The following is a 72,089-nucleotide window of genomic DNA, read 5'->3' as shown; positions in this document are numbered from 1 at the left end:
TCCCCTGTTGGGGGCATATATATTTATAATTGTCATGTCCGCTTGTTGGATACATCCTTTAAGAATAATATAGTGCCCTTCTGTGTCTCTAACTATAGTCTTTAGTTTAAAATCCAATCTGTCTAATATGAGAATTGTTACCCCAGTTTTCTTTTGACGTCCATTGGCGTGAAAGATAGTATTCCATCCCTTCCTTTCAGTCTGGATGTATCTTTAGGTTCAAAATGAGTCTATTGTAGTTAGCAAATGGATGGGTCATGTTTTTTATCCAATCTGCAACCTTGTGGTGTTTTATGGGAGTATTTAGGCCATTTACATTGAGACTGATTATTGAGAGATATGATTTTAATAATGCCATGTTGCCAATAAAGTCTTTGCTTCTATAGATTGTGATTTTCTGTTCTGTATCACTTTTGGGGACTTTTTACCTTTATAGAACCCTCCTTAATATCTCCTGTAGGGCTGGTTTCGTGGTTACAAATTTGGTCAATGACTGGTGAATCAGGAAGGTCTTTATTTCTCCATCAATTCTGAATGACAGCCTTGCTGGATAAAGGATCCTTGGCTGCATGTTTTTCTCTGAAAAAGCTTTAAAAATGCCCCCCCATCCCTTTTTCTCATTCCAGGTCTGTGTAGACAGGTCTGATGTAATTCTGATACCTTTGCCTTGGTACGTGAGAAATTTCTTTGCCCTGGCCGCTTTCAATACTGTATCTTTGGATCTAATATTTGCAAAATGCACTTTGATGTGATGGGGTGTAGGTTTGTCATGGTTGGGCTTGGGAGGGGTCCTCTCTGCCTCTTGGACACGAATGTTTGTTTCCCTTGTAGATTAGGGAAGTTTTCAGCTACAATTTGCTCATATATCTCTTCTAGACCTCTGTTTTTCTCCACCCTGTCAGGGATGCCAATGATTCTGACATTGAAACATTTCATTGAGTCAGTAATCTCCCGTAACCTACATTCTTTTTTTTTTTTTTAAGATTTTATTTATTTATTCAACAGAGATAGAGACAGCCAGCAAGAGAGGGAACACAAGCAGGGGGAGTGGGAGAGGAAGAAGCAGGCTCATAGCGGAGGAGCCTGATGTGGGGCTCGATCCCACAACGCTGTGATCACGCCCTGAGGTGAGGGCATACGCTTAACCGCTGTGCCACCCAGGCGCCCCCCCGTAACCTACATTCTTGAGCGGATATTTTTGAGTCCAGATTCTATTTTAGCTTTCTCTTCTACTAACCCATCCTCCAATTCGCTGATACTTTCTTCTGCCTCATTCACCCTGGCCATCAGAGCCTCTAGTTTTGACTGCATTTGGCTCATAGAATTTTTAATTTCTGCCAGATTTGGTGTCATTTCTGCCCGTAGAGATTCTATATTCTCATTAACTTTTTTGTTAATACTTTTTTCAAGTCTACACATCATCTTGACCATTGTTACTCTGAATTCCATTTCTGATAATTTGGTTATATCCAAGCAGATGCCACAGACTCATTGTCTTTTCCTTGCTGGGAGGGATTTCTCCTTCTCGTCATTCTGATGAGGAGAGGTTGCGGGGTTGTCCAGAGCCCAAATTATTGACCAGGACTCAGGCAGTGTGCACTTGTTTTATAGGGATTTTAGGGATGTGGGCTTCTTGATTTTTTAGCCTGCCTTCTGGGGAAGGGCCCTGTCGCGCCGATACTCAGGCAACCCTGTTTGGGTAGAGTCTCCCTGTCCCCTGTGAAGGGGGATGGGGATGACACACTGTGAGCAGGTATTTCCAGGCTTTTGTTCTCTGGAGGCTTTCCCTGGTGGTTTGCTGTGCCTTTTCTGAGAGTCAGAGCAGCAGTAGCCGAATCTCAGCCTCCGTCTCAGAACAGAGGGATCACAGACCATTCTCCACTGATGTTCTGGCCACTTTAACTCTGTTACTGTTGGTGCTGCTCAACCCTGCAGCATCCTGGGATGTGTGCCCCACACCCGGCATCCCAGCCCTCACTTCCAGGGCCGGCGAGTCTCTGTCCTTTGTGTTTCTAACACCGCCAGCCACCAGCTGCCAGCCTCCCCCGTGGGCTCCCGGAGCTCCCAGTTTCAGTCTGTTTCCAGGGAGCACACCGGAGCTCCGTTTCAGTCTGGTGGCACATTCCCCAGTTCACGGTCTCAGTCTGCTCTCTCACGAGTGCCGGTCCAGGAGTCCGCCCGCTCCCCCGTGCAGGTGGCTACTGCTTCCAGGCGCCCAAACCCGGTGGCTCCCTTCCCCTTCCATTTATCTTCTGATAAATGTGAGCGGTTTCATGGCTCCCCACTTCAAACCTCAATACTCAGCGCTGGAGATGTTCATTTGTAGAGATGCAGATGTATCTTCCTGCATCTCACGCTGATTCCATGGATGTTCAGGCTGGTCTGGTACCTATCCAGCTCGACTCAGGGGACCGGCTGAAAAAGGGGTCCCCTACTCCTCCGCCATCTTAACTCCACCCTCCATTCACAGCATTTTTAAGTTTGGCTTGTTTAGATCTCTTTTCTCCCCATAGAGATTCTGTATTGTTGCTAATATTTTTCTCAAGCTTAGATATTGACTTTGTAATTGCTATTCTGAAGTCTATCGCTGACATCGTGGTTATATCCATATCCATTATGTCTGTGGCAGAGGCCACAGTCTCTGATTCTTTTCTTTGTTTGGTGTTCCTCATCTTAGTTACTCTGCTGGGGTGTGGTTGAGGGAATGTACAGAGTCCAAAGTATTTACCACAACCCAAGCAAGATGCACCTGTTTTATAGAGAACCTAGGGTTGTGGGCCTCTTGTTCTTCCAGCCTGTCTTCTGTGGGAGGGGACTGCCATGCTGTTATTCAGGCAACCTTGTTTGGGGTGGGTTCAGTGAATACCCTTTTTTTTGGGAGGGGGGATTTTGTTTTCTGGCTGCTTTCCCTGACAGTTTTCCACATGTCTTCTGAGAGTTGGAGCAGAAGTGACCCTCATCCAAACCTCTCTTTCAGAACAGAGAGGTTGCAGTCTGCTCTTCACTGAGCTCTCCAGGACACAGTCTCCTTTTCTGTCCGTGCTGCTAAAAAACCACAGCCTCCCCAGTTTTGCACCCCACAGCAACACTCCCAGAGGTCGATCCCAGGGGTGGGCACATCTGCCCTTTGTGCTTCTAAAACTGGGAGCCACCGCATGCACCCACAGCTCCTGGATCCTGTCTGGGGCTGGACTAAAGTCCTTTCCCCACTGCTACCAGTCTGGGAGTCTATGCCCAGTCCTCAGCATGGGACACTTTTGTGCTCAGGTGTTATATCACCTTCCTGGCACCAGCTAATGGCATCTCCCTCTCCCTTTGTTTTTCTTCTGATATCTACCCACAGAATCATGGCTCCTCCCTTTATACCTCGAGACCACCAGAGATATTCAGTTTATAGAGATCCAGGTATATTTTCTTACATCTCAGGCTGATTTCATGGGTGTTCAGAATGGTTGGGTAGATCTCTAGCTAAATTCAGAGAACTGGTTGAAATAGGGTCCCCCTACCCCTCTGCCATCTTCGTCCTTCTCCTAATTATTTATTTTTAAATAGGCTTCACACCCAGTGAGGAGCCCAACATGGGGCTTGAACTCATGATCTTGAGATCAAGATCTGAGCTGAGATCAAGAGTCAGCATGTAACCAACTGAGCCACCCAGTTACCCTAATCATGTTGCTTTTAAAGAAAAGCAGATTTTCTTTTCCTTTCTTTTTTCTTTTCTCTTTCTTTCCCTTTTCTTTTTTCTTTTTTCTATAAATAAAATTGTCTCAGTCTTTGTTTATAAGTAAGTAACCATATTACAATTTTGAAGAAACTTTTTTTGTGGCAGATCTAGAAAATTGTGAGTTAAACTATGTGCAACATGTACTTATTGATAAGGAGAGGAAGAAATTTAACAGATAATTTTTTTCAGTATATAATGCCTTTCTTTTTTAAATTTAAACTCAATCAATATATAATGCATTATTTGTTTCAGGTGCACAGGTCTATGATTCAACAGTTTTATATAATACCCAGTGCTCATTGCAACACATATCCTCTCCAATGTCCATCACCCAGTTACCCCATCCCTCCACACCCCTCCCCTCCAGCAACGTTCAGTTTGGTTCCTATGATTAAGAGTTCTTATGGTTTGTCTCTCTAGTTTTGTCTTGTTCATTTTTTCCTCTCTTCCCCTATGATCCTCTCTTTTGTATCTTAAATTACATACATCAGTGAGATCATATGATAATTGTCTTTCTCTGATAGAGTTATTTCACTTAGCATAATACCCTCTATTTCCATCCACCTCGTTGCAAATGCAAGATTTCTTCTTTTGATGGCTGTGTAATATTCCATTGCATGTGTGTGTATACCACATCTTCTTTCTCCATTCATCTGTTGATGGACATCTAGGTTCTTTCCATAGTTTGGCTATTGTGCACATTGCTGCTATAAATATTAAAGCGCAGGTGCCCCTTTGGATCACTACTTTTGTATCTTTGGGGTAAATCCCTAGTAGTGCAATTGCTGGGTCATTGGGTAGCTCTATTTTCAACTTTTTGAGGAAACTCCATACTGTTTTCCAGAGCGGCTGCACCAGCTTGCATTCCCACCAAGAGTGTAGGAGGGTTCCCCTTTGTCCACATCCTCACCAACATCTGTTGTTTCCTGTCTTTTTAAGTTTAGCCATTCTGACTGGTGTGAGGTGGTATCTCATTGTGGTTTTGATTTGTATTTCCCTGATGACAAGTAACGTGGAGCATTTTTTCGTGCATCTGTTGGCCATTTGGACGTCTTCTGTGGAGAACTGTCTGTTCTTGTCTTCTGCACATTTCTTGATTAGATTATTTGTTCTTTGGGTATAGAGTTTGACAAGTTCTTTATAGATTTTGGGTAGTAGCTCTTTATCTGATGTGTCATTTGCAAATATCTTCTCCCATTCTGTTGGTTGTCTTTTGGTTTTGTTGACTATTTCCTTTGCTGTACAAAAGCCTTCTATCTTGATGAAGTCCCAATACTTCTTCATTTTTGCTTTTGTTTCCTTTGCCTTTGGAGACATGTCTAGCAAGCAGTTGCTGTGCCCGAGGTCATAGAGGTTACCGCCTGTGTTCTTTAGGATTTTGTCAGATTCCTTTCTCACATTTATGTCTTCTATCCATTTTGCGTCTATTTTTTTGTATGGTGTAAGGTCCAGTTTCATTCTTCTGCATTTGGCTGCCCAATTTTCTCAACACCAATTGTTGAAAAGACTATATTTTTTCCATTGGATATTCTTTCCTTCTTTGTCAAAGATTAGTTGACCATAGAGTTGAGGATCCATTTCTGGAGTCTCTATTCTGTTCCATTGATCTATGTATCTGTTTTTGTGCAAGTACCACACTGTCTTGATGATTGCAGCTTTGTAATAGAGCTTGAAGTCCGGAATTGTGATGCCACTAGCTTTGCTTTTCTTTTTCAACATTTGTCTGACTATTCGGGAACTTTTCTGGTTCCATACAAATTTTAGGATTATTTGTTCCAGTCCTATGAAGAAAAGTTGGTGGTATTTTGATAGGGATTACATTGAAAGCATAGATTGCTCTTGGTAGCATAGGCATTTTAACAATATTTGTTCTTCCTATCCATGTGCATGGAATGTTTTTACATTTCTTTGTCTTCCTAATTTCTTTCGTGAGTATTATATAGTTTTCAGAGAACAGATACTTTGCCTCTTTGGTTAGGTTTATTCCTAGGTATCTTATGGTTTTTGGTGCAGTTGTAAATGACATCGACTCCTTAATTTCTCTTTCTTCTGTCTCATTGTTAGTGTATAGAAATGCAACTGATTTCTGTGCACTGATTTTATATCCTGCACGTTGGTGAATTATTATATGAGTTCTAGCAATTTTTTTGTGGAGTCTTTTGGGTTTTCCACATACAGTATCATGTCATCTATGAAGAGTAAGAGTTTGATTTCTTCTTTCCTGATTTGGATGCCTTTTATTTCTTTTTGTTGGCTGATTGCTGCAGCTAGCTTCTAGTACTATGTTGAACAGCAGTGGTGATAGTGGATATCCCTGCCATGCTGCTGACCTTAGGGTAAAAGCTCTCAGCTCTTCCTCATTGAGAATGATATTCGCTGTGGGTTTTTAATAGATGGCTTTTATGATATTGAAGTTTGTACCCTCTATCCCTACACTGTGGAGAGTTTTAATCAAGAAAGGATAATGTATTTTGCCAAATGATTTTTCTGCATCTGTTGAGGGGATCGTATGGTTCTTGTCCTGTCTTTTATGTAGTGTATCACATTGATTGATTTGTGGATGTTGAACCACCCTTGCAGCTCAGGAATTAGTCCCACTTGGTCATGGTGAATAATCCTTTTTATGTACTGTTGGATCCTATTGGCTAGTATCTTGGTGAGAATTTTTACATCCATGTTCATTAGGGATATTGGCCTGTAATTGTCCTTTTTGGTGGGGTCTTTGTCTGGTTTTGGGATCAAGATAATGCTGGCCTCATAGAATGAGTTTGAAAGTTTTCTTTCCATTTTGATTTTTTGAAACAGCTTTAGAAGAATAGGTATTAATTCTTCTTTAAATGTTTGGTAGAATTTCCTTGGGTAGCCATCTGGCCCTGGACTCTTGTTTGTTGGGAAACTTTTGATTACTGCTTTAATTTCCTTGCTGGTTATGGTCTGTTCAGCTTTTTTATTTCTTCCTGTTTCAGTTTTGGTTGTTTATACGTTCCTAGAAATGTATCCAATTTTTCCAGATTGTCTAATTTGTTGGCATATAGTTGCTCATAATATGTTCTTATAATCTGTATTTCTTTGGTGTTCATTTCTTTAAGCTGTTCTACTCTTATTTGGGTTTCTATTTCATTGATTTCTGTTCTAATCTTTATTATTTCTCTTCTCTTCCTGGGTTTAGGTTTTATTTGCTGCTCTTTCTCCAGCTTCTTTAGGTGTAGGGCTAGGTTGCGTATTTGAGGCCTTTTTTCTTTCTTGAGAAAGGCTTGTAGTGCTTATATTTTCCTCTTAGGACCTCCTTTTCTGCATCCCAATGATTTTGAACAGTTGTGTTTTCCTTTTCATTTGTTTCCACCAGTTTTTAAAATTCTTCTTTAGTTTCCTGGTTGACCCATTCATTCTTTAGTAGGATGCTCTTTAGCCTCCATGTATTTGAGTTCTTTCCAACTTTCCTCTTGTGATTGAATTCCAGTTTCAAAGCATTTTGGTCCAAAAATATGCAGGGAGTGATTCCAATCATCTGGTACTGGTTGAGACCTGATTTGTGACCCAGGACGTGATCTATTCTGGAGAATGTTCCATGTGCACTTGAGAAGAATGTATGTTCTGTTGCTTTGGGATGGAATGTTCTGAATATATCTGTGAAGTCCTTCAGGTTCTGTGTGTCATTTAAAGCCATATTTCCTTGTTGATCTTCTGTGTAGATGCTCTGTCCATTGCAGTGAGGAGAGTGTTAAAGTCCCCTTCTATTATCTTATTATTGTTGATGTGTTTCTTTGATTTTGTTATTAATTGGCTTTTATAATTAGCTGCTCCCATGTTAGGGGATAACATAAATATTTACAACTGTTAGATCTTCTTGTTGGATAGACCCTTTAAGTATGATATAGTGTCCTTCCTCATCTCTTATTATAGTCTTTTTTAAAAATCCAATTTGTTTGGTATAAGGATTGCCACCTCAGCTTTCTTTTGATGTCCATTAGCATGGTAAATGATTTTCCATCCCCTCACTTTAAATCTAGAGGTGTCTTTGGGTCTAAAATGAGTCTCTTGCAGACAGCATATTGATGGGTCTTGTTTTTTATCCAATCTGATACCCTGTGTCTTTTGACTAGGGCATTTAGCCCATTTACATTCAGGATAACTATTGAAAGATATGAATTTAGTGCCATTGTATTGCCTGTAAAGTAACTGTTACTGTATATTGTCTCTGTTCCTTTCTGGTCAATGTTACTTTTGGACTCTTTCTTTGCTGAGAGGACCCCTTTTACTATTTCTTGTAGCGCTGGTTTGGTGATCACAAATTCTTTTAGTTCTGTTTGTCCTGGAAGCTTTTTATCACTCATTCTGTTTTGAATGGCATCCTAGCTAGATAAAGTATTCTTGGCTGCGTGTTTTCTCATTTAGCACCCTACTTTTTCTTTTCCAATATGGATTATTATTTCTTTGTATTGTCTTATTGCAATGACTAGTACCTCTAGTAAAATTCTGGGTAGAAGTAGTGAGACTAAGGTCCTTTCATTCTTGATCTTAATCAATCTTCTATTTAGACTTAGGCTATTAATAATATGCTGCTATTAATTATAGCTGTAAGGTTGCTTTGGTCTATGGCCTTTATCAGGCTGAGGAAGTTCCCTTCTATTATTAGTTTATTGCTGTTTTTATCAGGGATGGATATTAGATTTTGTCAACTGCTTTTTCTGTATCTATTGAGATGATCATACAGTTTTTCTATTTTAGCTTGTTAAAATAGTAAATTACATTAATTGATTTTTGAGTATTAAACCAAACTTGAATTCCTGGGATGAACCCCACTTGATCATTATGTATTTTTATATTCCTTTAATATACATATCCTTATACATATATTATATATCTACCTTTTATATTTGTGGGTTTGATTAAAATTTTAGCATTTAGGTTTTTGAATTCTTGTGTCTATGGTAATGAAAAATATTGATGTGTATTTTTCTTTTCTTGTAATGTCTTTGGTTTTGATATCAGTGTAATGCTTGCCTCATAAAATAAGTTCAATTGAATTTTCTTCTCTTCATTTTTTTGATAGAGTTTGTTTATAATTCATATTTCTTCCTTAAGTGTTTGAAAGAATTCACCAGTGAAGACTGGAGTTTCTTTTTATGAGATGATCTTAAACTACAAATTCACTTTTCAAAATGAATATAGAGCTATTCATATTATCTGTTGCTTCTTGAGCGAGTCTTAATATTTGTTGCCTTTTAAGGAATTTCTCTTTTTTTGCTAAAATTACTGAAGTATTGTCCATAGTATTCTTCTTTTCACCCTTTTAAATATCTTTAGAAACTATAGTAATGCCAACTTTTTTATTATTGATATTGGTAATTTGTGTTATTTCTTTTTGTTTTCCTAATCAGCGTGGCTAAAAGCTTATCAAGTTTATTATTGTTTCTCTGATATCTGGCTTTTAGTTTCATTGATTTCTCTATTATTTTTCTGACCTACATAATATTAATGAATTATTATATAATTTTTTTTAGTTATCCCATTCCTATATCCTGGAACATCTGTACTTTTATCCAATTATCTTTTGAAGAAATATAGGTCTTTTCATTTTTACTATTAAATTTTTTTATTTGTAATGTAGTATTTTAAGCATATGAAAGACTATATGTAACTTGTAGGTTAAGAAGTAAAATAAAATAAACACCTATGAAGTTGGTGGATTACTTCTATACCTGTCAGATCTCATTAATTCTGATTTTCTCCCACTTTATCTCTTACAGAGTAACTTCTATTAAAGTTGTAGAAGGGAGCACTTGGGTAGCACAGTTGGTTGAGCATCTGATTCTTGGTTTCAGCTCAGGTCCTGATCTCAGGGTCATGAGATCATGCCCTGTGGCGGGCTTCATTCAAATGTGGATTCTGCTTGAAATTCTCTCTCCCTCTTCCTCTGCCCTTCCCACTCGTGCGTGTGTGCTCTCCCTCTCTCTCTCAGATGAATAAATAAATCTTAAAAAAGAGTTGTAGAGGACTTTGGTTGTGTTTTTCTATGTACTAATTGTACCTAAGAAAAATTGTTCTCAGTTAATATTAAGTCAGGTTTGCCTAACATTCACTGAATGCTTTCTGCAATTCTTATCAATGTCCTAAGAAGCAGGTGTTACCATCATCTCTTCTATGGTTGAAATTTGCTTTAAGCCATATTCAACAGAAAACCCACCTCTAGCTTAAGCACACATGGGTTTATTTTTATCTCTCAATAAGAAAGTTTGCAGTTAATATTATAAGACTAGAATGGCAGAAAATAATGTCACACATGACCTGCTGTCTTACATTAGACTCCCCAGATGTAGACCTTGAGTTAAGGATTCATGAGCATGTGATTTACCAAGAAATTATTCCTAGGAAAGACTGCTAAGGGAGTTGGGCAGAGCAGGGATGGTAGCTTCAGCATGAAGCTGTGGGAGAATTTTTTAGTCAAATTTAAGGCAGAATTGTTTGACCCAAGACAAAGACTTCCAAAAGCCCTGTGAGGTTGATGGAGGAATGCAAACTCACAGAAACTTTCATCTCTCTGTGCAAGATGACAAAGCAACATCAGTACTGTAAAGCCAATCTTGCAAGAAGAGCTGCATGTGCTGGATATTGAAAGTGCATAGAAGGTGGTGATGGTGGTGGTGGTGGTGGTGGTTATATAGGTGTACATACAGAAATGTAATAAAATAATAAGTATAAAGGAATCCAAGGGGCTTTGGGCAGAACATCAGTATTGCTCACCCTACCAGGGTTCTCCGTCTTTCCTTTCTACCATTTTTAATGTATTGGCCTTTCTCCACATGCTCATTGCCTCATGGTAAGAAGTTGGCTGTTCTACATTCAGCCTTGTATCTATGTCTAGGTAAGAGGAAGGGGGAGAGAAAGACTGAAAAAGGGCATTTTAATTGAATATGTCCCCTTTAGAAAAGCTTTTCTCAACCCTTTATCTTGCCTTATTTTATTGTTCAGGACCATGTCAAATGGTTACCATATCTACTGCATGGGATTCTGGGAAAGCATACATTTTGAGTTGGGAATATGCTGTCCAGTACAAAATGAGGTTCTATTTGTAAGAAAGTAGGGATAGTGGTGATGGATATAAGGTAAACAACTACAATATTTGATACCTCCTCATTTTACAGAAGATAGATTGAGAGAGGCCACGTAATTTGCTGAAGTTACACAGCCTGTAATCAGTAAACCAAACTTATGTTCTTTTTTAAAAAATATTTTTATTTGTTTGTTTGTTTGTTTGTGTATGTGTATATGTATGTATGTGTATATGTATGTATGTATATAATCTCTATACCCAGCATGGGGCTCAAATTCAGGATCCTGAGATCAAGAGTTACAGGCTCTTCCAACCAAGCCAGCCAGGTACCCAAAACCTGTGTGTTGTTGTTGTTGTTTTGTTTTGTTTTTTTGTTTTTTTGTGTGGCAAACTGCATATAGTTTTTGTCATCTTGCCATTTTTTATTTTAAGGCATACCCTATGAAGACATCATAGTAACATATATACATTCTTTATTTTTTTAAGGCCTTTTCATTCTTTTCCTGAAGTTCTTTTTTTCTTCTTTCTTTATTTGCTTCTTTGTTTCTTTCTTCTCTCTCTCTCTTTTTAGAGAGATAGAGTATGCATGCAAGTGGGGAAGGGAGAGAGCAGAAGGAGAGGAAGAGAGAGAATCTCAACATGGGGCTCAATCTCTTAACCCTGAGATCATGACCTGAGCTGAAATCAAGAGTCAGATGCCTAACTGACTGAGCCACCCAGGTGCCTCATTCCTCATTCTTCATACAGTTGTATAATGCTCCATGTTGATAGTCCCTGGATTTTCCAACCCTATTATTAGTTCTTTCAATAGTTTTCTGTTGAAATACATCTTTTCATGCATTTAAAAATGTGGCTTTATTTTTTAAATTTTTTATTTTTATTTTTAAGTTTTTATTTTAATTACCTGGTGCTCATCATGGCAAATGCACTACTTACTCCCTGTCTCCTATTTCACCCATCCCCCCACCCACCTCCTTTTTGGTAACCATCAGTTTGCTCTCCATAGTTAAGAGTCTGTTTCTTGGTTTGTGTCTTCCTCCCCCCCTTTGCTCATTTGTTTTGTTTCTTAAATTCCACATATGAGTGAAAACTTATGGTATTTGTCTTCCTCTGACTGACATATTTCACTTAGCATTGTACTCTCTAACTCCATCCATGTTGTTGCAAATGGCATGATTTTATTCTTTTTTGTGGCTGAATAATATCCCAGTGTGTGTGTGCGCGCATGTCTGTGTGTGTGTGTGTGTGTGTGTATCACATCCTCTTTATCAATTGATGGACACTTGGGCTGCTTCCATATCTTGGCTATTTTAAATAATGCTGTTATAAATATATGTATGTATCCCTTTGAATTAATGTTTTTATATTCTTTGGGTAAATACCCAGTACTGTGATTGCTGGTTTGTAGGGTAGTTCTGTTTTTAACTTTTTGAGGAACCTCCACACTGTTTTCCAGAGTGGCTGCACCAGTTTGCATCCCCACCAACAGTGCAAGTGGGTTCCCCGTTCTCCACATCCTTGGCAACATCTGTTGTTTCTTGTGTTGCTGATTTTAGCTATTTTGACAGGTGTAAAGTGTCTCATTGTAGTTTTGATTTATATTTCCCTGGTGGTAAGTGATCATAAACATCTTTTCACGTGTCTGTTAGGCATCTGGATGTCTTCTTTGGAGAAATGTTTGTTCATGTCTTCTGCTCATTTTTTTATTGGATTATTTGATTTTTGGGTATTGAGTTTGAAAAGTTCTTTATATATTTTGGATACAAACCCTTTATCGGACATGTCATTTGCAAATATCTTTTCCCATTCCGTGGGTTGCCCTTTAGTTTTGTTGATTGTTTCCTTTGCTGTGTAGAATCTCTTTATTTTAATGTAGTCCCTATAATTTATTTTTATTTTTGTTTCCCTTGCCTCAGGAGACATATCTAGAAAGAAGTTGCTATGGCCAATGTCAGAGAAATTACTTTTATGCTCTCTTCTAAGATTTTTATGATATCTGGTCTCACATGTAAGTCTTTATTTTGAATTTATTTTTGTGTATGGTGTAAGAAAGTAGTTTCATTCTTTTGCATGTGGCTGTCTAGTTTTTCCCGACACCATTTTTTGAAGACACTGTCTTTTTTGCATTGGATAATCTTTCTTCTTTGTCGAAGATTAATTGACCATATAATTGTGGGTTTATTTCTGGATTTTTCTATTCTGTTCTGTTGACCTACGTATCTATTTTTGTATCATTACCATACTATTTTGATTACTACAGTTTTGTAATATAACCTGAAGTCTGGAATTGTTATGCCTCTAGCTTTTCTTTTCTTTTTCAAGATTGCTTTGGCTATTTGGGGTCTTTTGTGATTCCATACAAATTTTAGGATTGTTTGTTCTAGTTCTGTGAAAAATGCTATTGGTATTTTAATAGGGATTGCATTAAATGTGTTGATTGCTTTGGGTAGTATACACATAAAATTGTGTATTTTACAAGTGATTTCTAGAAGTAGGATTGGAGTAAGTGCCATTTGCACTTTTTTTCTATGACTTATCCATATCTCGTCCTATTTTTTTCTGTAGGGTTATTGACTGTTTCTCTATTTTTAGAAACTATGTATTAAACATGTTAACTATTATGTTATAACTGCAATTCTTTTTCTTTTTCTTTTTTAAAAAGATTTTTAAAATTTATTTATTTGACAGAGAGGCAGTGAGAGAGGGAACACAAGAAGGGGGAGTGGGAGAGGGAGAAGCAGGCTTCCCGCTGAGCAAGAAGCCCAATGCGGGGTTCGATCCCAGAGCACAGGGATCATAACCTGAGCTGAAGGCAGACGCTTAATGACCGAGCCACCCAGGTGCCCCTTGCAATTATTTTTCTCATATAATATTTTACTCCTCTTGAGTTAAAAAGTGTATAATCAGTTTAACAATATTTTGATTAACTGCATCTGGAATTTGAGTCATAGTTAGCAAAGGCTTCTACTACTAACAGATATTAGGTTTTACCATGATTCCTTCCATCATTCCACTTTTTATATTTAGATCTCTAACTCATTTGGGGTTTCTCTTAGTACCAGTATGATTCATGAGTACAGTTTTATTTTTGTCCTTATGGATATCCAATTAACCCAATATCTCCATTACAAAGATATCTTTTTCTATACTTAACTGAGATGTCACCTTTATCTATACTAAATTTGCACATGCATTTGAGACTACATGTTTTTCTATTCAGTTTGTCGATCTGTGCATTCCTTCATCAGTACAACATTACAGAGATTTTAAAACATAATTGAATATATTCCAGATATTTTAATGTTTTTCTAGGGAAGAATTTTTTCTTTTTCATTTTTTTCTTTTTCCAAGTGCTAGAGGCTGTTGTCCCCAGTTTTGGTCTCATGGTGCATTTCCATCTTCTAAGCCAGTGATGGCTATGCAAGTCTTTCTCACATCATAATGTGATGTGCCTTCTTGTCCCACATTTAAAAGATCTTTGTGATTACATTTGCTCCACTCTGATAAACCAGGATAATTTCTTTGTTTTTTATTTAAATTTTAGTTAGTTAATTCAATAATTCATCGTTTCATACAACACCCAGTTCCCTCTTTAATATCCATTACCTACCTAATCCATCCCCACACACCTCCCTCTCTCTTCAGTTTGTTCTCTATCGTTTTTTCCCTCTCTTTTTTCTCTTCCCTCTTCCCATATGTTCATCTGTTCTCTTCCTTAAATTCCACATATGAGTGAGATCATATGGTATTTGTCTTTCTGACTTATTTCACTTAGCATAATACACTTCAGTTCCATCTATGTCATTGCAAATTGTAAGATTTCATTTTCTTGATGGCTAAGTGATATTCCATTGTATATATACACCAGCCCCTCTCTATCAGCCAACAGACATTTAGGCTCTCTCTATAGTTTGGCTATTGTTGATAATGCTGCTATAAACATTGAGGTGCATGTACCCCTTTGAATCTGTATTTTTGTATCCTTTAGGTAAATACCTAGTATGCAAATGCTGGATCATAGGGTAGTTCTATTTTTTGCTCTTTGAGGATCCTCCATACTGTTCTCCAGAGTGGTTGCACCAGTCTGCATTCCCACTAACAGTGCAAGAGACAAACCCATATTTTTAATATGCTGGGTAGTGATTCATGTATTCTCTTATGGGAGTATCCTATGGGCTAGGGACTATGATTGGACTTAGACAAATATTTCATCATCTTGACATCTCAATAGGAAGCAGCTCATTGATTCTAACTCTACCAATTGACTTTAACTTTTATCTTTTGCATCTGTTTCCAGATTCCTAAGCCCCTTAATCCCAACCCTGACTATTAGGGAATTTGGAGCAACTGAATTGACCCCCTTTTCCCTGGGATCTGCAGAGGGAACCTATTTAACATGACCTTGAGAATGAATATATGAATCGATCAGGGTAGATGCTAGGGCATGGGGATAGAGTATTCAGTCCTATTTCTTTCTCTGATGAGAAACTCACATTGATGTCTCTTACCTTTGTGCAACTGTGTACTGCAGAGTTGGAGTTTTAATACATAAATTGTACATGTTTTAAATTCCATGTGCACAAGGAGCATAGTTTAGGGTTTTGGGGCTTTTTTGTTTTGTTTTGTTTTTGGTTCTTTCATGGTACTTAGCAAAGTCCAATATATCTGGCATATGTTTAAGGAGCAACTGCTAGAGGACAAGATTTCTGGGCTGTACAGGTCATTGTATGATGGGGGAAAGGAATTTTGGGACAAGCCTGGCCCAATCCCCACTTGAGTACCCTAGCCTAAGATTTCTCTGTCTATCATGCAGTTTCTTGGCATGAGGCACAAAGGCTGAAATTGTTTTTGTTTTTTGACTTGTTTTGCAGATGTAGGGGTTTAAGTCAATATTTTTAGACTTTAATCAATCTGTTGCATTCTAATTAGCATTTTTCTTTCCAAATCCCCTGAATCTTCACTCTTACTTTTCTTTTCCAATTCTAAGCCACATTACTCATTCAAATAAAATTTTCTTGCTAGTATTTCAAGGTATCCAATAAACACATAAAAATCTAACAAATATAAATAAAATGAGGGAAAAGTAAGTTTTGACATAATCGTTATTTCTGATACAATGAAATGAACAAATTCCTCCCAGTAATGTGTGTGTAAAGGACCATCAAAACACATGAAAATAAGTGGCAAAAGGCCACCATACATTTGTATATTTTAATCAAATAATACTCACCATAGTGATGGGGGAAAGTATTTTTAAAAAGGAAAATTGAATATCAGAATTAAGATAATCAGGTTGAAAGATACCTGAGTCAGAAGTCGGATTGAAGTTCCTTTTGCAGTTGTATGTTGGCTGTTTGATCTCAGGTAAAAGTCACTGAATAAGTCCTTTGTGCTGGCCACTATGATGGGCATTGGGAGTACAAAGGTGAAAAAGACACAATCTGATCCTGGGATAGGCCAGTGTTGGGTATTAAGGAAGGCATGTATTGCATGGTGCACTGAGTGTTATACACAAGTAATGAATCATGGAACATTACATCAAAAGCTAGGGATGTACTGTATGGTGACTAACATAACATAATAAAAAATTATTATTAAAAAAAGAAAAAAAAGACACAATCCGTTTTCTGGAATATCTTACCTAGTTTTGAATTACCAGACAAATGACCTACTCCAGATACCAATATCAGTGGATTAAGATATGCTTATTTTGACTTAAAAATTTCAGAATAGTCATTTTATGATTAAATCATTATGGCCTCACATACTTTTAAAAATGCAATTTATTCAAGAGCATAAACAATGTAATCAATACATTTGGTTACTCAAAAACAATCATTTTAAGTATATCATACAGATGCATATGATCAACATTTAGTGTTTTTCAGAAAGAATGATGTATATTCTGCTTTTATCTTTGTCTCCATAATAAAACTGACAATGTAATGAAAGATATATCGTTGTTTAAAGTTGTTTACCCTCACACAGTCATTCTTAGCCTTTTTAATCTTATGTTCCACCAGCATTATATCCAACAGATCTCAACAAATTAGAAATTAAGAAGCCTACACTCTCAGAAAAAGTTGTACTTCATAAGTATTCTGTTAATAGTTTTATCATTTATTGTCAGTGTTAGGCCTATGAAAAAGTTATAATAGAATTTAAGGCTTTAAAATAAGCAAAAACTATTCCTTTAGTAGTTGAAAAATTTTATTATATGGTTAAGTATAAATTTTACTACCTTAGTAATGTAAAACACAAAGATGTTTAATAAAAAATATTGCCATCAGTAGGCTTGTGTGAAATTCTACAACATTCAGTAGACAAAGTATAAAAAGATGTTGGCATCCAGAGGTCAGGTGATATGGAATGAAGCTCAGGGGGCACAAAATGTATATCAAGACCACAGCTGGTCAAAAGAAATGAAAGAGGAAGAAAAGTCAAATAAATACTCCATAGTAAGCAGGGTAATCAGGAAGCTGGACAAGGAAAACACTTCTACACATGGGAAGAAAAGATCAGAAGAAATTTCGTCCCGGGTGACATGGATATTAAGTCCTAGATCCCTGGAGCATAGTGTCAGAAGGATATGGTATACCACAAACTGAAGGCATAGACAGTTAATTGATATTGTAATGTTAATTCTGTGTCCCATTTAGGCTCTAGTAGATGAGAGAACTTGTGGCTTCACCATGGTACTTAGTTAGATATTCCCAAAGATTTCAATTATATGTCTGAACTAAAATTTATTTCACTTCCTAATGTAAGAATGCCTTGTTAAATTTAACTCCGTTTATAAAATCCACATTTTAAAAATGAAACAATTAGATGTAAAATGATTTACTTTACAAATACTGGATTTATTTTTCTTAACTTTTCAACTATCTTTGTCTGTTCTCATATTTATATTATCTGCCTACCTATGTAGGTATCTGAAGTTTTGGGCATCTTCTTCTTTTCAAGATTTTTACTTATTTGCTAGAGAGGGATAGAGAGAGAGCACGCACATAAGCACGGGGAGTGGGAGGCAGAGGGAGAAGCAGGCTCCTGGCTGAGCAAGGAGCCAGATGAGAGACTTGATCCTAGGACCCTGGGATCATGACCTGAGTGAAAGTCATCCACTTAACTGACTGAGCCACCCAGGTGTCCCAGTTTTGGGCATCTTCAAACACATTTCGTGTTTTATTCCATTTGTGAAATGTTCAGTCTAAGTAGATCTGATTGTCTTTTCACCAACAACTCTAATGTTTGAACTTGTTTGGAACTAGGGAAAATTATGTCTCTATGTAGCTTTTTAAAATGGATCCCTGTCTAAAATGAAACTTGAATTAAGGCCCTTGCTTCTCCTCAGAGGTCTCAGCTCTAAATATGAAGCTCTTTCTGGACTGAAAGTAGAAAAAAGTAAAAGTCAGGTTGTATATCTTCTGAGGTCTCTTTAACAACACACTTTTGAATATGTAGTGAGACAAAGGGTAATAAAAAACTGAACTGAAGGATTATAAAAATATATTTTACAAATAATAAGAAAAACATTCCATTTCCCTTCAATGTTGTCTGCCTCTTTATCTCTTATCCTTTCTCCTGCAGTAGCTATTTGGGCTACCCAACCCAGGTTCCACAGCTTTTCATCACATTAAGTTTAAGAGAGCTTAAATATGGTATTCTCTACACTCGAATGCTCAGTTTGGTCCCCTACTTTAATTAGAGCAAGGTGGTTATCTTTTACTCCTATAAACACTCCAGGATTGTTCTTACATTCAAATGAAACACATTTAGGAGACTTCATATGAAGGCGGAAGAAGACCTGGTCTGGCAATTGGTTTTCACATTTTTGTAGCTGAGGAAACAAGAAAGAAAGCAACCAGCATGTGAGTGGGAAGTCCAAAGTCAACCTTACCTCCCTGAGTTAGAAACTAAAGGGGAATAATTTTAACTTAGTAGTTCTAGCAAGGCTGCTTACTTGTAGGGGATGGGAGTGGTGGAGAAGAAAGAAATGGGTAGAGGGCTAAAGTGCGGGGTGTGTGATTTGATTTGATTCATTGATAGTTGAGAGACATTGTAGGTTAGAGTGACTGGATCTGGATGCAGCAGCTCAGGATTTGTGCCCAACTTTTGCCATGTACTACCTCTGAGACATGTGCACATGACTTCTCAAACCCCAGTGTTTCAGTCTAATCAGTTTTCTAGATCAGTTAATCTACAACTTATCAGCAGGTACGTGAATGATAAAAGTGATTATTATTTTAGGCCGGTAAGTGTTGGGGATGGTTTGTATTACAGTAATATTTGACCAGTACAATATCTCTATTATAGAATTACTGTAAGAATTAAAGGAGACTGCTTGTAAAACATTTAGCACAGTATTTGGCATGTAATAGAGGTCTGTATGGGGTCAGCTCTTATGTCCAACACTGTTACATACATTTAGGAATGTTTGTTAAGGAAGATGCTGGTTACCATACAGTGTTTATGTTAATACCTTACATGGCTGTATTAGTTAGATTTATAATTTTGTATTTATGTTATTTGTAATCTGTATTATACTCATATGTTTTCTTCCTGGTCTCTATCTTTGGCTTCTTTGTTCCTGAAGATGTTTATAAATTTTCATCATGACCAATATTATACTGCCATTTGCATTGTTTTGTAACAACATTGTAACATTGTAAATCTTGGCATATGAAAATGTTCGTGACTGTCCATTTAGCAGGGTTGGAGTGTAAAATTATTTTTGCATTTGCCTAAGAAAACTATAATTTATCAAGAAACACTTCTTGGAAGGACAAAGTAGTTCCTAAACTCGAATAGAAAGAATTTGAGATCATTCTATATAGCAGTGCTTCTCAAACTTTAATGCACTTATGAATCTCCTGGAGATTCGTTAAAATTATGATTCTGATTCAATTGTGAGGAAGCCTGAAATTCTGCATGTCTACCAAACTCCCATGTGCACTGCTGGCAGAGACCAGACTTTCAGTAGCAAGGCTATACATGCTGTTTCCCTCCTTTTCCTCCTCCAGAAGCAAGTTATTAGTAGTAACTGATTGTGTTTTAGATAGAACAGTACAAACAAAACTTCTTCTTTGAAATATGTTACACACCCAAATCTGCACAAATGAGTGGAGTCAATTATGACAGTTAAGTGCATATTTCTCTTACCTCCACAGAGTGTTCCTTGTTGTTGGCATGCAGCAAAAAGTCTTTGTTTTTTGTAGGACTCAGGTTTACCAATAATGTCTGGCCATCAACGCCATCACCTTGCAATTAAAAATATGTAAATCAAAAAAATTAATAAATAATTAAAATGTAAATTATAAAGTTAAGAATTTAGCTCATTTTAATTTAATGAATTTGACACCTAGGAAAAGAGTCCAAGATATGATGTAAAATAATTGCTTCATTCATCAACATGTCTTTTAGAAGTATTTGTACCCAAATGAAACTAAAGAATCATTGGACAATTTGGGGTAATTTTAAGCTCCTTAGTTTTCTTACATGCTTTCTAATTGTGGAATTGTGACTCTATTGGGTATTTGTCTCGGTGTCAGCTTCCCTGTCTGTATGCAAAGCCACCGATAGTGTCTCCCAATATCCGACTACCCTCCCTATGTAACAGAACATTTCCCAGTCTGTTTTCTTATAACTAAGTGTAGCAATGTGACTAAGTTTTGACCAATATGATGAGGTGAATGGAAGTGTCAGGTGCAACTTCAAGGTTTTGTTCTTAAATGGAAAGAGAATTCATGGTCTGTCTTCCTTTGTCCTGCTGATTAGGCATCCTCATGGCAGCAAGCAATCTTGAACCATGTAGATGTTGGCAGTACCACCGGGAAGGAGCTGGGTCCTTGTACAACCTGTTGATCAGAACTGCTATTCTAGTCCTGGCTAAGATAAGAATAAAGTTTTGTGTAGCTTAAGCCACTATTTTTTTGAATCTCTTTTAAATGTAAACCTTTATCCTAATTATTAAGCTGCACAATGGATGGGTGGGATAAATCTTCTAAGAATCTAAGATTTTGCAATGAGTGTGGGCTAAAGAGAACTTTCTGAGACTGCCTTCCTTTTTCATGGAGTACTTTTGGATTTGTCCTTGCCCCAAATTCAAGAATTCAAGCACTACTGCTGCCCAGCCCGCCAAATTACCTGTTTCATGTGAAGGGGATTTGGAATCATAATAACGAAATAACACCTTATCTGAAAGAGAAGGCATAAAATCCCTTTGGTGAGATACAATTTTTATCAAAAGGTTTCAATTTCAACATATACATAATATCAGAAAATATCCTTTTTTATTATATATCAATAAAAGCAAAACTTTTGTGATTTTAAGAAAGGTCTCAAAAATATGTGAATATGCTCTGACGAATTCTTTAACACAGTCATTATTAAAATAGTTAACATATTGTTCATAGCACTGGTATATTCTCTTACTTGAGGTTGTACTGTGGTGCTGTTGATAAGGCTGGAAAGATCTAGTAGGTAATTTAGCAATAGCAAATATGTGTAGTCTCTCCTTCCATCTCTCACAACAGACACCACTTCTCAATATCAGCATTTTTCCCTGATAAGCCCTGACTAAGCTTCTAAATTCTCCCCAGCGTAGTGGTATTTGGGCATCTGCTGCCAGTGCATTGGAGTTAGCACACAACATGGGATCTACGCCATGTCTGAAGTAATCCACTCTTTACGGTTTGGTAAAATTATTATTTTTTTTGAGGGGGGAGGTGGAGCTGGAGGGGCAGGAGCAGAGGGAGAGGGAGAGAGAGAATCTTAAGTAGGCTTCACACCTAGTGAGAACCTGATATGGAGCCTGATCTCAAGACCCTGAGATCAATGACCTGAGCTGAAATCAGGGGTTGGACGCTTAACTAACTGAGCCACCCAGGCAGCCCTTGGCAAATTTATTTTTTACTTTACTAGTCTTCATTGTATCATTATAGACAAAAGGAAATATTCTACCTTTCTCTTGGTCTTTTCCCAAGTCTTCTACATAGATCTCATAACTTCCATCCTCAAAAACGAAAGTAATAGATTGATCATTGTATGTGCTCAGGGAAGCAGAATATTCTGTAACAAGTGAAAAGATTGTCATTAAAAATTCAAAAACACTTGTTCCCATGAACAATCTTTCAGCAATTAAAAAGATATGCTTCCTTAAAGGTTTTTGTTTTTTTTTTCTTTCCAATTTGAGCTGCACTTTGCCCACCACTATTGGACAGATAAAAGCCTTTGGCGCAAGCATAATGTAGCTCAAAGGGTAAGGTGTTCCACTTGAATAGGATTAGAGATGCTAGCCTCTTGCTTGAAAACCATAGGAAGTCACGTTACTGTGTTTATGGGAGGATTTGGTGGAGAGAAAGAAGCTGGAAAAGTGACAGACTTTGCCTGAGGAAACCTCTGCTTCCTTGCTTCTTATGGTCAGGGGGACTGTGGACAAGGAGACTGTATTTTGATAGACATGGTTAAATGAATACCCATCTGTAAGGTGTGGAGTTCAGAGACTTCCAACAGTCCTGGAGAGTGTAAGTGTACCATTCTATCCTCTGGCTAAATAACAGAGACACTTAGATCAGAGTTCCCAACTTTTAAAAAAAATGTCCCAGCACACATAGAAAATGAGAATATTTCTACAGCATGCTGGGATAAACTGGTGTAGAATTAGGGACTACCTATGTTGGTCCTTGAGAAAAAAATCATTATGTTTTCTTTATGTTATACAATTGTGCTAAGAAAAGTAACATAGAAAACAGAAAAAATTAAATATTGAGTCTGCATGTGAACTTCTAAAGTAAAATGATTTAAAAATACTTAATGAAAAACTTCAATATGCTTCTGGGAACTTAAGACATTTATATCAGGATTATGCTTGAAGTGGCAATGTGCAATTCCTTGTCAAATTTTCTCAAAGATCTCTTCACTTCTTGATGGTCACCATCAATATGGAATTTATTTGCACAGTAGGTGATACACCTTAAAGCCATTTGAACAACCATTTAAAATGCTTAAGAATTGAAATTATATTTTAAAAATATAGTAGTTCTTAATTTTCTTTCATTGTCAAAATGTTGAAATTGGGGGGGGGGGATATGGGTTTTTTTTTCCCCAAAGGATAGCATATTTTCCCCTGGAATAATGTATATGGGATTCCAATCCATAACAAGCATTTCCAAAATAATGATGGAGAGCTAACTATAATGTGTACATTCGTTGTTAGAACAGCTACTCTGTACCTAGTTTGAATACCACTGAATGGGTATGTGGGCAGCAAATGGACAGAAGTTTCTGTTACACAAGTAGGCATACCCTTGGAGCTGTTTCCTAGAGTGGCACTGGTCCTGTGTCTTACTTCCCTCCTCACACCCACACACCCTCATTACCAGTGAGACCTTGGATACTTGGAACATTAGTTTCTCTAGTACGTTTCTGGACCATAGGCACATCACAGGCAAAGTCTTCCTTTAGCTGCTGATGACAAGCAGTGAATACCAGATGTCGCTCTTTGTACTTTCCAGCTGCAGAATGGGGGAGAGTAGGAGTGGACTGTCAATACCCACTCTGCCCAAACCTCTTTACCCTCCTCTGAGGATTCCCAGTCAAAGAGGCTTGCTGGGACTGACCCCAGGGCTTTAGCCACACCATAGTCTGGAGGGATCAATACCTCCTGGCACACCTGTACCCCAGTAGGGCATATCCATTGGAGCCCACGTGGAAGAAAACAGTTACCCATGGTCTCAACACCAAAAAAAAAAAAATCTGCTATTAACATTTTACTTTAATTCCTTTAAATGAAAAAAAAATCCACTTAAAAATACTGTAAATATGTTTATAATTTTATATCCTCTGTTTTCACATAATATTATAACATAACCATTTCTCCCATGCTATAAAAATTCTTTATACATCCTTTTGGAAATGGCTAGAAAATAGTTCAGCATCCTTACTTTTTTTCAGAAGGAAAATCTGTGCAAGGGAAGAAATACATCCAAGATGTGGTAAATAAAGGCAAATAGAAGCCCATTACTATATTGAATAATTACCAGGAAATGTAGTTTCCCCTTACCTGTTCTTGGTGAATGCCTTTTGGTGATTTCTTTCCTAAAATAACAGGCTGTCTTTTCTATGATAAGACCAGAGCGCAGCTGCGTAAAGTACCTCTGGCAAACTTCTTCAGCTTTCTGTTGGGATTCTAAACAATTGAAAAATTTGATACTGTTTTATTCCATCCATTTTTATCCTTTTATAAACCCTGAACATAGCAGACCAAGAAAGCAACTAAAGGTCTACAGTATTGGGTCACCTGGGTGGCTCAGTTGGTTAAGCATCTGCCTTTGGCTCAGGTCATGATCCTGGGGGTTGAGTCCTGCATCAGGCTCCTTGCTCAGCGGGGAGCCTACTTCTCTCCCTGTTTGTGTGCTCTCTCTGACAAATAAATAAATAAAATCTTTTAAAAAATACATCTATTTGCTAAAAAAAAAAAAAAAAAGGTCTGTAGTACCTTATCAGAAAACTTGGGGTCATTTGTGTTTCAAAATTCACAGTTTTTTAGAATTTAGAATTGTCATATAGCGTATATACTATATATATGTGGTACTCCCAGCAGGGAGTAGGGCAGTACTCACATAATCAAAAATTAATTAATGATTTTATAGTGAAATATAGGAAAATTTACATAAAGTGAAATAAACACCTCATGTTGGTTCAGGTCAAGATTTAGCTGTCATATAAGTTCAGATCATATTTACCAAATGAGTTATGAAAAATTTTAGGTCTTTAGAAACATTTTGGTTTTCAGAATCCTATATAAGGGAGTGTGGATCTACATCCAACACGTATCAGTCTTTGCCTGAGGGGACTTTTACGGTCATATGAGATCTATGATCTTCTTTACTTATCTAGAAAGCACTTTTAATAATTTTAGAAAGATGGCTATAGTCTCTAGAGTTTATTGATACTAAAAATAACTGATTCATGTTAAAGAGCTTTTTCCCCTATATTTTCTTCTAGGAGTTTCATGGTTTCAGGTCTTATATTTAAGTCTTTAATCCATTTCAGGTTAGTTTTTGTGAGTTCTTTTACATGTGAATGTCCAGTTTTCCCAGCACCATTTATTGAAGAGACTATCATTTCTTCTTTGAGTATTCTTGGCTCCCTTGTCAAATGTTAGTGTGTTATACTGCAATTTTAGGAACTAACATAATACAAATACAAATTAAATCAGTTAAAGTAAAAGACTTAATCACCTATTTAGTAATTCTCATTCATTTAGTCAAAGAAAAGGTCTCAAATAAAAAATTAAATTTCCTACTTGGAAATTCATAAAAAGCCTTTCAGAGCCAAACAGAAGAGAAGGTCGTAACACTTGAGTCATGGCATCTCAACTTTTAACATTATAGTAAATGAATTATCAAGCAATTTGTACAATATAGCCAAATTTCAATTATTCACAGTAATTCAGAAAATGAAAATAGTTACTTGTGACTTTGGGATCCATTCTATGATTTTTTTTTTAGCTTTCTAAAAGATTTGTCTTCCTGATATGCTTTTCAAAGTTAAGTAAACTTTTGTTAGCCACTATTTTGAATGATCTATATCTTGCCTCCAATTCAGATGGACATCTTCCTTTAAGTATCTTCAACTGTCTGAACAGGGCAAGACCACTTAATTATATTCACATCTATCCTGGAACTTCCCAACATTTCATCACAGCTTATAAATATCAGCTGTAGTATCACATGTTTATGTAGTGCTTTTACAATTGCAAAGAAATTAATAAAGCTATGCCAGAGCTAGCATTGAACTTGGTCTCCTAATAAGTAATCTAATACAATACTTTATTAACTGTATTACATTGTCTCTCCAGACCTAAAGGGCATAAGATGGTATTATAAGGATGCTCATTCTTTGTATGCTTATCTTTATGTTGTATTCAGAATCCCATGGGACATAACTGAAAGGTGTGTCTAATATGGAGAGTGGACTTTCTGGGGAGCAGGATGCGGGTCTTGGTTAGTTAGAAGTAAGGGTCATGATATTGAGGAAGTATTATGCATGTAGAAGAAGAGAAGGGCTAAAGATATTGATGTAGGGGCTAGCATCTAGTGGGACAAATGCTAGGTATAATTTATCAAGGGGTGACTACATTTGAAGTATTGAAGATACTTCACATTGGGAGAATTTGGAAGAAGGTATACTTTGGGGCAGCTAAAAGTGTAGTGTGATGGTTGTGTTCTCAGATGGGAAACACAAAGCTGCATGGCCTTGGGGATTCTGTGGGAGAGAGTGCTCCACTGGGGTCAAAGGGCTATCTCCAGCTTATGTAAGGGCTGTTGTCACTTCCTATGTCTCTACCTCAGCTAATGTCTAAGGGCAGTGTCTTAGCATGGCTTGTAAGGAAATTCTCGTAAGTAGTTTCATCATAGCAACAGCATGATGAAATCCCTCACGCATTTCTGGTGAGTAAATGGGAAGGGGCCTGGAAATCTTCCTGTAGTTCTGTCACTGAGAGAGCCAGACTGTGCCTGAGGGGAACTACATAAGTGAATCACTCAGCTTTCATTTCTTCCCCGAACACCTCTTTCATAAAGGTTTCTTCTCACTGCTTACTACCCTTGATTTATCTGTGGCATTTGACTTTGGGAACCACATCCTTTTCTGAAACCCTTCTTCCCTTATTGTCATGTCACCAGTCTCCTTAGGTTCTTGTTTTTCTCTGAACATTCATCTCTGTTTCTCTGTTAGTTTTCCTTGTCTGACTGCTCCTAAAATGTTGGTGTTCTGAAGGATTTGTTCTTTGCCTTTTCCTCTCTCTTTCTGGGCAATCTTACCTGCTCCAATGACTTCAATCATCTTTTTATAGGCTGATGACTCCCCAAACTATAACTCTACCTTTGGGCTCTCTCCTGAACTTTGTGTGTGTTGCTATTTCTTCACAGGGTATTTTGACTTCAATTAGCTTAAGGCATCTCTGTATATATCTATGAAGAGCCTCTAGAATTCTGGACATCTCTACCTGGATGACTTATACTTACCCCAAATTCAAATATACTCATAATAAAAAAAAACTTTATTTTTCTCTACTCACAATATATTCCTCCTGAATTATTATCTTGAAAAACAGTACCACTTTCTACCATTGTCTGCCCAAACCTTAAATCATCCTGAAAGCTGGAATCATCTATTTTTCCTTCTCTGTCCATCCCTCAATTTATTTGGTCTGTAATTAAATCTTATTGATTTCACTTTCTGAGTGTATCTGCCATTTAGTCCTTTCTTTGCATTCTGTTGTATTAGGTCAGGCCCTCATTCTCAGTCCTCTAGATAATACAGTAGACCTCTAACCAGTTTTTGTTTCTATTCTTGCTCCCTTACTCTATTTTTACACCACCATCAATGTGATCTCTCTAAAAAAAAATTTCTTGTTATTCCCCAATTAAATGTTTTCAGTGGTTTCTTACTGCCCATAGGATAAAGTTGAAGCTCCCTCACTGTAACTTTAGAAGATATTCCATGGACATGGAATTGCCATGTAGGGATATGGGCCCAGTGTTGCTAGATTTTCAAATTTTTCAAGAGATTCAGATTTTTATACACAATCTTCTAATTTTTAAATGTTTCCTCAATTAAAAAACACAATAATACTGTTCAGGCCAAATAAAATGCTTCTGCTGGAACGCTCTGTCCCAAGGCTCCCATATTGTAACTTCCGGCTAGATCCATTAGGAAACTGGATTGTCAGGACAGGGAAAGTGTTGATGGATGTAGAGAAGAGGAAGGAGCAGAGGAAAATGGCCTGACTCTGGGAGTAGCTTCCTGGAAACTGGGAAGGGAATGAGTTTGGGGAGGGGCTTTTCTCTAACTCATTAAATACTGTACCTTGTTGGTGCTAGAGGTGAAATACTCTGGTGGTGACCCAAACTCATATGGAACCTGACTATGTATCTCTAGTGGGTGGATATTGAGTTTTGTGGCTTTGTGATTGTGTCAGATCCTGCTAGCCCAAAGGAGGAGAAGGAACTAAAACAAGCTTTCTTGCTTTGTTGCTTGGGGGCTCAGAGAAGTTTATTTAGAAAAATGGGTATTAAGGAGGGCACATATTGCATGGAGCACTGGGTGTTATATGCAAACAATGAATCATGGGACATTGCATCAAAAACTAAGGATGTACTGTATGGTGACTAACATAACATAATAAAAAATTTAAAAAAAAGATATGATATTGCTTGCACCTTGAGTTTTGAGAAGTACCTGCCACAACTTTATAAGTATCTGTTGAAATTTTGTCCAAGAGTGTCTAAATAACAACAGTCTTAGTGTTAAACCGAGCCAATATTATTGGAAAAGGTCTGCTAAGAGACAATAAAAAAAAATGTGCTGTATTCCAAGGATTATCTTCATCACTGTTTCTTTAAATGGTATAAATGAGCTCTTAGGGCCACTGCACCCTCAAAGGAGGGGTTACATTTTAATTTTTGCATTAATGCCAGCAACTCTGGCATAAACTCCAGGCTGCCCCCTTACTCCAGTGTCTATAAAGGGGCCACATCTCCTGGGGTACAAAGAAAATATGTTTCTTTCTTTCTTTCTTTCTTTCTTCCTTTCTTTCTTTCTTTCTTTCTTTCTTTCTTTCTTTCTTTCTCTTTCTTCTTTCTTTCTTTCTTTCTTTCTTCTTTTTTTTTTTTAAGAGAGAAAGTGGCATGCACAAGCTGGGGTGGGGAGGGGCAGAGGGAATTTATTAAGAGGGAATTGAAGACACAGAATCAGTTCCACTGAGTCACTGTTTCTACACAGAGCATTTAGGCTCAGACACAAATAAAAGGACTAACTTAACTGTGATTTTCTGGCCATTCAGAAACCACAGTCAAATTAATGTTTTCCCTGGTTACTAAAACCAGCATGGGTGGGCCACAGTCTCAGGGAAGACAGAAAATGATATTCTTTAATATGGCTCTCTCTTCTAGCCTTAAAGATGTTAAGGGAAATGAAGAGGAGAACAAAAGACAAAGGTACACCAGTCCCTACCATCATTCCTCATCTTCTATTTTCTCTCCAGTCTGGCCAAGGTTCCATTAATTTTCTTTTTTGTTACCTCTTTTGTACGAAAAAAACACATGAGTATAAATTTGCATAACTTATTCTCTAGGATAATTTTTTAAGAGATGAATTTATTTACAAGAGAGAGAAAGAGAGCACATGTATGTGTATATGCTCTCCAGTGAGGGAAGGGGCAGAGGGAGAGAATCTCAAGCAGACTCCCTGCTGAGCACAGAGACTAATGTGGGGCTCAGTCTCATGACCCAGAGATCATGAGCGGAAACCAAGAGTCAGACACTTAACCGAATGAGCCACCCAGGTGCTCCCTAAGATAATTTTCAGGATCAAAGATATAGCCCTTTCATCTTAGAGCTATGGCTACAACCTGACTTTATTTACCCTTCAATTTGTGCCAAATTCTTTGAGTTTGCAATTGGGTAGACTTGAGCATCATTGGATCAATTCTATTTTATTTGAGGCATGGATTATTCAAATATTTTCACTTATTATTCTCTCCTTTGTCAGAAGTTGCAAGTCAAGACCAAGCTTGATACACAAAGGTGCATATTTTATATACAATGAATGTTGAATGAAAGATCAGTTTAAAATTTTGTTAATCTAGGAAAAAGATTTTGGGATTAGTTAGAAAGAAGTGTGGGTAGAGAGAAGGGATTGATATGAAGGGCTTTGTATGTTTATCACTATTAGCAGGTTTAAATTACTCAAGCCATTCCTGTCCTGGGATGTATCAAATAAGCAAAAGTTGGCTGTGTATAGTCTGTTTAAAACAAAATGCTGCTGTATCAGCTCTTATATTCTTAGTAGCTTTTGGCAAGGTAACATGTATGAACATCAGAATAATAAGAATTTGATAATAGATAAAAATTGTGTGTAAAACTATCAGAAATGCTTAAGTCCTTACTTCTCAGTTTGGGAGATTTTACCAAAGACTTGCTTGTTGAACTGTTCATCTTTGCTGGGGAGATTTTCGTTGTTGAATACTTCATTTTAGTCTTCGTTTTTCAGGCTTCTGTGGATTAAAATGTAGTATTAGTTCAATTGCCTCAACTTGAAAATAAACGGAAACTGTGGCAACTCAAAATGACATTAATAACATAGTCATACAAAGAAAAAAATTATTTCAGTAAAATTCGAATATAGTTTTTTTTAAAGATTTTATCTTTATTTATTCGACAGAGATAGAGACAGCCAGCGAGAGAGGGAACACAAGCAGGGGGAGTGAGAGAGGAAGAAGCAGGCTCATTGCAGAGGAGCCTGATGTGGAGCTCGATCCCATAACGCCGGGATCACGCCCTGAGCCAAAGGCAGCCGCTTAACCGCTGTGCCACCCAGGCGCCCCCGAATATAGTTTTCTGAAAATATATTCATATTGAAATATGGTCAGAGGACAAAAAGAACTACAAAGAATCTTAAACTTTACTTAGTGAGTTTATTTCTGGTAGTATTGTTGCTATTAGGATTCTGAAATGTTTTTGCTATACTATAGGGTAGTGAAAATAAGTAGATGTATTGATATTGTATGATTTTTAATGCAGGGGAAAGGAAATACAAATATAAAATATAAGAAGCCAAGGGGAAAATCTCTATAATGTTAAATCTGGATCAGCACTCTCAGTGTCCCCATATCTTAGGTTCTAAATACTTTTTCCGCTAAAAGGAACCAGGATTCTCTAGGGCCGGGCTGAGAATATAGAAGTGAATATGGAATATTCGGTTATGTCAGAAAGCAGTCAATGATTCAAAAACTTGTGAGTTTGTGTCAAAAGGACACAAGAGCCCCCTTAAACAGTTTCTCACGGGCCAAATTTGGCACAATTTGAGCATCAGAAAGAATAACGATGGTAATTCACTATAAAGCATTTAATGCAAAAAGAAACCCACCAGTCCATACCATTCCTCAAGAATGAATGAACAAGGGATTTATTCATTACAGAAGGAATGGTAGAATCAGAAAATAACAGTTTTGTAACCCCCAGTGTAATACTTGATTCAAGCAAGGATCATCAATGGATGCTGTGCCTTGAGTATCAATCTGGGTCAGAGTATCTTACTGAAAGAATACTAATTTTCTTTTATAAATTGCAGAAAGCCCCATATTCGTTCAGTAGGGTACCACAGCCTGGCTTCATCCTCAAGGTATGGTAGTGGTGCTTTGATTTGTGGAGGGAGCAGGACTTCTCCAGCCTTAAATTCTTCCTTACATTGCTTGAAATTCTACTAATAGTTACTTCTACTTGTATTAAGCCTTGCCCTCTTTTTCCTAGATTTAAAAAAAAATTTTTTTTTGGTGTATCCCAGGAGTGGTTACTATTTAAATCTCTTACAAACTTTATATGAATCAGCTCTTCTAGCAAGGTAAGGTATGAGCATTGAGTTACTACATTAGAGGACTCTGTGAAAGATAAATTTCATGCAACTTTATTGTTTCTGAACAACTTTCAATAGACTGAAATTCCAAATGGAGCTACAATCTTAGATGGAACTACAATCTTACACACAACCATCCTATTTACAACTGGCTTCATGAGAAGAACTCTTAGAAGCAGAGAACCTTGGATACCATTTTCCTGAGCCTCTAAATCTATGGATGAGTAGGCTAAGACTGAAAGAAAGTGCCTTGCCCAGGATCACAAAAGGAAAACTGGGCCCAGAACTAGTCTCCTGATTTCCATCTTTATGCCAGAACTTCTGCACATGTCTCCTCTCTCCCTCCTCCAAATGTAGGAAGAAAATAATCAGAACTGGGAATTTAACTTCAAATGCTTGGCCAGTTGTCCAACTTCTTTAGAAATAATAAATTTCTAAATATGGTAGTTAATATGCAATCATAACTGGTGCAGTTAGGTAATCTCACTGTAGTTAAATTTTAAATTTTCAGAAAATAGTTCAAGTAATACTCTGCACACAGTACATATGCAGGTAACAACTTACTGATAACATGAAAATTGTAATGCTGGATTTTTGTTTGTTTGTTTGTTTGTTTTCTTTTTTATCCAAAGATCCTTATGACCCAGAAGAAAAGCTCTCCTGGATGGACATTAAAAAAAAAAAAAAAAGCAACAAACTGTGGCATTTTCAAATAAATCTGGGAAATGTTCTTATCTATATTCCACCTCTTGTGAAGTCAGAACCACATTAGCATAGTAAAGATGTTGACAATCCTTTATTGAAGATTCATGGGTACTTTTGTTTAATTATTTTGGGTAATTATTTGATCTTGTAACTTCTCCACTACCTCTATTAACACCCCTGTTAACATAGACTATCTATTAACATGGACTAATTTGAGATCACACACTTGGAGGAACTCTGCTCTAAACCAAATTTAGCTTTCTGATTTAAGCAACATAAGAAACTGAAATACCACATTTACAATGGAGTGATTGACACAGGTAAAGTCAACTGCTTTTTAGTAATTGAATAAATCGAAAGCATAGTCAGAAAAAAAAAGCATAGTCAGGAAATATTTTCAAACCCTATTCTAAAAAGCAAAGCATTTTCTTTAAACAATCCACAAACCTTTTACTTTAAAAAGTACAATCACTCTTTTCACCATTTTTTTCAGACTTAAAATTTACTCTTTACTCTCCTATTTTTAAGTCAGAATATTTCAGAATATATAGCAATATAAAAATCACTGGTTCTTTCATGCTGCTTTTCCCAATAATATAGGCAAATATCCACACGCCGGTTATGATAACTTACCTTAGTTTTAAACATGAAGGGTTGGTCTCAAATAATGAAGTTTCTTGTCGTCAGCGTTTGGTAGTGGTTGATGCTATATTTCAACTCTACGTATATATACGCACTTGGATTAAGCAACATTGGGTGGCAGTGTTTGATGAATGAGGCAATGCAAATAGGGATAGTTGAATGGGTTAGGTTGAGTGAGAGCATATCTTATTCCCACAGTCAAATCCTGAACAGAGCTTTTAGATTATTTTAACTGCAGCACTTTCAATTAGTTATACTCAGTTAATCATTAATTTTTATGAAACCTCTATGGCCTGGACTCTAGGTGCAGTTTATTGCTCAATGTAGAGCATACAAGGGCACAGACTTCATTACCTTTCTCTTTTCTATTGGGAAGTCGAATACTTAAGGTAATTTTTTTTCTGATTATAAAAATGATGTATGTGCACTCAGAAATTGATAAATGATAGGAAAGCATATATACTATATTCCCTGACATTCTGTTTCCAATACGGAAATATTATGCATATCTATTTTTTCATTAAAATAGAATCTACTGAAAGGATTATTTTGTAAGCTGCTTTTTTGATTTTCCAATTAATGTCAGAAATATTCTTTTACAGGAAGCATTATAAATAGATTTCAATCATATAAGTATACCATACAAATCTTTTATTGATAAACACTTTGGCTGTTTCTGGTTTTTTCCTTTCTTTCTTCTTTTCTAATATCACCAGTGTTGCAACTGATTTCTCTGGTGTGTGTGTGTGTGTGTGTGTGTGTGTGTGTGTGTGTGTGTGTGTTGTGATTCTTGGTTAACTTTTATATGTTCATTGGTAGCACAAAAGTAGTGAGATTGCTGAATCAAAGGGTTTGTGCATCTTATATGTTGATAAGATATTACTCCATTGAATTTCTGAAAGTTTGTGTTGGTAATTTATAGTTTTTTCAATGGTCCAGGTGAATGCTCTTTCACCATTGCTTTAACAGCAATAGGGTGTCATCACTTTTAAAATGTTTGCCTTTCTAGTGGAATTTAAGAAACAAAACAAATGAGCAAAGTGGGAAAAAAGAAAAGGGCAAACCAAGAAACATAGTTTTAACTATAAAGAACAAACTATTGTTACCAGAGAGGAGGTAGGTGGGGGGGCGTGGGTTAAACAGGTGATGGGGATTAAGGAAGCCACTTGTAATGATAAGTACAGAGTGATGTATGGAAGTGTTGAACCACTGTATTATACACTTGAAACTAATATTACACTGTATGTTAACTAACTGGACTTTAAATAAATAAATTTTTTTAATTGTCTTTCTAGAAAGTAGAACATATCTCATGATTTTGAATTTTATTTAGTGAAATTAAGCATCTTTTAAAAATGTATTTATCAATTTCTATAAATTATTGATTTATATGAGTTCTTTGTAAAGTAAGAAATGAAACCCTTATCTGTGACATGTGTTGAAAAATTTTCCCCAGTACCATTTATCTTTAGACTAGTAATGGCATTTTTTTTTTTGGCCATACATAAATTTTCAAATCTCATGTGGTCAAATTTAATTACTGTTTTAGAATTTCTGGATTTTGTGTCCTGCTCCAAAAGACCTCCCCTCTTCTAAAATTATAAATTAATTTATCACACCATTTTCTAAAATTGTATTGTCTACTACTTAATACCCAAATCTTTGATCCACTATTACTTTTCGTATCTAAAGAATAGGATTTTTCCCCCTCCAGTGCTTATCTCAACCACAGAAGTAATCTAATTTAGACAAAGTGAAGTTTCATATGTTATGTTGGGACTAGTATGCAAAGGGCTGTGAATGCAGCAATAAGGAGTTGGAATTTTATTCTGTAGCCGACAGGGTTCTTTTAAAAGTTTTTTAAGCAAGTGAGAAGTATGATAAAAAATGTGTTTTGTGAATGTAATTTTATGGTTGTGTGAAAGAAAGTCTGAAGGAATGAAAGAAGAGAAAGACAGGAAACAAAGCCCAGTCAGGAGGCCAATTAAGATTGGGATAGGCTGGTGATGGGTAGTAAGGAGGGCACACATTGCAGGGTGCACTGAATGTTATACGCAAATAATGAATCATGGAACATTGCATCAAAAATGGGATGTACTGTATGGTGACTAATATAACAAAATAAAAATTATAAAAAAAATAAATGCAAATCAAAACCATAAAAAAATAAATTAAATAAAATAAAACAGCCCAAGCAAAAAGCAGTGAGGGCAGGAACGAGGGCATTAAATTAGTGAGGCCAGTAAGGAGGGGATGAAGGTGATGAGTGCTGCAAGCATTTCATAGAGTCCTTGAATATTAGCATGAGAAGGGGCCCCAGAGATCCCTGTTCCAGCTCCACTAAGTCACTCAGCTCCTTAGTGGCTGAATGAGGATTAGAACCCAAGTTTCAGTCTCAGTTCAGGGTTGTGTCCACCACAGAGCATCCAAAGCTCTTTTTGGATGTGTTTGTATCAGCTCTGGACTGGGAAAGAGAGGAGGTGCAGGGAAGTGAAGGGGCTGTCAGTGGTTCAGGGTAGGAAACTCAGGTGAAGAGTCCATTTTCAGGCACAGGTAATGAGTCTGATGCGGGGAAGATGGAGTTTGAGATACTTGAGAAGCAAATATGGAAATTTCAGCCCTGAGTTGGAATTGGGTTGTGGGTGGGTGGGGGAGGCAAGAGTTAGCAATCTGGATTTGCTACATGTAGATTTCATTTGTTACGGCATGAGAGTTGATGATGTAGGAACAAATGAGTTTGTCTCAGCTGAGTGTGGAACAGGAAGAGCAGGCTATGTCTAGATGGAACTATAAGGATTCTCACATTTAAGGGGTAAGAGAAGATAAGAAGTTAGCGAAGAAGACCAGAAAGAGAACCAGAAAAAAGAAGAGGTCATATATTTTGAAGGCTAAGAGAGAAAACCATCTCAAAAAGGAATATTTGGTGATGAGCACTACAGAGACAAAGCTGGAGAGTACAAACCTTGGAGGGAGTCCAATAAGCATGGGCCTCTCCAAGAAACTGCAGTGGATTGCACAGTGTAGAGGAGGAGCTGAAACTTTTTCAAGAAATACAGTAATGAAAGGGAAACAAAGAGAAAATGGTATCTTGACAGTACCATGGAGAAGGGAAGATGCTGCTTACTAGTTAGACAATCTTGGGCAAGTTACTCGCTATTTCTAAGCTCTCAGTGGCTCATTGCAAGAATTATATGAGAAGATATATTTTAAGCCATTGGCACTGTAGCTGGCACATAATGGGAACTTAATACTTTTATTATGGATTTTTTTTATTGGGATATGGGACTCGAGCTTATTTCAATGTAGATAGAAAAGGAGAATGAAAAGAGAGAAATGAAAAGGAGAAAATGGATGTAATAAGGTCCCAGATGAGACAGAGAGAGGGGAAAGAATACTAGTGGAGGGGTTGGCTTTGAAAATGAGGATGCATACTTCTTTAGAAGAGGAGGAAGAGCAAGAGAATGGGAGAGATGTGAAGTTTTAAGGGACATGAACTTGATAGTCTTGTAAAAATGGCCTGAATCTTCATAAAGTAGGTTGTGAGAAAAGTTATAGAAATTAAGAGAAATAAGCATAGGTTTTAATTTTTGAGGGTAAATAGTTTCTTGAAGAATGTAAAGAATTTACTAAGGAATGGGGAACTACTGTTCATGGATATCAAGTTTCAGTTTTAGAAGATGAAAAATGTTTGGATATGGAGTGGTAATTGTTACTCAATCATATGAATGTACTTCATACCACTGCACTATATACATAAAATAGTTAAAATGTGGGGCACCTGGGTAGCTCAGTCGTTAAGCATCTGCCTTCGGCTCAGGGCGTGATCCCGGCGTTCTGGGATGGAGCCCCACATCAGGCTCCTCGCTAGGAGCCTGCTTCTCCCTCTCCCACGCCCCCTGCTTGTGTTCCCTCTCTCACTGGCTGTCTCTGTCAAATAAATAAATAAGTAGAATCTTTAAAAAATAGTTAAAATGATAAAGCTTAACACAATTTTAAAAATGATTTTTAAAAAGATTTTAAAAAATGAGAGTGGGAGAAGTAGAGAGATGAGGCTGTTTGTAAACCAAGGAATCCCAATGTTCCCTATCTTGGAGGTAGAAAAGTTCTGATGATAATGGTTGTCAGGATGAGGTTTTGTGGGTGAACTGTGGAAGAGTATTAAAGAGTCATCAAAACAGGCACTGGAGTCACCAAGGGTGACATCAGCAGAGGTAACATCAACCAGAAAAGGACATCAGGGTCCCTGTCAATATGAATGGGAAGAAATTTACATATGTAGAAAATGAGAAATGTGCTACTTCTCTGTTGACCCTGAAAGATGGGCACACAAAGAAAAGGGGTGGATTTTGAGAATAGCGGTGTCACCAGGGGAAAGCCACATTTTAGATGATAAAAGGAAATACAAGAAGCTTTTTAAGAAAAAAGGAGGGAGAGGACATTCCAGATGAAATGATACACGTTTAAATTACCAAAAAAAAAAACCCCAAACAACCTAAAAGAAGATTTTAATCTATCAAGAAATAATATCTTACACAGAAATTCATTGATTGGTGATTCACATCTGAGCAACAGCAACAAAAAATGTATGAAGTGTAGTCATTTCCAAAGTTGCAATATGTGTGTTTGTCTCTTTGCCCTGAGAAGGCTTCCAGAAACTTACATTCAACAAATATCAAGTGTCCATAACTTGTCAGGGACAATGTACTCCAACAATATTAGTTACTTTCTAGGGCATCAAAGTGTTCATGAAACACTGCATGAAAAATTTTCATTTCACTTTGTCTTATTATCTACATCTGATCAACTGGAAAATCCTTTATTGAATCACTAGCCACCTCTCATATGTCAGGCAATGCCCTTTGATTAGCAATTTCCCTCTTTTGAAATATTGATACACTTTACCATGTTAAGTCTGTTGGTCTTTCCTTATTGTGAATTTTACCTTTAAAATAAATTCATTTAATTAGATTGATTTCCTGTGAGGAAGCTTGTTGTTAACATGCAGAGTTTATAAGGAATTTTTATTAAGAATACATGTTAATTATGAAAAATTTGGAATATAAAATATAAAGTTCAACCTTTGATGCCCTAGAAAGTAATTAAATGCTTTGAAAATAAAGATACCCGGTAATCATTCTAAGGAAATGCTGCCCTCCTAATATCCCAAGGTCCTAAATGATGCTGGATTTGCACCTGTCTGTACTACAGCAGAGTGCTGCCTAATAATGGTAACAGTAATAACTCAAACACTTATCTAGTGCTGGACTAGGTGCTGGAGGTATAGTAGTGAACAAAATAAACTTTTCCTGCCCTTCTAGAATTTACTTTTTTGGGGAGATAGATATTGAGCAAATTATCATACAAACATTTCATTTATAAACAGGGATAAATAAGAACTAGGCTGGTAAAGAAGATAAAGAGGAGTACTAAAGTATTACTCTTAGTACTACTAAAGTACTAAAGTAGTACTTCTGTGACTAAAAATGTCACAGAAGGTGGTGTTTATGCTGTACTCCAAGGGCGTGAAGAATCTATGGAAGAGAGGAGACAGAGGGTGCCTTCTGGGCAGAGAAAACCCTAGGGGCAAGGACTGGACAGAACCTGTAGTATTTAGGGAGCTGAGCAGGCTAGTGTGGCGGGAACACAGTGGACAATGAGGAGAGTGTAATGTAATGGGGATGGTGATGGAAGGGGACAGAAACCAGGTAGGTCTGGGCGCTGGAGGCCAGGGAAAGGAGCTTGGATTTTATTCAAAATTCAGTGGGAAGCCAAGGAAGGGTTTTAAGTAATATAGGATGTGACTTGGGTTTTGTTTTAAAAAGAGTGCTCTGGCTGCCATATGAGGAACAGATAGAAGGCAGTAAGAGGGAGGAAACAAAATTAGCAAGCAGTCTGCATTAGTTCAAGCTCTTAATAATGGTGATGCTGATGATGATGACAGTGGGGATGGCAGCTGTCATGTCTTGGCTACCTTCTGTGGGTCAGACGCTTTATATATACTCTCTCTAATTGTCACCATGACCCTGGTATTTGAATATGACTGCCTTCATTTCAGAAGTAAGGAAATAGAGATTGAGAGATTAAATAAATGTCTTAGTAAGTAGCAAGGCTAGGATCTGAACTCGAGTTCATCTAGTTCTTTCTCTTATTCCATGGGAACCACTCGTAGAATAAGGTGTAATTAAATTCCTGGCCCTGAAGGTCAATTCCTCACCTTGTCAAGCTTGCGTGCTCTTGTATGGGCAGAGGATCTATGAAGGTGTGGTATGGTTACACAAACCGTTGTTGGGTACTAGAAAATTACTGGAAGAAGACAGTGTCCCAAAACTTGTCCTGGCTGGTAAGAGGGAGAGGAAATGGGGAGTATGACTAAGCTTCACAGCACTATATGACTTCATTCTGGGAGATTTTATAGGGGAGAAGGAGGGAGAGGGTGAGACGGGAGGGTGATCACATTATCCTCTGTTCCCTTGGGTATATTGGTTTCACTTCTTTCTTGGGGGAGATCAGAAAAAGTGATGTGGAAGAAGGGGAGGTTGAAGTTTGGGGAACAATGAGATAGCATTGTCCTTTCTCAAACTGAATCACTTCCTGTCCCTGAGACCCTGACACTCTGAAAATTTCTACATGCCCCTTACCTGGACCCAGGAGAGAACATTTCTCTCAGAGAGAGGAAGCACTATAAAGAAATTTGGCAAATCAATGTATGACTCAAGCCAAACCCCTGTGAGAGGAGGGTAAGGATGTTATGAGTTTTTAGGAAAACTTTCTTTTGTTCTCATTTAGCATTTGTAAAGTACGTCTATGCCTTCCCACAGTTTTCCTGAACTCATTCTTACCCAGTCATTTTTATTCACTGGCAATACCTACCCCTTCAACCTTTTAACATCACACACCACCACTTCCCCCCACTATACATTTTGCACCCACTGGACTGCTTACTGTTCCTCAATTTACCACTCACTTGCACACCTCCATGCTTTTGCTCAAGCTTTTCCTCTTGCTAGAGATGCCTCTTCCTTTTTATCTGGGAAACTTCTACTTAACCATTGGAGCCCAATTCAAATGTCTTTGTTTCCCTAACCACCCACAATCAAGCAGAATTTATTGTTTCCCTTCTCACTTGCTTATCATATCCAAGTATATTCAATTTCCTATCTCCTCTGCTGGACTAGTAACTCCCTGGGAACAAGGGTTGTACCTTAGTCATCTTTGCTTCCGAAGTAATTATGGATAGCAGGCACTCAGTTATTATTGTGTACTTTAGATCTGTCCTTGCAAAATTCCTACATACTAGGTAAGGCAGGTATTACCCACTGAACAGATGTGGAGGCTCTGTCCAAATCCCAAAGCTCTACTGAGTGGTAGAGCTGGAACTGTGGGTTGAGCAGTGTGGAATTGGCAGTATTACAAAATGACAGTTTTATATGACTCAGCCTAATAAAACTCAGGTCTTCTTGTTCCTGGGTCAATGTTCTTTCTGAAGAAGCTGACTTTCTGTTTGATCTATGGCCCTGTGGTTTTAGTGTGACCAAACATTTTGAATTGTTCGGTTCGGTGTGTTGTTTTATTCCCCTCCACTTGCCTTACATACATTGGAGACCTAGCTATATGTTGAACCAAATCTTTAAAGATTTTTGAAGAAGCAGAGGTAGAGGGACCTGCATACCCAAGCTTAGACTCGGGTTTGTTCCCTCCTTGCAGGGCTCTTCAGCTCTTTAGGTCTTAGTTTCCTCATCTCAAAAATGAACAGGGTGCATGAAAGCCAGGGTCTTCTATTCCCTTTGACTCTTTCTTGTGTTCCTATACAGGCTCTCACTTCCTTCCCCTTTCCCTGGGCCTGCTACTTCAATACTAGCAGCTGCACCAACCCCTTGCCCCACGAAAGATGTCATTCTCAGAAGAATGCACAAGCTCTGCCTCAGCCCTGTGCCCTCCTCCTCTCCTTTCACTACCACACAGCAGATAGGATGACAGGGTTAGACAAGGGGGGAATTAAGTAACATGGAGTCATGTCTTAGGCAAAGGCAGATCTGAAATCCAAGTAAGACATGGCCTTGGCTATATTCTGTCTTAGGGCAAAATTACAGAGAAAAAGAAAGTCTATAGAGTCTGTATATATATATTGGGAAACTCTTAAGTGCTAGAGGAAAGCAATATATGGGAAAGGAAGAACACAGAACAAAAAGGTCTTTGGCTTTAGTTTAATTCTGAAGTTTAAAGTTGAGATCACTTTTTTTTTCTTTTGCTTAAAATTTTCTTAAGTAAAACTGGACAAGTGATATACAAATTATGGATTTTGTAAAAATTCAGCGGAGCATAAAACATTCAATTGGAGTATGCAGAGTTAAAATAAAAGTTCTTCTGTGTTTCTAAAAATTTACCTTTATATAGTATTTACTATGTGCCAAGTACTGCACTAAGTGCTTTATATATTTAATTTCTTCAATCATCACAGTAATTTTGTCAGGGAGGTACTATTATTTTCCCTATTTTATAAGGGAGAAAACTGGGGCACAGAAAGATCAAGTAGTTTGCCCAAGAGTCCATGGCTAAAACCTGAAGCAAATGTTTTCAGAATTCATGAGGTGTTCTAGAAAGGCGTGGAGGGGGGGCGCATGGGTGGTGCAGTCGTTAAGCATCTGCCTTCGGCTCAGGGCGTGATCCTGGCATTATGGGATCGAGCCCCATATCAGGCTCCTCTGCTGGGAGCCTGCTTCTTCCTCTCCCACTCCCCCTGCTTGTGTTCCCTCTTTTGCTGGCTGTCTCTGTCAAATAAATAAATAAAATCTTAAAAAAAAAAAAAAAAAGAAAGGGGTGGAGGAATCTAAACCTCTTGGGTTTCAGATCTTCCTGCCTATCCCCCACACCCAGAGCAAAAACTCCCTATCCATACTTGGTTTCTGCTTAAAATTTACTTGGTCAAATGTTTTGCTACAAGAAAACAAATTAAAGTTTTGATAACATGGCATAAACCCTTCCATCTGGATTATTTAACCCTGTGAAGGAAGAGTGAGACTAAAGCCCAGTTCATATACCATCATTGGTGGTCTAGTTGGTGAGTAGATTTAGCACCATCAAAAGAAGAAATCATTAAGCTTAAGGTTTTGGAAGATGGGATTTTCAAAACTTTGTCAGGAGTAGAAACCTTGTCTGAAAAAGAAATACTGCAAAGAACCCCAAGAGATTTTTTAAAAGTCAGTAATTTATTAATTTATTAATATAAATATGGTTTATATGTTTAAATTTTAATATTTACTCATTATAAAATTAGTTAATCAGAGACTTTATTTTCAGTATAACGGTGGATTAGTTACCATGACCAGTCCTTCTGACAAAAAGAACTAAAATGTTGAAAGAAATATTAAAAAAAAATCTTTTCAAACTCACTGTTGAACTGGAGGGAAAGTAAAGAACGTATAGTGTTCAGAATACTGCGAGGCAAGAAACCTTGGCTTTTTCCTAAAGTTGTCTGCCAAATGCTACAGACAGGGTAGACAACTACATGAAATGCAGGGCCCAGGAGATAAAGCCCAGAGTACGCCTAACATGGGAATTCTAAGAATGCATGACCTAAATCTGAACACCCAAAAGGCTGCACTTGCAGTGTAAGGGTGATTGAGACAAATAAACCTCACTTGTGGAAGGGTGCCACTACGAAGTTTTTTGACTCAACTCTGGCACTGGATAGAAAGATTACCCAACATTTGCAGCAAAATGGATGGGACTGGAGGATATTATGCTAAGTGAAATAAGTCAAGCAGAGAAAGACAATTATCATATGGTTTCACTCATTTATGGAACATAAGAGATAATAGGAAGATCGGTAGGAGAAGGAAACGAAGAATGAAGGGGGGGGTAAACAGAAAGGGAAATGAACCACGAGAGACTATGGACTCTGGGAAAAAAACTGAGGGCTTCAGAGGGGAGCGGAGTGGGGGATTGGGATAGGCTGGTGATGGGTATTAAGGAGGGCACATATTGCATGGTGCACTGGGTGTTATACACAAATAATAAATCATGGAACACTACATCAAAAACTAATGATATAGTGTATGGTGACTAACATAACATAATAAAAAATTATTATAAAAAAAAAAAGGAAAGAAAACCATTCTTCTGAGGATATCTCTCCTCATGAAAAGTCAGCCCTCATATGGGTTTGCAGTCTGAAATCACACTACCTGTGTGTTTCCAAAAGTCTGAAATAGAGAACTAAATATAAAATGGTTTTAGGTTGGTAGTGTCTCAAAACAAATGGGAAAGGCAAACACAAGTCTTATCTTGAATTCAGCTGCAGCCCAAGCCACAAAGTATTCATTTACACAGAACAATTTCCAGAGCAAATGAGTAGTTTGCAGTCAAAATTTATAAAACAAACAAGAAGACTAAGTACCATGGTGAGAACCACAGAAGGAATGGACAGCAGAAACCAACCTGCAAAGTTGGTGTATGTATTTAGAACAATCAGAAATGACATATAAAACAACTGATTTTAATACCTTTAGGTAGAGTTCTAAAAATATTGAAAACAGAAGCAAGGAAAAATTAGATTTGGAGAAGATCCAAATAGAATCTCTAGAAATAAAAAAAAGTAATATTGAAATTAAGAAGTCATTAAATAGCAGATTAAATAGCAGATTAGACATAGTGAACTAGATGAAGAGTCAGTGAACTAGAAAATATATATGAAGATATTCTTTGGAATACCATTCAAAGGTATATAGAGATGGAAATATGGAAAAGGGGGTGAGAAACTTGGAGGACAGATAATGCATATCTATTTGGAATTTTAGAAGGGGATGATAAAATAGGGAAGGGAAATATTTGAAGGTATAAAGACTGAGAACTTCCAAAATTATTGAAAGACTCCAATTTTCAGATCTAAGAATCCCAAGCAAGTTAAAAAATTAAAGAAATTCATATTTTGATATATTATGAAACTACAGAACATTGAAAAAAGAGAGAAGGCGAGGAAAATGAAGCTATTGGGACAAGGAAAAAATTTTGGTTGGGTTTATGGATAGATGATTAGTATTAGAGTAGCCCCCAATTTCACAAACCCGTGAAATTAACATTAGGTATTTTTGGAAACATTAAGGTCAGATCTTTACTCAAATTCACATAGCTAGTGAGTGGGTACGTTGTGGAGCCAGGATCCAAACTCTGATCTCCCAACTCACAAAGTGGTAGCTGTCACTACTCTTTCCTCTCTACCCTGCTGCTATTTCTTTAAAATATTTAACAATAGTGAAGAAAAAGTGTAAAGAAAGTACAGGGAACAGTTTCAGTTTATCAGGGAAATTTTTGGCACTGTCCTTACTTTTCATGTATGGAATTTAATAACTATTTTAATACATTCTTACACAGTACAGTGTCCCATCTCTAGAAACCAATGAAGCTGCTCAGTTTTCAAGGCAGGGATAAGGAGACACAGTCTTGTTTCCTTTAAGCTTATAAGACAATGTGAAGGTAGAATGAGAAAGGTTTTAGAAGATGTAATTAAGGCAGAGTCACAGAAAATAGTTCTGGCACAGCATTCTGTAGAAGGTGGCAGAAGAACAAGGGGGGAGGTAGATGCAAAATCTCAATTTGGAGAAAGGCTTTGCTGAGAAATACACATGGAGAAAGCAGGTGCCAAGCCACAGCATGTATGTATCCCTGAGTCACTAAGTCATAAATCAGTACTCAAAACGAGATGAAATACAATCTGTTTTGCTTCAGTTCACTGCCTTAGACCTGGCTTGTTTTACTTTCTAAAATGTTTATTTATACTGAGATCCACAAAGGAGGAAAACCTGCAAAGGTTGTGTCTCAAGACAAATCATTTGTATATGTATCAAAATCTGGTAGAACCTTGATATGATCTGGTTTATCAAATGGTTGTGATAAGGGTGCCTGGGTGGCTCAGTTGGTTAAGCATCTGCCTTCAGCTCAGGTCATGGTCCCAGGGTCCTGGGATCAAGCTCCACATCAGGCTCCCTGCTCAGCGAGAAGTCTGCTTCTCCCTCTTGCTTATGCTCTCTTTCTCTCAAACAAATAAAATCTTAAAAAAAAAAAAAACCAAACCGAAACCCCCCAAATGCTTGTGATAAATTACACCAAGTGGATACTTTGTTAAATTATATGTCATTTGAACAATGTTTTAATCAAGAAAATTAATCAGTGTGGATTATTATTAGCTCATAATGATTCAAACAATACCTTGACTAAATTTTTTTTAAGTATGTTGTATACAAAGTCTTTAAAAACTAGCTCTTTCTTCCATCTTGGAGCTTGTGGAGGCCTGCTGGGAACAGGACTCCTAAAATGATGGAAGTCTGTGGTCGAAGGCCATTTTTGCTGACTGTAAGTGGGGTCTCTGGAACTGGAGGGAGCACACAGCTCTTCTTAAAATTGAAGGTATTTATGCTTGAGATGAAATTGAATTCTATCTGCGCAAGAGATATGCTTATGTGTACACAGCAAAGAACCCACAGTAACTCTTGTTAGCAAACTGAACAAAACCAGGGTAATCTGGGGAAAAGTAACTTGGGCTCATGGAAACAGTGACATGGTTCATGCCAAATTCTGAAGCAAACTTTCTGCTAAAGCCACAGAATCCATGTGATGCTGTACCCCTCAAGGATTTAAACTTATTGAAAATAAATAAATAAATAAAGGTGTAGATTTATTTTTAAAAAACAGTCTACAAAAACTAAATTTATGACCACGGGGTTAAGAAAATAATCCTTTTTTTCCCCCTACTATGGTATGACACTTAAAAAAAGTGATTCCTGACACTTAAAAAAAGTGATTCCTGACTTTGTTTCCTGAAACCCAGATACAATATGATGATTTGTTTTGTTCCCTAATTAATGTTGCTTTGTAACTGGGAAACTATAGACAAAATTACAATCTTAGGGAAGAAAAGTTTTTTTCTAAATTGTGTTTGCTTAGCTAACTCAAGTCTGGGGAAAAATTACTAGCTGCCTCCGACTGACATAGGGTATTTCTAGGAAAGGTAAAGAAAATGCATGCATTAAAGGAGAACCACAATGCCCACCTACCAGAATGGTTAAAATGAGGAAGAGAGAAAATATCAAGTATTTGCAAGGATTTGAGACAAATGGAATTATTACACATGGCTGATCAGAGTATAAATTGCTACAACCACTGTGGGAAATAATTTGGTAGTATTCACTACAGCTGAACATGTGCATAGTTTTGGCCCAGCAATTCTACTTGAAGGTATATATGAAAGGCATAAATATGCTGGAAGACATAATAAGGGAATATTCATAGCAGTCTTAGTCATATAATGCTAAGCTGGAAACATTGAAAATGTCCATCTACATTATAATAGATAAATTGTTGCACATTTATTTAGAGGAATTCTACAGTAATGAGAATAAACAAGTTACATGTATGTGCAACTACAGGGATGGATCTCACAGACACAATGTTGAGTGAAAGGCTAGATGCAAAAGGGTATATACTGTGTGAATTCATTTATAAATAGTTCAAAAACCCCACAGGCAAATTGAAGGTATGACATTAGAAAGCATAATGCTATTCTTGAGGTACAGAGTGGTGACTAGAATAGGGCATGAGGAGCTCTTAGAGTTCTATACTCTTCTATTTCTTTAAATGGTTACTTTACATTTGTTCACTTTGTGACTATTCATTAAGCTATGCAGTCATGATTTGTGCAGTTTTGTGTGTGTTATATGTGAATGAAAAATTTTTAAGTTAAAAGAAAGAGAGATTGTCCGGGAATTCTAAAACATACAGATTCCACATTCTTTTTTTTTTTATGTTATAAAGATATTTACTGCAGCATTGTTCATACCAGTAAAAAAAATTCAAAAAACCCAAATTTCCATTAAATAACACTTTTGTCCATATTATAAAATGTTAATCAGTCATTGGAAAACACAATACAGGCAGTCCTTGCTTTGCACAGTTGTGTAGGACCCTAAAAATAACCATACAAACTAAATTGCAAAGCAATGTTAAAAAGGGGGGAGGATAGGATTAGTCTATGTCCTTTAAAATTTGTCAAACAAAAAATAGGAAAACTAATATTTCTTTAGTACATTATAATTTAAAACATTACAATATTGAGAATTCAATTGTTTTATTCCTTTTTAAGAAAACTTGCAAAAGTAATTTGAACAGTGCTGTTCTTCTTCTAGTCATATAACTTTCAGTATGGAGTGGCCATCTCTCCTATGTTTGGTGAATTACCATACTACTTCCTAAGTTCAGAGAGCCTCCCACACTTTATCCTTTGTACTTGCAGGGTCATGACATATCTGCAAGAGTTCCTTTAATGTGAAGTATTTTGCTGTTGTCACTTACTCTGCGAAATCTTCATCCTTTCCATCACAACTACTTTCCTCGTTCACGTCAATAAGTTCATCTTTACTAGATGTTAGTACCCAGTTCCTCTGGCTGCATATCTGGAGTTTCACAAATAGGGCCACATCACCATGGTCAGCTATTATTTCTATGACTCCATGTACATTCTATTCAGATTTCACTTATGGAGTTCTGTTTTTCTTTGTGTTACTTTCTTCTTTGTCGGCCAGTTCCCTCTTTCAATTACCTGCTTTTGTAAAATGTCACATGGGTTTATTAGTGGGTGACAAGGAGGTGACACAACTACACACTTTGCTGTCTGTATGAACTAGTAACGTGTGCAGTGACGAATCACTGACAAATTTAAAAAAATTTTTTATTACGTCATGTTCATCACCATACAATACATCATTAGTTTTTGATGTAGTGTTCCATGATTCATTGTTTGTGTATAACACCCAGTGCTCCATGCAATACTTGCCCTCCTTAATACTCATCACTGTCCCAGCTCAATCCCCCACCCCCTCGAAACCCTCACTAGTTTCCCAGATTCCATAGTCTCTCATGGTTCGTTACCCCTTCTGTTTACCCCCCTTCTTTCTTCCCTTCCTTCTCCTACTGATCTCTCTGCTATTCCTTATGTTCCATAAATGAGTGAAACCATATGATGATTGTCTTTCTGTGCTTGACTTATTTCACTTAGCATAATCTCCTCCAGTCCCATCCATGTTGCTGCAAATGTTGGGTAATTGTTCTTTCTGATGGCTGAGTAATATTCCATTGTATATATGGACCATATCTTCTTTATCCATTCATCTGTTGAAGGGCATCTCAGCTCCTTCCACGATTTAGCTATTGTGGACAATGCTACTATGAACATTGGGGTGCATATGGCCCTTCTCTTCACTATGTCTGTATCTTTGGGGTAAATACCCAGTAGTGCAATTGCTGGGTCATAGGGTAGCTCCATTTTTAACTTTTTGAGGGACTTCCACACTGTTTTACAAAGTGGCTGTACCAACTTGCATTCCAACCAACAGTGTAAGAGAGTTCCTCTTTCTCCACACCCTCTCCAACATTTATAGTTTCTTGCCTTGTCCATTTTTGCCATTCTAACTGGCGTAAGGTGATATCTCAAGGTGGCTTTGATTTGAATTTCCCTGATGTCTAATGATTCTGAACACTTTTTATGTGTCTGCTAGCCATTTGTATGTCTTCATTAGAAAGCGTCTCTTCATATCTTCTGCCCATTTTTTGATTTGACTATTTGTTTCTCGTGTATTGAGTTTAAGAAGTTCTTTATAGATCTTGGATACCAGCCTTTTATCTGTAGTTTCATTTGCAAATATCTTCTCCCATTCTGTGGGTTGCCTCTTTGTTTTGATGATTGTTTCCTTTGCTGTGCAGAAAACTTTTGTCTTGATGAAGTCCCAAAAGTTCATTTTTTCTTTTGTTTCCCTTGCCTTTGGAGACGTGTCATGAAAGAAGTTGCTGTGGCTGATGTCAAAGAGGTTACAACCTATGTTCTCCTCTAGGATTTTGATGGATTCCTGTCTCACATCGAGGTCTTCCATCCATTTGGAGTTTATCTTTGTGTATGGTGTGAGAGAGTGGTCAAGTTTCATTCTTTTGCATGCAGCTGTCCAATTTTCCCAGCACGATTTATTGAAGAGACTGTCTTTTTTCCCCTGGATGTTTTTTCCTGCTTTGTCAAAGATTAGTTGACCATAAAGTTGAGGGTCCATTTCTGGGTTCTCTCTTCTGTTCCATTGGTCTATGTGTCTGTTTTTGTGCCAGGACCATGCTGCCTTGGTGATCACAGCTTTGTAGTACAGCTTGAAATCAGGCAACATGATGACCCCAGGTTCATTTTTCTTTTTACATTTCCTTGGTGATTCCAGGCCTTTTCTGATTTCACATGAATTTTAGGATTGTTTGTTCCAGCTCTTTGAAGAATGTCATTGGTATTTTGATCGGGATATCATTGAAAATGTAGATTGCTCTGGGTAGCATAGACATTTTAACTATGTTTATTCTATCGATCCATGAGCATGAAATGTTTTTCCATCTTTTTGTGTCTTCTTCAATGTCTTTCATCAGTGTTCTGTAGTTTCTGGGGTATAGACCCTTTACCTCTCTGGTTAAGTTTGTTTCGAGATATCTTATGGTTTTGGGTGCTATTGTAAATGGAATCAATGCCCTAATTTCTCTTTCTTCAGTCTCATTGTTCATGTATAGAAATGCAACTGATTTCTGAGCATTGATTTTGTGTCCTGCCACATCACTCAATTGCTCTATAAGTTCTAGTAATTTGGGGATAGAGTCTTTTGGGTTTTCCATAAAAAGTATCATGTCATCTGTGAAGAGAGAGACTTTGGCTTCTTCTTTGCCAATTTGAATACCTTTTATTCTTTTTTGTTGCCTGATTGCTGTTGCTATGACTTCTAGTACTATGTTGAACAATAATGGTGAGAGTGGGCATCCTTGTCGTGTTCCTGATCTTTCAGCTTTTCCCCATTGAGAATGATATTTGCTGTAAGCTTTTCATAGATGGTTTTTATGAAATTGAGGAATGTTCCCTCTATCCCTACAGTCTGAAGGGTTTTAGTCAGGAAAGGATGCTGTATTTTGTCAAATGCTTTTTCTGCATCAACTGAGAGGATCGTATGATTCTTGTCTCTTTCTTGTTGATATGATCTATCACACTGATCGATTTGCAAATGTTGAGCCACCCTTGCATCCCAGGGTTGAATCCCACTTGGTCGTGATGGAGAATCCTTTTAATGTACTGTTGGATCCTATTAGCTAGGATCTTGTTGAGAATTTTGGCATCCATTAGGGATATTGGTCAGTAAGTCTTCTTTTTGATGGGGTCTTTGCCTGGTTTGGGGATCAAGGTAATACTGGCCTCATAGAATGAGTTTGGTAGTTTTCCTTCTATTTTTTGAAAAAGCATTAGGAGAATAGGTATTATTTCTTTTTTGAATGTTTGGTAGAATTCCCCTAGGAATCCCTCAGACCCCGGACTCTTGTTTTTGGGGAGGTTTTTGATCACTGCTTCAAGCTCTTCATGATTAATCAGTCTGTTTAGATAATCAGTTTCTTCCTGTTTCAGTCTTGGTAGTTTATAGGTTTCCAGGAAAGCATCCATTTCTTCCAGGTTGTTTAATAAACTGGCATATAGTTGTTGATAATAGTTTTAAGGATTGTTTCTATTTCCTTGGTGTTGATCGTGATCTCTCCCCTTTCCTTCATAATTTTCTTAATTTGGGTCCTTTCTCTATTCTTTTGAATAAGTCTGGCCAGTGGCTTATCGATCTTTTTAATTCTTTCAAAGAACCAGCCTCTAGTTTTGTTGATCTGCGCTACTGTGCTCCTGGTTTCTAATTCATTGATCTCTGTTCTAATCTTGATTGTTGTTTTCTTGTGCGTGGGTTAGGCCAGTTCTTCTGTTCCAACTCCATCTTCTTAAGGACTGCATTTTAGATTGTTCTATTCTTCTGAGTGAGGCTTGGATGGCTATGTATTTTCCCCTTACGACCACCTTTGCAGTGTCCCCTAGGTTTTGGACCAATGTGTTTTCGTTCTCATTGGTTTCCATAAGTTGCTTAAGTTCTTCTTTAATTTCCTGATTTACCCAATCATTCTTAAGCAGGATGGTTCTTAGTTTCCAAGTGTTTGAATTTCTTCCAATTTTTTTCTTGTGATTGAGTACCAGTTTCAAAGCATTGTGGTCTGAGAATATGCAGGGAATAATCTCAGTCTTTTGGTATCTGTCGAGACCTGTTTTGTGACCCAGTATATGGTCTAATCTGGAGAAAGTTCCATGTGCATTCGAAAAGAATGAGTATTCTGTTGTTCTGGGGTGTAGTGTTCTGTATGTATCTATGAGGTCCATCTGGTCCAGTATGTCATTCAAAGCTCTTGTTTCTTTGTTGATTTTCTGCTTAGATGATCTGTCTACTGCTTTGAATGGAGTGTTGAGGTCCCCTACTATTAATGCATTATTATCTGTAAGTCTCTTTATTCTGGTTAAGAGTTGGCCTGTGTACCTAGCTGCTCCCCTGTTGAGGGCATAGATATTTATAATTGTTAGATTCTCTTGTTGGATACACCCTTTAAGAATAATATAGTGTCCTTTTGTATCTCTAACTACAGTCTTTAGCTTAAAATCTAATCTGTTTGATATGAGAATTGCTACCCCAGCTTTCTTTTGAGGTCCGTTGGCATGAAAAATGGTTCTCCATCCCTTCACTTCAGTCTGGATGTATCTTCAGGTTCAAGATGAGTCTCTTGGAGACAGCATATGGATGGGTCATGTCTTTTGATCCAATCTGCAACCCTGTGTCATTTATGGGAGCATTTAGGACATTCACATTGAGAGTGATTATTGAGAGATATGATTTTAACGATGTTATGTTGCGGGGTGCCTGGGTGGCTCAGTCGTTAAGAGGCGTGATCCTGGAGTCCTGGGATCAAGCCCCACATCAGGGTCCTCCGCTGGGACCTTGCTTCTCCCTCTCCCACTCCCCTTGCTTGTGTTCCCTCTCTCACTGGCTGTCTCTATCTTTGTCAAATGAATAAATAAAATCTTTTTTAAAAAATGATGTCATGTTGCCTGTGAAGTCTTTGTTTCTATAGATTGTAAATTTCTGTTCTGTATCACTCTTGGGGTCTTTTTACTTTTATAGAACCCCCCTTAATATTTCTTGTAGGGCTGGCTTGGTTGTCACATATTCTTTCAGTTTCTGCCGGTCTTGGAAGGTCCTTGTGTCTCCATCCATTCAGAATGACAGACTTGCTGGGTTAAGAATCCTTGGCTGCATGTTTTTCTCACTTAGTGCTCTGTATATGTCTTGCCAGCTTTTTCTGGCTTGCTAAGTGTCTGTAGACAGTTCTGAATCTATTCTGATATTCCTCCCTCTGTGCGTGAGGATTCTTTTCCCCCTAGCCACTTTCAAGATTGTATCCTTGGATCTAAGATTTGCGAATTGTACTATTATGTGACGTGGTGTTGGTCTGTTCTCATTGATCTTGGGAGAAGTCCTCTCTGCCTCTTGGACACGAATGCTTGTTTCTTTTGCCAGATTAGGGATGTTCTCCACTACAATTTGTTCAAATATCTTTTCTAGGCTTCTCTCTTTCTCCATCCCCTCAGTGATGCCATTGATTCTGACATTGAAACGTTTCACTGAGTTAGTAATCACCTGAAGTCTTATTTCTTGAAAGTGGAGTTTCTTAAGCCATATTTCTCTCTTTTTTTTCTTTTCTATCTTCTCATCCTCTAACTCACTAATTCATTCTTCTGCCTCATTTAACCTGGCCATCAGAGCATCCAGTTTAGACTGCATTTGATTCATAGCATTTTTAATTATTGCCAGATTTGCTCTCATTTCCGCCCTTAGAGATTCTATATTCTCGTTAATATTTTTTTCAAGCCTACACATCATCTTGACCATTGTTACTCTGAAATCTGTTTCTCACAATTTGTTTGTATCCATATCCATTAGTTCTGTGGCAGAGGCCACAGTCCTTGTTTCTTTCCTTTGTTGGAGGTTCCTCCTCTTTGTCATTCTGATGAGGTGTGGTTGTGGGCATTACAGAGCCCAAATTATTGACCAGGACCCAAGCAAGATGCACTTGTTTTATAGGGAGCTTAGGGATGTGGGCTTCTTGATTTTTCAGCCTTCCTTCTGGGAGAGGGGCCTACTGTGCTATACTCAGGCAACCCTGTTTGGGTAGAGTTGCCCTGTCCCCTGTTGGGGGTTTGATGGGCACAGTGAGAACCGGTTTTTCCCTGGCGCTTGTTCTCTGGTCTCTTTCCTTGGTGGATTTCTGTGACTCTTCCAAGGGTCCGAGCAGCAGTGACTGTATCCAAGCTTCTGTTTCAGAACAGAGAGATCACAGTCTGCTCTTCACTGAGCCCTCCTGGCCACTCTAACTCTGTTTCTGTCAGTGTTGCTATGAACCCCACAGCGTTCCAGGTTGTGTGCCCCACAGCCATTCTCCCAGTCCTTGCTCCCAGGGCTGGCATGTCTCTGCCCTTTTTGTTTCTAAAACCGTCAGCCACCCTGGTTCCTGCGCACTCTCCTGAGCTCCCGGTTTTCATTCTGGTTCACGCACTCCCAAGCTCCTGGTTTCAGTCTGGTTCATGAGCTCCCAAGCTCCCAGTTTTGGTCTGGTTGGCGCGTGCATTCCCCAACTCCCAGTTTCCATCTGGTTTCCCACAGCTACTGGTCCGTTAGTCGGGCCTGCTCCACAGTGCAGGAGGCTACTGCTTCCCAGAACCTGAGAGCCGCGGCCCCCTCCCCCTTCCATTTATCTTCTGATATATGTGTGCAGATTCACAGATCCCCATTCGTACCTTGATTCCCAGTGCTGGAGATGTTTGTTTGTAGAGATCCAGTTGTATCTTCTTATGTCTCAGGCTGATTTTGTGGGTGTTCAGGATGGTCTGGTAGATATCCAGCTTGATTCAGGGGAGCAGCTGAAAAAAGGTCTCCTATTCTTCTGCCATCTTTTTTTCCTCCCAATCACTGACAGACTTTTAACCGGCTCTGGAAACCATACTGCCAGTGACATGGCCACACTACACAGGCACCCAGATTCTACATTCTTAAGTGTGGTGGTCAAAGAGACTCATTGACAGAATTAAGTAAGCAGTCTGTATCATGGTTAAAAAAATTAAAGAAGTGTCAACATCTGTGTTTAAGAATGCATTGAGCTGACTGGAAAATGGCCAGATGGGAAATGCACACATTCTCTTCTTCCCTTAGTACAAAATAAGTGGTTCTGATATGCCTGATTAAAGATTTACTTTTCTGACCTGAAGGAATTGTAAGTTGCTCAGATTAAAAGAGATTTTTGAGGTGTTTTTGAAATAAGGCAGAATTCTCATAATAACTTTGAAAAGAGTTTGATTGCCCTTCTTAGTTGTTTTTTTTTTTCACAAGTTCTTAAAAACCAAAAACTAGTTGGATTTCTGTGGGAATTAGAAGATATTGAGAGTTACCTGGGATGAATGTTGTTTCTTAGTTGACAAATCTCTTTTCTTTCCCCAAAGAATAAATTTAGATATGCAGAAACATAAGCTATTCATAGCAATCCTATTTGCCAATAATGCATCTAGGAGGAGGCATATGACTCAGATCTTGCCAATCAGACAAAGGGGAGGTGTGTCTGGAACTTCTAGGAAAATTTTTTTCCTTAAGAGTAAGCACTTTTTGACTTGTACTCACCTGGCATCTGTGAGGATGTGATGCTCAGAGCTGGGCCAAACATCTCCCGTTAAAGGGAGAGATCATGGACAGTCTGAGGACAGCAGAGTAGAAATTTCAGAAGAGCTTGGGTCTTTGGTGATGTCCTTGATTCTTTGCATCAATTGTGGGATTGCCCACTCTAGAACTTCTTATGTGAGCAACAAGTGTCCTTATATTTTAATCCATGTTCAATTCATTATTCTATTTTTGCAGCCAAAGCATATCAAGTGATACAAATTCTCTTTGTTTTTTGTCTAAATGTCATCTACATTGGCTTTTTCTAAATCCTAAAATGAAATGGCAAACAACTAATGTATTCTGGACCTTGATTTAATAATATCATTAAATATGGCTGGATTATTTAAATATTTCCCCTGTCCCCCATGCTCAAAGTTTTTCTTTTTTTCTTTTAATTTAATTTTTTAAATTTTATTTTAAAAAATATGTTATTGATTTATTTGAGAGAGAGTGAGAACATGAGAGGGAGGAGGGGCAGTGGTGGGGGGAAGAAGCAGATACCTCACTGAGCAGGGAGACCAATGACCAGGCAGGCAGGCAGATCCCAGGACCCCGAGATCATGACCTGAGCTGATGGCAGATGCTTAACCAACTGAGCCACCCAGGTGTCCCTTTAATTAATTTTTAATTAAATTTTAAATTAAATTTATCAAATTTTATTAAATTTATTAAATTCAGTAGTCTCAACTACATCTGTTCTGTAGCAGATATCTAGAACTTTTTCATCTTGCAAAACTGAAACTATATTCATTGCACAACAACTCCCTGTTTCCCACTTTCCCAGGCCCCTGATGACATTTCTACTCTCCGTTTCTATATGTTTGACCACTCTAAACACCTCATATAAATGAGATAATATAGTATACAGTATTTGTGTCTGGCTTATTTCACTTAGCATAATGTTGTCAAGGTTCATCCATGTTGTAGCATGTGACAAGATTTCCTTCTTTTCAAAGACTGAATAATATTCTCTTGTATGTATGTACCACATTTTCTTTATCCATTTATCAGTTAATGGACATTTGTGTTGATTTTACCTCTTGGCTATTTTGAATAATACTACAATGAACATGGGTGTACAAATATCTCTTCAAGATTCTGCTTTCAATTCTTTTGGATATCTACCCCAAAGTGGGATTGCACGGTGATATAGTAGTTCTATTTTTAATTTTTTGAGGAATTTTCATACTCTTTTCCATATCAGCTAGGTTGAAAAGTTTAATATTTAAGTAATTTTATATTTTAAACAAAATTAGAGCATAATAATATGGATATATAAATGATATATTAAAACCAATAAAAATATATATGAAAGAAAAAGCATGATACATCAGAAATAGGAAGGATAAACTGAAATTTTTTTTGTACCAGAACAAGATTTTGAAAACTTATAAGTAACTGTTTTAGATGCTCTTTTAAAAATAAAGTCAGAGAGCCAGGGGTGCCTGGGTGGCTCAGTTGGTTAAGCATCTGTCTACTTTCTGCTCAGGTCATGATCCCGGGATCCTTTGGGGGACCCTGCTCAGTGGGGAGTCTGCTTTCCTCTCTTTATGCCCCTCCCCTGCTTGAGCTCTCTCTTGTTGTCTCTTTCAAATAAATAAATAAAATCTTAAAAAAATAAACAAATTCAGATGACCAATAGCAGTACTGTTATTACTATTTTTACTATTAATTTTACAGATTACCAATATAGTGGTATTATTACTATTTTATTTTTGCAAAACATTAGTTGGATTTGTTTACCAAAAATTTTTGTGTGTATTATTTTTTGTGTTAAATTGATTATGAAAAATATAAAATAAAGTTGATTATGAAAATCATATGCATATGATACATATTCAGTAGGTCATTGTGGTTGGACAAATAGTGACAAAATGAAATGACTTATAAAGACTTTTGAATATCAAACTTCAGTTAACATTCCATTTATAAAGTGAACTGTTAAACAGGTTTTCATACCTTCCAGTAATTAATGTAGCTAACAAAGGGAAAAAAACAACTCTCAATTAATAAAGTATTAACATTTTCAAAGTTAAAGCAACTTAAACAATTGGGTAATAAAAACAATCTTTTCTTTAAAGTATTTGTATTTTATTTTATTTTTTCAGGTGTAGAATTAGTGATTTATCACTACATGCAACATCCAGTGCTCATCACACACACACAAAATCTTAATATATTCATAACAAAATAAAATTGCCAATATGAACTCATGATTTTTTGTATATATATTTCCTCCCCTATCTCTGTAACTGAACTGATTTAATGTCAGTACTAAGATGAAATAATCCAGTATATATCCCAGGGCCCATAGTTTGTAATCTAATAATGTTCTCCACTGAAGAAATCAGAGTTCTTTGGAGAATAGCTGGTTTCATATTATGGGTGGAAGAAATGCAAGGTGAACCTAAACAACTTGTTGCCTGAAAACAATGATGCATTTTTCAAAGTTCTGAAGTGATTAATAAAAGAGCAAATGGGCCAGCATAAAAGGGCTTCTATGTGCCAAATTGTGACAATTTGAGTCAAAACAATAAAAAAAAGTAGCTAATCAAAACAAGTTAAGTTTGAAAACGATTTAGTTACAATGTCAACAAAAACCATGAATCCATAATGATGCTCAAAAGAGAAAAAGATTAAAAATAAAAACTGTTTTCTGCTAAAAATATTGTTTCAGTTTACCTTTACTCAGAAGTTAATTGTAAATATATGTTCATAATATGTGAAAGTTTTCCCTTGTATGAAGACTGAAGTTACTGCTTGCAAAACTTTTATAGGAATTTTCTCCTACGTTTGGGATATGCCTATCACATAGTAACAGAAATATTAGTCGAGTTGTTAAAAGTTCTGTAAAACTTAGATATTTCACACTACCCTTACTGCACCATTATCCCAGATTTGTTGGTATAGTCCAAAGCCAGAATGAGAGTCCTTCCCAATGCTGGTATTCAGCTGGCATGCTGCACGTGGCTGGTTCTTTTCCTATTTATCTCTGCTCATGCCATACCAGCTATTGAACATCACCCCTGGATAAACCATGAGATATTTTTTCACAACCAAATAACCACCTAGTAATACACTGTGTCATGTATTAGATGATATTAAATTTGATTATTGAAAGAAATTTAAAAATTAAGGGTATGGAAGTGTCTTTCCTTCCTTCCTTCCTTCCTTCCTTCCTTCCTTCCTTCCTTCCTTCCTTCCCTCTTTCCTTCCCCTCCTTCTCTCTTTCTTTCTGGAGCAAGGGAAAGGTTACATTTTAATGTCCCTGTCCTTGGGCTCTGGGCCATCCAGCACCGAACCATTCCTCATGGCCTAGCTGCTCAATGAAGCTGGCCTGCTTCATCAGGGCCTTCAGCAGAGGTTGTGCCTTCTTCCTTGGGCACCAATTTCACATCCAACTTCAGCTGACCCATGTAGAAACTGAGGGCACAAACCTAGAGCAGGCTCATGGCCAGCACAGCCCCCACGCCCACCACCAAGGAGGTGCTGCCCCACACCATGCATAGGCCATGCAGCAGGAAGAAGCCACTGGCAGCTTCCCAACCCATGCCAAGAGTATGGAAGCTTGCCACTCACAGGTGTGGAGGTTCCTGGCCATTGACCTGAAAAAACTTAAGTTACAATCCACATCCTGGATATTTAATTCCTGTACAAGTTTAAACAGAGCTTCCTTCTGCAACAATCAGAAAATATAACTCAGAGGGCTGGAAACTTGTCCATAACAGCATGACAAGCCTTTGTCTCCCACTTTGCCTGCTTCATGGGCTGCTCCAGCTATTCCCCAAATTGTTGACTTCATCATTATCATGTGGGATTCTAAGTAGGTTCAGCCTTGGTTATCTGGTAGCTGGGTTTGAGGTGAAAGTTACTAACATGGAAAGACTGTGTTAACAACCTCTCTTCTTATCCAAGATAAGACTTAATTGTTTTTTTTCCTCTGGACAGATAATGACCTTTTCCTGAGTATACCCAATGATGCAGAGTGAAAGAATTTGACTGGTGTTCCTTCCTTTGCCAAGAAGAGAACTTGCATATAATAGGTACAGAAGTTATCTGGACCTAACAATGAACAACAACACTAGAGGTTAGGAGTCACTGCACTGTTCTGCCTAGATAGTAGTCTAAATAAATCCAGATGCTCTTTTAGGAGCATTTACTACAAATAACCAGAAAAAAAATTGGATGCTGCTAAAAAATGGACTTCTATCTAATTTTTATACTTTATGAATTTAGAAATACAAGGATTTATAAACGACAGTTTTTTCCAACTGGCACTTCACAATGCAAATTATTTTAATTCTTCTAAATGCTAAATCTGATTTCATGGACCTCATAGTAACAAGGAGAAATCATACTACTTGACATAATGAAGGGTAGTAATAATTAGACAACCAGATGTGAGCATTACATGTCATGTCTTAGGCATAGGACACTCCAAATCTTCTTAGCAAAACAGCTTATACTCCTTTGACTTAATAATCTCCAGTTTATTCTATTAACAACCACACTGTGATGGTTATGATTATGATCACAAACCATATGATTCTTGAGTAAGTCAGTGAAGATGAAATATGCACCATCTTTGATAAAGTAGTGCCATATGCACTTTCAGGTAATATGGATCTCATATAGGTCATAGTGAAGAAAAAAAAGGAAGCTGAATTATATCTAACAAATTAAATTAGAATGAATATTGACACCTATGTCTGTGGCTGAAACTTTTTTTTTTAAGATTTTATTTATTTATTCGACAGGATAGAGACAGCCAGCGAGAGAGGGAACACAAGCAGGGGAGCGGGAGAGGAAGAAGCAGGCTCCCAGCAGAGGAGCCTGATGTGGGGCTCAATCCCGGGACTCCGGGATCACGCCCTGAGCTGAAGGCAGACGCTTAACGACTGTGCCACCCAGGCGCCCCTGGCTGAAACTTTTTTTAAAAGCAGGCTCCATGATCAGTGTGGAGCCCAACGAAGGCCCCAAACTCATGACCCTGAGATCAAGACTTGATCTGAAGAGTTTGTCACTTAACCAACTGAGCCACCTAGGCACCCCTGAGGCCAAAACTTTTTTAAAAAGATTGAAAAGAAATATTACTCAAGGAAACTGAATACTACAACTACTACTAATTTACAAATATGAAGTGGTCGTGATGATAAAGTATTGTTTAAACAGGATTGCTAAAGAATGTGGACAAGTAATACACATATGTATAAAAGATAATGGCATATAACCTCAGGAAGGAAAAATTTTGAAACAGGGATCACGCCCTGAGCTGAAGGCAGACGCTTAACGACTGCGCCACCCAGGCGCCCCCTAGATAACACTTCTTAAACAACTGCCACTGATAGAACAAACAGGCTAAGAAATTAGAGTGGTTGATATTTGAACACAGCAAACATGCAAAACTATGAAGTTCTGTCAAGCTCTTTAAAAAATATTCAATCTTTCCTAGGAAATTCAAGGGAAGTAATGAGGAAAACATTCTTATGATTGCAAAAAGTCTCAGATGCGTTAGTGTTCCTAGGGAAAATTGTGGCAATCATCTAATTAATGAGGTGTTCTAAGTGAAAAGGAATTAGATGTAGACGGTTGTGCTAATTAAAAGTGAAATCACTCAGCCAAGTTTGTGGGTGGACCCCTCTTGGTTCTGGAAATACCATTGGGAAAGAAAGTTATGTAAGAAAATGGTGGCTGGCAGGGAAACTTCCCCTCAGATGGCAATGAATGTAACCTTAAAAAAAAATAGGTGGAAGGTTTTACTGTCATCTCATTAATATTTTTATGTCTGAAAATTATAGAAACTTTGATTAGAAAAATCCATCTTCCTTCTTGGTTCTTTTCCTTCATGGGACTTAACTCTGGGTTTTACTGATTGAGTTATCGTGGGTTAGTACAATCTTTCCAAATTTTTCTTGCTTAACTTTATAAATGGAGGATGTTATCTCACAGAGATGCTCTGAGGATTAAATGAGATAATGTGAAGAAAATACCTCACATTTAGTGTGTGATCAGTGATTAATAATAGTTACCTTTAATGACTGCTTCTGACTTGCTTTATCTCCGTAGGTATCAGAACACCTCTCTAAGGCAGGATGTTTTGTTATCATTACTGTTTTGTTTGTTTTATATTTTGCACCAGAGGAAAAAAAATCAGGGTCAGGAAAATTAAGTAAGATCCAAAATCACACAGGTAGTCAATGATAAATGATGGATTTAAGGCCTGCCTGACTCAAAAAATCTGTGTATTTTTACTATTATGCTGTATTGCACTCTTCACTTAAAGCAAAAACAAAACCAGAAATGCTCACAGATACAGCATGATCTACTGACAATAACAAGGCCAGCATATGAGTATCTGCCAGGAGTCTGTTACAGGGAGGAAGTGTCCCAAACTCCTTACTTCCCCATTACCATCCTGCAACAATGAACTTTGCCTGCCCTGTAAGGCTGTGTACTCTTAAAGCTTTTGCATGCAGATATCAGAATCAGAGAACCCAGAGGGAAACTGAAAAAAGATTAGAGGTTCTCCCATGATTTCCTGAAATCCTTGAACCAAACATCATTTTGTTTGAAGGAATTAAGATTTCTTTCTACTATTCAAGGAGATTATTTTTAGTCTTAATGTTTTTAAATATCCCTGCTACAAACTGTGATACAGAGAAGAAAAATTCTGACTGACACTTTTGATTTCCACCATGTTTGCCGGAATTTCAACTTGTTAAGTAAAAGATACATTGATTTTGGCACAGTCACACTCACATCTCCAAAAATGACCTCGTGCTATCAGATTTACTGGCAGAAAAATTCCCTGGTGTTTATTTTTTCTTCCCTCAATGCAGTCCCCTCTGCAGAACTTCTCTGTAAAGAGTTAATTCTGCATGCCTCTCTCCAAAAAAGACCTTGTGCTATCAGATTTACTCCTTGGTGTTTATTTCTTTTCCTCCCTTCAGTGCTACACACACATACACACACCCCACAGTATTTCCCTGTAATGATTTAATTCCCCCGTGGATGAACTTTTTACAATTGAATCTCAGACACATTCCCAGAAGTTAGTCATAAGCTCTGTTTCTTTAACCCTCTGCTGACCCTAACCAGGAGTGGCAGCTCCCATTTCTCAATCTTTTGCCTTACTTTCAGCCCTGTTTCAAACTCTAAGTAAAAGTTCTCAATTCTTCCTTCCCTATAAATAGGAAAAAGAAAGAGATATATTCTGGCTGTAGATATTGTAAGCTAAACAGTGATGGGAAATAGAACAAATCTAGATCATTGCTGAGAAAATGAATTATGCTGCTACCAGTGAAAGAATGGTAGGAAGTCTAAGATCCTTTCAGAGAACAATGGAAAAAATGTGAAATTTGAGCTGCAGGGAGGGATGCTTATGCAGAGAGTTCTTAACTATTTAAGGATACTACTCAACTGTGTGATTCCAAGCACTCCAAACTTTGGGAAATAGAGGATTCTGAAGTTTTCTGAACACAGAACTATGCCTTTTCAGGGCAAACTTAGAAGCAAAAAGTATTCTAAAGACAAATGTGAGAAGCGATAGTCAAGGATATTGGGAACAGCACTGGATCACAGTGGCATACAGAGATAATTCAAGCTTCACTGAGGAGGGAGTAAGACTCAGGAAGATCCAACCACACCTACTCCTTAAACTCTCAAGTTTCCAAAGACCTCGATCAACTTTGTGCAGCCATGATAGTTTTGGATTTGTGCTATTTTCTTTATTAAAATAGTCTGGAGGCATGTATTTATGTGTGGAAAGATAGGGCAGAGAAAAGTGCAAAGAGAAAAAATTGCCACAAGGTGAACAGTAAGAAATAAAGTGATTAAAACAATCTTTTAAAGAAAGTGTTTAAATGAAGACTAATAGCAAAACTAATGAGCTTTTGAGTTTACTCATTTAGGATGCCAGTTCCTTATTTTTTCATAAATGGTTTTTTTTTAGCAGATGATTTTGAAGGGAGGAAAGTTCTTCTATTTGTCCCCATTTTTTGAAGCCACTGGTAAATAATTGCGAGTAGGTTTGTCTTGGATAAGCATTAGGAGTATGAAGTAGAATTATCAACTTGTTTTATAAAGTTTTGTGGTGGGGGATGGAAACTTACTATAAAGACTATTATAATCAATTTTAACAATTTATTAATAGTTTTCCAAATCACCCAAGGAAATCAAAGTGGAATTATAGGTTAGTAGCAACTGTTGTTATCAACTTTTATTGGCATTGGCAATAAATAACAAATCAGCCTAATCCTTTATTTTATAGAAATAAAAGCCAGTTCTCCATCATTCCCAAGATCTTATTTTACCAAACCTGACAAAAAATGTACAAGAATATTAGTTTTATTCTTACCGTGTAATCTTGTTTTGATTTCTCCTCTGAAAATTTGCAGCTCTGTGTTCAGAGAGCTTGCAGATTCTATTTATTACTCAAAATTTGGCAGAGAACCAAATTGCCCTAAGAATGAAATTTGAGTGGGTGAGATTTTGGCAGGATTTTAACTGCATACAAAGAACCAATAGAGTTACAATCCAGTCAACATTCAAGATTCCCTACTTTCTGTCTTCTCCCCATCTCCATCTTACAATTTAATGCAACCACTATGGATTTTTTTTTAAATTTCCAACTCACATCAGAGTTATCTTATATGCAACCCCCACTCCCATCTCCAACTCATAATCCTCCTCTGCCTCTGCCCCCACACATTACAACTTGGCTCTCTTCAGAGTTGAACTTCAGGGGCGCCTGGGTGGCACAGTGGTTAAGCGTCTGCCTTCGGCCCAGGGCGTGATCCCGGCGTTACGGGATCGAGCCCCACATCAGGCTCCTCCGCTATGAGCCTGCTTCTTCCTGTCCCACTCCCCCTGCTTGTGTTCCCTCTCTTGCTGGCTGTCTCTATCTCTGTCAAATAATAAATAAAATCTTAAAAAAAAAAAAAGAAACAGAGTTGAACTTCACCTTCAGCACTGTTCTTGGTGGGGGTTTTAAGGTGATGATGATTAGTTCCTGAACTTAACTTCTCCCATGAACACTCCAAATCTACAGCTACATATGGATCAATTCCCTCTGAAAAAGATCTGAAAATTAGATGAACTGCTCTCCACAACAAAGAATAACAACAACAGGATACAACAAAGATAAAAGAACCACATCAAGATGGGTAGGAGAGGCAGAGACACAATCTCACACACAAAAAATCCAACCCCTGGCATGGCAACAGACAATAGGGAAGGATGTCACCAGATGGGTGCTTTACCCAGAGAATTGAGAGTTAGTATCCTATTTTGGGTGCCCCAGCCTGTGGGATCTGCTCTGGAAAAACAAGCACCCAGAAAAATGGCTTGGAAAACCAATGCATCTAATGTCTAAGGGTCCCAGAGTGCAATAAGAGGCTGAGATTCTCTTCTTGGAGAGTTCACATATACTCCTACTTGTCCCAAGATCCAGTGAAAAAACAGCAGTTTGAAAATCACCTATACTATATGAGGGGCATTCATTTGCTGACCTGGAAGCATTGGCTGGAGGGGCAAGGGACAGTTGAGGTGCTTCCTGGAGATGGAGATGTGGGTGGACACAATTGTTCCACTCTCCATACAGTCTGCAAGAACAGGCAGGTGAGTTGAGATGCAGCACTTCTCACTACCTTGCTGCGATGGGGGGAGCAGGAAAGCAGTTACAGCATGTGTTGAGGCCAGAGAGCAGAGGCAGTTGTAGTGCTCCCCCACATTCTGGCTGCAATGGGCAAGAGCAAGTAGTTACCACATTCCAGCTTCCAGCTCAAAGCTGGTGTATGTGCACAAACAAGATACTCTCGCACTGCATTACTGAAGGCTGTGGGGGCATTCAGTGCAGACATTTGCTCATGGTATTTCTGAAGCTGGTGAAGGTGACCCACCCCTATACTCTCTAGCTTCCTTGCCCAAACCAGTGGGTATGCACAATCCACATAAGGGACACTCCTGGATTGCCTGGTCTTGGTGGCCAAGACTGTAACAATTGGAAAGACAGTTTTCAGCAGGCCATCAATCCCAAGGCACTGCACAGACAACAGACTAAAACACAACTCCAGTCTTCCTGTGAAAAAGGCCTATTTATTTAGCTTGGAGCTTCAGCCTGAGGGGCAGACTTTATGTATCCCACACATCTAGAGAAAAAGGAATACTTCCAGGGTATATAAGCAGGGATACACCATCCTTGCACACCCTCTTGGCCTTGCTAGAGATTGATGAGACTTCCCAGAAGGAGCTTATACACTCTTCAAGAGCCCCAATTATTGCACCTATCATCTGGGAGACACTTCCATATCTCCTGGTCTGGAGGCCAACAGAGATTATGATTGTGACTCCACAGGACTATATATTTGCATACTTTAAAAAGCTGCTGCCTGAGAGTGTGGTTTCCAATCAGCCTGAAACTAAGTGTTAAATGAGATTTTTCCCTTTGAATCATTGACAGGTCATAGCACACTCTCAACAATGAGGGGATATCAAGAATAAATCAGGCTATTTAGACAATCACAAAGCTTTTTTTTATATAATAATATTTTTTTATTATATTATGTTAGTCACCATACAGTACATCCCTGGTTTTTTTTTTTTTTAATGTTTTTGTATTATATTATGTTAGTCACCATACAGTACATCCCCGGTTTCCGATGTAAGGCTCGATGATTCATTAGTTGTGTATAACACCCAGTGCACCATACAATACGTGCCCTCCTTATTACCCATCACCGGACTATCCCATTCCCCCAACCCCTCCCCTCTGAGGCCCTCAGTTTGTTTCTCATAGTCCATAGTCTCTCATGTTTCATTCCCCCTTCTGATTACACCCCCTTTCTTTATCCCTTTCTTCCCCTACCGATCATCCTAGTTCTTATGTTCCATAGATGAGAGAAATCATCTGATAGTTGTCTTTCTCTGCTTGACTTATTTCACTTAGCATTATTTCCTCCAGTGCTGTCCATGTTGTAGCAAATATTGAGAATTCGTTCTTTCTGATAGCTGAGTAATATTCCATTGTATATATGGACCACAACTTCTTAATCCAGTCATCTGTTGAAGGGCATCTCGGCTCCTTCCACGATTTAGCTATTGTGGACATTGCTGCTATGAACATTGGTGTGCATATGGCCCTTCTCTTCACTACGTCTGTATCTTTGGGGTAAACACCCAGTAGTGCAATGGCTGGATCATAGGGTAGCTCAATTTTTAACTTTTTAAGGGACCTCCACACTGTTTTCCAGAGTGGCTGTACCAACTTGCATTCCCACCAACAATGTAGGAGGGATCCCATTTCTCCACATCCTCTCCAACAATTGCTGTTTCTTGCCTTGTCTATTTTTGCCATTCTAACTGGCGTAAGGTGGTATCTCAGTGTGGTTTTGATTTGAATTTCCCTGATGGCTAATGATTTTGAACACTTTTTCATGTGTCTGTTAGCCATTTGTATGTCTTCATTGGAAAAGTGTCTGTTCATATCTTCTGCCCATTTTTTGATTTGTTTATTTGTTTCTCGTGAGTTTGAGAAGTTCTTTGTAGATCTTGGGTACCAGTCCATTATCTGTAGTGTCATTTGCAAATATGTTCTCCCATTCCGTGGGCTGCCTCTTAGTTTCTCTGACTGTTTCCTTGGCTGTGCAGAAACTTTTAATCTTGATGAAGTCCCATAAATTCATTTTATCTTTTGTTTCTCTTGCCTTTGGGGATGTATCATGAAAAAGGTTGCTTTGGCCGATGTCGTAGAGGTTGCTGCCTATGTTCTCCTCTAGAATTTTGATGGATTCCTGTCTCACATCGAGGTCTTTCATCCATCTGGAGTTTATTTTTGTGTATGGTGTGAGATAGTGGTCAAGTTTCATTCTTTTGCATGTAGCTGTCCAATTTTCCCAGCACCATTTATTGAAGAGACTGTCTTTTTCCCACCACATGTTTTTTCCTGCTTTATCAAATATTAGTTGCCCAAAGAGCCGAGGGTCCATTTCTGGGCTCTCTATTCTGTTCCATTGGTCTATGTGTCTGTTTTTGTGCCAGTACCATGCTGTCTTTGTGATCACAGCTTTGTAGTACAGCTCGAAATCCGGCATTGTGATGCCCCCAGCTTTGTTTTTCCTTTTCAACAGCTCCTTGGAGATTCGGGGTCTTTTCTGTTTCCATACAAATTTAAGGACTATTTGTTCCAGTTCTTTGAATAATGTCCTCAGTATTTTGATCGGGATAGCATTGAAAGTATAGATTGCTCTGGGTAGCATGGACATTTTAACTATGTTAATTCTTCTGATCCATGAGCATGGAATATCTTTCCATCTTTTTATGTCTTCCTCAATGTCTTTTAAGAGTGATTTATACTTTCTAGAATATAAGCCCTTTACGTCTCTGGTTAATTCAAAGGTAACGTATGGTTTTTGGTGCTATTGTAAATGGGATGGATTCCCTAATTTCTCTTTCTTCTGTCTCGTTATACGTGTATAGAAATGCAACTGATTTCTGAGCATTGATTTTGTATCCCGCCACGTTACTGAATTGCTCTATAACTTCTAATAGTTTGGGAGTGGCTTCGTTTGGGTTTTCCATATAGAGTATCATGTCATCTGCGAAGAGAGATATTTTGATTTCTTCTTTGCTGATTTGAATATCTTTGATCTCTTTTGTCGTCTGATTGCTGTTGCAAGGACTTCTGGTACTATGTTGAATAATAGTGGAGAGAGTGGGCATCCTTGTCGAGTTCCTGATCTTAAGGGAAAGGCTTCCAGCTTTTCCCCATTGAGAATAATATTTGCAGTAGGCTTTTCATAGATGGCTTTTATGAGATCAAGAAATGTATCTTCTATTCCTACACTCTGAAGGGTTTTAATCAGGAAAGGATGCTATACTTTGTCAAATGCTTTTTCGGCATCGATTGAGAGGATCATATGGTTCCTGAGTCTTTTCTTGTTGATATGATGTATCACGCTGATTGATTTGCGAATATTGAACCACGCTTGCATCCCAGGTATGAATCCCACTTGATCGTGATGGATAATCCTTTTAATGTACTGTTGGATTCTATTAGCAAGTATCTTGTTGAGGATTTTGGCGTCCATATTCATTAGGGAAATCAGTCTGTAATTCTCCTTTTTGAGGGGTCTTTGCCTGGTTTGGGGATCAAGGTAATATTGGCCTCATAGAATGAGTTTGGTAGCTTTCCTTCTGTTTCTATTTTTTGAAATAGCTTTAGGAGAATAAGTATTATTTCTTCTTTGAATGTTTGGTAGAATTCCCCAGGAAAACCGTCCGGGCCTGGAGTTTTGTTATTTGGAAGGTTGTTTATCACTGACTCAATTTCTTCATAATTAATTGGCCTATTTAAGGAATCAATTTCTTCCGGTTTCAATCTTGGTAGTTTATAGGTTTCCAGGAAGGATTCCATGTCTTCCAGATTGCTTAGTTTATTGGCATATAGCTGTTGATAAAAATTTCTAATAATCCTTCCAATTTCAATGGTGTTCGTCGTGACCTCTCCTTTTTCATTCATAATTTTAATAATCTGGGTCCTTTCTCTTTTCTTTTGGATAAGTCTTGCCAGTGGTCTGTCAATTTTATTGATTCTCTCCAAGAACCAGCTTCTAGTCCTGTTGATCTGCTCTACTGTACTTCTGGTTTCTGCTTGATTGATTTCAGCTCTAATTTTGGTCAACTGCTTCCTCGTGCATGGATTAGGCCTGTCCCTCTGTTGCTGTTCCAGCTTCTTGAGGTGAGAATATAAAAACTGCATCTTAGATTTTTCTACTCTGAGTGAGGCTTGGATGGCTATGTATTTCCCCCTTAGGACTGCCTTTGCAGTATCCCATAGGTTTTGGGCTATTGTATTTTCATTCTCATTGGTCTCCATAAATTGTTTAATTTGATTTTTTTTTTAAGATTTATTTATTTATTTATTCGGCAGAGATAGAGACAGCCTGCGAGAGAGGGAACATGAGCATGGGGAGTGGGAGAGGAAGAAGCAGGCTCACAGTGGAGGAGCCTGATGTGGGGCTCGATCCCACAATGCCGGGATCACGCCCTGAGCCAAAGGCAGATGCTTAACCGCTGTGCCACCCAGGCGCCCCTAATTTGATTTTTGATTTCCTGGTTTATCGAGTCATTCCTCAGCAGGATGGTTCTTAGTTTCCAAGTGTTTGAGTTTCTCCAAGTTTTTCCTTGTGGTTGAGTTCCAATTTCAGAGCGTTGTGGTCTGAGAATATGCAGGGGATAATTTCAATCTTTTGGTATCGGTTGAGACCTGTTTTGTGTCCCAGAACATGGTCTATTCTTGAGAATGTTCCATGGGCATTAGAATAGAATGAGTATTCTTTGGTTCTGGGGTGTAGTGTTCTATATATATCTATGAGGTCCAACTCGTCGAGTATGGCATTCAAAGCCTTTGATTCTTTGCTTAGTTTTTGCCAGGGTGTTCGGTCTATTTCTGATAGTGGAGTGTTGAGGTCCCCTACTATTAATGTATTTTTATTTATATGTCTCTTTATTCTGGTTAAGAGTTGGCTTGTGTATCTTGCTGCTCCCCTGTTGGGGGCATATATATTTATAATTGTCATATCCACTTGTTGAATACTTCCCTTAAGAATAATATAGTGCCCTTCTGCGTCTCTAACTATAGTCTGTAGTTTAAAATCCAATTTATCTGATATGAGAATTGCTACCCCCGCTTTCTATTGAGGTCCATTTGCGTGAAAGATGGTACTCCATCCCCTTACTCTCAGTCTGAATGCATCTTTGGGTTCGAAATGAGTCTCTTGTAGACAGCAAATGGATGGGTCATTTCTTTTTGTCCAATTTGCAACCCTGTGGCGTTTAAGCAAGAATTTAAACCATTAATATTAAGACTGAGTACTGAGAGATATGCTTTTAATTCTGCCATGTTGTCAGTAAAGTCTTTGTTTGTATTGGCTGTGACTTTCTGTTTTGTATCACTCTTGGGGCCTTTTTACTTTTATAGAACCCCCCGTAATATCTCCTGTAGGGCTAGTTTCGTGGTTATGAAATTGGTTAGTGACTGGCGATTCTGAAATGTCTTTATTTCTCCATCAATTCTGAATGACAGCCTTGCTGGATAAAGGATCCTTGGCTGCATATTTTTCTCTGAAAGAGCTTTAAATATGCTCCCCCAACCCTTTCTCTCATTCCAGGTCTGTGTAGACAGGTCTGATGTAATTCTGATGCTTTTGCCTTGGTACGTGAGAAATTTCTTTGCCCTGGCCGCTTTCAATACTGTATCCTTGGATCTAATATTTGCGAATTGCACTATGACGTGACGTGTCGTGGGTTTGTCGTGGTTGAGCTTGGGAGGGGTCCTCTCTGCCTCTTGGACACGAATGTTTGTTTCCCTCGCTAGATTAGGGAAGTTTTCAGCTACAATTTGTTCAAATATCTCTTGTAGACCTCTGTTTTTCTCCACCCCCTCGGGGATGCCGATGATTCTAACATTGGATCGTTTCATTGAGTCAGTAATCTCCCGTAACCTACATTTGTGGGCTTGGATTTTTTTGTAAGACCAGCTTCTATTTTGGTTTTTTCCTCTATTAACCCATCCTCCAATTCACTAACCCTTTCCTCTGCTTCTGTGACCCTGGCCGTCAGAGCCTCTAGTTTTGCCTGCATTTGGCTCATAGAATTTTTAATTTCTGTCAGATTTGCTCTCATTTCTGTCCTTAGGGATTCTATATTCTCAGTAACCTTTTCGTTAATAGTTTTTTCAATTCTACTCATCATTTTGACCATCGTTACTCTGAATTCCATTTCTGATACTTTGGTTACATCCATATCCATTATTTCTGTGGCAGAGGCCACAGACTCACTGTCTTTTCTCTGCTGGGGGGGGCTTCTCCTTCTTGTCATTCTGATGAGGAGAGGTTGCGGGGTTGTCCAGAGCCCAAATTATTGACTGGGTCCCAGGCCGTGCCCCTTGTTTTTTAGGGATCTTAGGGATGTGGGCTTCTTCTTTAAAGATTTTATTTATTTATTTATGTGGCAGCCAACCAGCGAGAGAGGGAACAGAAGCAGGGGTGTGGGAGAGGAAGAAGCAGGCTCCCAGCGGAGGAGCCCAATGAGGGACTCCTTTTTGGAATGCCGGGATCATGCCCTAAGCCAAAGACAGGCGCTCAATGACTGCGCCACCCAGGCGCCCGGGTTGTGGGCTTCTTGATTTTTCAGACTGCCTTCTGGGGGAGGGTCTTGTCCCGCCGATACTCAGTCAACCCTGTTTGGGTAGAGTCTCCGTGTCCCCTGCGAGGGGGGATGGGGATGGGCACTCTCTGAGCCGGTATTTCCAGGCTTTTATTCTCTGGAGGCTTTCCCTGGCGGTTTGCTGCCTCTTCCTAGAGTCAGAGCAGCAGCGGCCGAATTTCAGCCTCTGTCACAGAACAGAGGGATTGCGGCCTGTTCTCTGCTAATGTTCTGGCCACTTTAACTCTGTTACTGTTGGTGCTGCTCAACCTTGCAGCGTCCAAGGATGTGCGCCCCACACCCCGCATCCCAGCCCTCACTTCCAGGGCCAGCGTGTCTCTGTCCTTTGTGTTTCTAATGCCGCCAGCCGCCCCGCGCACGCTCCGGAAGCTCCCGGTCTCAGTCTGGATCCAGTGAGCGCACCAGGATTCCGGTGTTCTGCAAGATGCCTGGTGGCGCACGCATCCGGCTCACGGTCTCAGTCTGCTGTTTTGCGGGTGCCGTCTGCGAGCCCCACCCGCTCTCCCGTGCAAGTGGCTACCGCTTCCCGGCGCCTGAATGTGGCAGCTCCCTCCCTTTCTGTTTATCTTCCAATATCTGTGCATGGTTTCATGGCTCCCCGCTTCGTACCTCAATACTCAGCGCTGGAGATGTTCATTTGTAGAGACCCAGATGCATCTTCCTGCGTCTCAGGCTGGTTCCGTGGTTGTTTAGGCTGGTCTGGTACCTATCCAGCTCGACTCGGGGGACCAGCTAAAAAAGGTGTCTCTTACTCCTCTGCCATCTTAACTCTCGACAATCACAAAGCTTTAAGAGAGAACCAAAAGCTAGTGTGAGGTTGAATGAAAAGGTCATCATCTATACAAGGCTTCAAGACTGAAAGAGGTAGCTCTTTTTTTTTTATTAAAGATTTTTATTTATTTATTTGACAGAGAGAGAGAAACAGCCAGCGAGCGAGGGAACACAAGCAGGGGGAGTGGGAGAGGAAGAAGCAGGCTCCCAGCAGAGGAGCCTGATGTGGGGCTCGATCCCAGTACTAGAGAGTCAAGCAAAATGAGAAAACACAAATATGTTCCAAGCAAAAGAAAGAAGACAAAGTGTCAGAAACAAACCTAAATGTTATGGAGATAAGTAATGTACTTGATAAAGAATTCAAAGTAATGGTCATAAAGATGTTCACTGAACTTGGGAGAGGAAATGATGAACACAATGGGAACTTCAACGAAGATGTTGAAAACATTAGAAAATACTAAAAAGCAGTCACAGAGTTTAAGAAGGCAATAACTGAACTTAAAAATACGTGAGTGGGGTTCAACAGCAGACTGGATGAAACAGAATTGGATCAATAAGCTGGAAGATAAAGCAATGGAATTCAACCAGACAGAGCAACAGAGGGGAAAAAAATGGCAATAACTTAAGAGACCTCTGGGATAACATCTAGTGGAATAACATTTGCATTTTAGGGGTCCCAGAAGGAGAAAAGAGAAAGGGACAGAAAACTTATTTGCAGAAATAATGGCTGAAAACTTCCCTAACCTAGGAAAGGAAACAGACATCCAAATCCAAAAAGCCCAGAGCCTTCTAGATAAAACGAACCTAAAGAAATCCATACCAAGACATATTATAATTAGAATGTCAAAAAGGTAAAGACTCTAAAAACAGTGAGGTAAAAACGAAACTGTTACATACTAGGGAAACCCCATACGACTATCAGCAGGTTTCT

The 72,089-nt window shown here is 38.1% G+C and overlaps 1 protein-coding gene and 1 pseudogene across 10 annotated transcripts; one reads left to right on the top strand and one right to left on the bottom strand.

Annotated features, from left to right (window-relative positions):
- Positions 1-16,543: 16,543 nt before the first annotated feature.
- Positions 16,544-62,594, bottom strand: IL33 (interleukin 33). 10 transcript variants are annotated; one of them, XM_057313425.1, is made up of 10 exons: positions 62,520-62,560; positions 32,535-36,470; positions 29,731-29,838; positions 24,076-24,197; positions 23,839-23,964; positions 23,156-23,290; positions 21,738-21,845; positions 20,922-20,972; positions 19,938-20,035; positions 16,544-18,615 (listed from the first exon to the last, which is right to left on the bottom strand). In XM_057313425.1, exons 4-10 carry the CDS (start codon positions 24,098-24,100, stop codon positions 18,418-18,420), a joined length of 741 nt encoding a protein of 246 aa, XP_057169408.1. In that variant the 5' UTR covers positions 24,101-24,197; positions 29,731-29,838; positions 32,535-36,470; positions 62,520-62,560; the 3' UTR covers positions 16,544-18,417. The 10 variants fall into 10 exon arrangements, with proteins under 10 accessions (XP_057169408.1, XP_057169405.1, XP_057169404.1 ...); XM_057313422.1 differs by lacking the exon at positions 24,076-24,197 and having other exon boundaries at positions 23,165-23,290; positions 32,535-32,637; positions 36,322-36,470; XM_057313421.1 differs by lacking the exons at positions 24,076-24,197; positions 32,535-36,470 and adding an exon at positions 54,125-54,197.
- LOC123001409 (60S ribosomal protein L35a-like) lies at positions 42,054-46,291 on the top strand (annotated as a pseudogene).
- Positions 62,595-72,089: the final 9,495 nt, after the last annotated feature.

Source organism: Ursus arctos, unplaced genomic scaffold (genome assembly GCF_023065955.2).
Source record: "Ursus arctos isolate Adak ecotype North America unplaced genomic scaffold, UrsArc2.0 scaffold_18, whole genome shotgun sequence".
Taxonomy (NCBI): domain Eukaryota; kingdom Metazoa; phylum Chordata; class Mammalia; order Carnivora; family Ursidae; genus Ursus; species Ursus arctos.
Note: the sequence above shows the minus strand (reverse complement) of the source record. Positions and strands in the feature narration are given on the sequence as shown.

What these genes read in the sequence shown, in the direction of transcription:
- IL33 (XM_026506551.4), bottom strand. Translation starts at nt 29,815, where the DNA reads ATGAAGTATTCAACAACGAAAATCTCCCCAGCAAAGATGAACAGTTCA. An exon ending in ATCCCCTTCACATGAAACAG is followed by an intron (nt 20,036 to 20,921) that starts GTAATTTGGCGG and finishes TTTAATTGCAAG; the next exon opens with GTGATGGCGTTGATGGCCAG. An exon ending in ACAAGGAACACTCTGTGGAG is followed by an intron (nt 18,616 to 19,937) that starts GTAAGAGAAATA and finishes TTGTTTCCTCAG; the next exon opens with CTACAAAAATGTGAAAACCA.